Source organism: Oncorhynchus tshawytscha, linkage group LG33 (genome assembly GCF_018296145.1).
Source record: "Oncorhynchus tshawytscha isolate Ot180627B linkage group LG33, Otsh_v2.0, whole genome shotgun sequence".
In the NCBI taxonomy this organism is placed as follows: Eukaryota; Metazoa; Chordata; class Actinopteri; order Salmoniformes; family Salmonidae; genus Oncorhynchus; species Oncorhynchus tshawytscha.
Genome location: NC_056461.1, coordinates 38,123,905 through 38,195,816, shown reverse-complemented (window position 1 = coordinate 38,195,816; position 71,912 = coordinate 38,123,905). Strand labels below are relative to the sequence as shown.

The following is a 71,912-nucleotide window of genomic DNA, read 5'->3' as shown; positions in this document are numbered from 1 at the left end:
AATCAGGATCTCAGCGATCACTGCCTCATTGCATGCATCCGCTATGGGTCCGCGGTCAAACTACCACCCCTCATCACCTTCAAATGCTCCCTAAAACACTTCTGCAAGCAGGCCTTTCTAATCGACCTGGCCCAAGTATCCTGGAAGGATATTGACCTTATCCCGTCAGTCGAGGTTGCCTGGTCGTTCTTTAAAAGTAATTTCCTCACCATCTTAAATAAGCATGCCCCTTTAAAAAATGTAGAACTAAGAACAGATATAGCCCTTGGTTCATTCCAGACCTGACTGCCCTTGACCAGCACAAAAACATCCTGTGGGGGACTGCAATAGCATTGAATAGTCCCCGCGATATGCAACTGTTCAGGGAAGTCAGGAACCAATACACACAGTCAGTCAGGAAAGCAAAGGCTAGCTTTTTCAAACAGAAATTTGCATCCTGTAGCTCTAACTCCAAAAAGTTTTGGGACACTGTAAAGTCCATGGGGAACAAGAGCACCTCCTCCCAGCTGCCCACTGCACTGACGCTAGGCGACACGGCCACCACCGATAAATCCATGATAATCGAAAATTTCAAGAAGCATTTCTCTACGGCTGGCCATGCTTTCCTCCTGGCTACCCCAACCCCGGCCAACAGCTCCGCACCCCTTGCAGCTACTTGCCCGAGCCTCCCCATCTTCTCCTTCACCCAAATCCAATTTTTGAAAGCCAAGTTAATAAAAAGATCACCGACCATTTCGAATCCCACCGTACTTTCTCCGCTGTGCAATCCGGTTTCCGAGCTGGCCACGGGTGCACCTCAGCCACGCTCAAGGTCCTAAACGATATCATAACCGTATTCTTATTGGTTTCTCAAATGACTGCCTCACCTGGTCCACCAACTACTTTGCAGATAGAGTTCAGTGTGTGAAATTGGAGGGCCTGTTGTCCGGAACTCTGGCAGTCTCTATGGGGCTACCACAGGGTTCAATTCTCAGGCCGACTCTTTTCTCTGTATATATCAACGATGTCGCTCTTGCTGCGGGTGATTCCCTGATCCACCTCTACGCAGACAACACCATTCTGTATACATCTGGCCCTTCTTTGGACACTGTGTTAGCTAACCTCCAAACGAGCTTCAATGCCATACAACACTCCTTCCGTGGCCTCCAACTGCTCTTAAACGCTAGCAAAACCAAATGCATGCTTTTCAATCGTTCGCTACCCGCACCCTCCCGCCCGACTAGCATCATTACTCTGGACGGTTCTGACCTAGAATAAGTGGACAACTACAAATACCTAGGTGTCTGGCTAGACTGTAAACTATCCTTCCAGACTCATATCAAACATATCCAATCCAAAATCAAATCTAGAATCGGCTTTCTATGTCGCAACAAAGCCTCCTTCACTCACGCCGCCAAACTTACCCTAGTAAAACTGACTATCCTACCGATCCTCGACTTCGGCGATGTCATCTACAAAATAGCTTCCAATACTCTACTCAGCAAATTGGATGCAGTCTATCACAGTGCCATCCGTTCTGTACCAAAGCGCCTTATACTACCCACCACAACGACCTGTATGCTCTAGTCGGCTGGCCCTGGCTACATATTCGTCGCTAGACCCACTGGCTCCAAGTCATCTACAAGTCTATGCTAGCTAAGGCTCCGCCTTATCTCAGCTCACTGGTCATGATAACAACACCCACCCGTAGCACACGCTCCAGTAGATATATCTCACTGGTCATCCCCAAAGCCAACACCTCCTTTGGCAAAAAAATACATTTGAAGTGTGCTGACCCTGGTGCTAGAGGGGGTTGTTTCTGTCGCACTGCATCTTGCTAGAGGTTGAATGTTTGAAGGGGAAATAAAAATATATAAAAAATTACAAAAATAGGGACAATAAAAAAAATACATTTGTTTGGGAACCACTGATGTAGACTAACCTACCCGCACAGCCTACCCACACTGTGTCTGTGAGCTGTTGGCTAGTGTGCATGTGCCAAGACTGGAGGAGGCACAATTTCTATTTAACAAAACAGTTTGTGACAAAACTATCGGTAGAGTTGAAAATGCGATGGAAACACATTGAAAATGACATTTTTATCTCAGTACATGAAAACATAAGTGAAGAAGTACATTTTGTGTGCACTAAGTTGGTTTGGTGGAAACACACCACTGGTGGGAAAATGTGCATATTTTCTTCATGCGGATTTTAGAATATTCACATGAAAATCTGTTGCCAATCGGATTGGAAACCTAGCTACTGCGTAGTGTAGGTAAGTAGTGTAGGTAGGTAAGGGATGAAGTGAAAACCTATAGGATAGCTCTCCGCGAGGTTGGTTGGGCATGAAATGACAGCAAGCTTTACAATACTGAGCCATGCTAACAGACAAGTGGGGTGGCAGGTAGCCTAGTGGTTAGAGCATTGGGCCAGTAACCGTAAAGGTTGCTAGATTGAATCCCCGCGCTGACAAGGTAAAAATCTGTCGTTCTGCCCCTGAACAAGGCAGTTAACCCCACTTGTTCCTTGACTGTCATTGTAAATAAGAATTTGTTCTTAATTGACTTGCCTAGTTAACTGACTTGCCTACTTATCACAGTTCTACTTTATTCACTTATTAATAAGGAAAACATGTCACACCACATACATAAGTGGATAATGTGAGTGCTCTGCAATAACACATACATAAGTGGATAATGTGAGTGCTCTGCAATAACGATGGCTGGTCGATGAACCATCCTTAGATGATTCGTTGAGAGCCCCGACACAAAGGATACAAAAATCTTTTATAGCAAAGATACACCCCCTTAGTCTACATGACAAACAACAGATGTGTGGATTGGGTCAAAAGGTTAGGATTTGTATGAAGGAAATGAATAATTCACAGAAGACAGTATCTGCTGTAAAGACTGTTCTCATTGTGTGGAAACCAGGGTCTGGCCCCCAAAACAAGGTTCCTCTCATCATTATCCATTCCCGAGCCATCTCCACCCTGGTACCTCCTGGCACACAAACACCAACTCTTGCTATGGAATGCGGTCTTTTAGGTTATCACCAAAGGCATCGTAAATCTACTGTCAGCATTAAATCTCCCAGAGGCCCAACTCAGAAGACCACGCACAGCTGAGTGCTCTAAGAACCCTATGATCGCAAATGGTTAAAAGTAGTCCTTGTGCATAGAGTTGTATGGTTTGTTTCAAACATTTTAAAATTAATAATCTTAGTGTCGGCATCACTCTGTTACCATGGAATTACCCTACAGCTCGGTTCAGTCCTACATTCTGTGTTATCACTTACAGTGAGCTCCAAAATTATTGGGACAGTGACACATTTTTGTTGTTGTTTTGGCTCTGTACTCCAGCACCTTAGATTTGAAATGATACACTTGACTATGGAGGTTAAAGTGCAGACTGTCAGCTTTAACTTGAGGGTATTTTCATCCATGTTGGTTTGAACCGTTTAGAAAATTACAGCACTTTTTGCTCATAGTTCCCCCATTTTAGGGGACCAAAATTATTGGGACAAATTCACTTACTTGTATTTAAGTAGTCAAAAGTTTAGTATTTGGTCCCATATTCTTAGTGCACAATAACAAAGTGTGAAAAATGGTTGTAAGTAAGTACATTTTACAACATCTTGATGTAAAATCTTGTTTATTGCTTGTATTACAGTAGTTTGTAGAAAAAGACACATAGGTTAAGCAGATTGATTTGAGCCCAGGTCTCCACAGGAGAAAAATGTTCCTGCACATTATCAACATCATCACCACTGTCTGAGTCTTGACTTTACTAAATGCTATGGTCACTGTATAGTACCTATAACTGGTTGCTATCTTGCTCTCCCTTGTGGCATAATTTTTATCGTCTTCGTTTATTGGTCCCTACAGCTCCGTTTTGTCCTTCCTGGCAGCACACCTGAAGCCCAGGTTATCAGAAGCCGAGTCTGGAGTGTTCCCCATCCTGTAGAAACACAGAATCAAAACACAGTCCCATTTCAACACCCACACTTTCCAAGTAAAGTAACAGCAACTGATCCTCAAACCCTCATTCTATACATTGAAAACCGAAAGGTTACTGGATCGAAACCCAAGCCGACAAGGTAAAAATCTGTCATCCTGCCCCTGAGCAAGGCAGTTAACCCCCCCAACAGCTGCTCCCTGGGTGCCGATGATGTGGAGATTGATTAAGGCAGCCCCCTGCACCTCTCTGATTCAGAGGGGTTGGGTTAAATGCGGAAGACACATTTAAGTTGAATACATTCAGTTGGACAACTGACTAGGCATCACCCTTTCCATGACTTGGGGGTGAAATATATAACATTTCTTAAGTTTTTTAAACTGGTATTTTAACACCTGCCGAATAGAAACATCAAATGGCCCTACTCCTGAAAGTTAATTGGGCCGGATAAACTGAAGTGGACTCGACCCGGGTACCATTAGCTGGAGCTCGGGGTAATATGACTCTGACGGACTCGGGAAGAGCTCGGCCTGCATGAACCCCCTTGAGTCCGAGTCCATGCCGAGTCCACCGAGTCTCGGATTTGGCCTGAGCCAGCGTGTTGACTGGATACAGTATGCCACAAGACCCTAAACCGCTTTGGTGCGCTCTGCCAGCTGTTGTTTGACAAGCTAAATCATGCAAACCCTGCTGGAACAGAGAATTACTCACATTTTTTAATAATTGGAATGTTTCTAGTATATTACATGCAATGGGGGCATAAGACGTCCCGACCAGATTTCAACAAGTAAAATACGTCTTTATCACGTCGTATGCCTACTGGGTAAGCTTTGCATCCTAAATGTTCACTTGCCTGGTCGTGATTCGAGCCTTGTGATTGGCTGATCCATCTTCCGTGTCGATCCAGGAACCACCACGCAGCACGAACATTGGTCGTCCTCCAGGGAAGGGTGTAGATGTCCACTCCCATGCATTTCCTATCATGTCATATAGTCCTGAGGGAGGGGACAGAGAGACAAACTGATGACCAATTATAAATGGACCCCTGGCCCATTGTCCAATGTCTGTGGAGTCACTCCTACGTGACTTTTGTTCTTCAACCGGCAGTCCAGGCAGAATCATTGCGCTGTCACTTACCTATACACTACTCCTGGCAACTACTCCTATACACTACCCCATGCATTACTCCTGGCAACTACTCCAATACACTACCCCATGCATTACTCCTGGCAACTACTCCTATACACTACCCCATGCATTACTCCTGGCAACTACTCCAATACACTACCCCATGCATTACTCCTGGCCACTACTCCTGGCCACTACCCCTGGCCACTACTCCTATACACTACTCCTGGCCACTACTCCCTATACACGACCCCTGGCCACTACTCCCTATACACGACCCCTGGCCACTACTCCCTATACACTACCCCTGGCCACTACTCCCTATACACTACCCCTGGCCACTACTCCCTATACACTACCCCTGGCCACTACTCCCTATACACTACCCCTGGCCACTACTCCCTATACACTACCCCTGGCCACCACCCCTGACCACTACCCCCTATACACTACCCCTGGCCACTACTCCCTATACACTACCCCTGGCCACTACTCCCTGACACTACCCCTGGCCACTACTCCCTATACACTACCCTGGCCACTACTCCCTATACACTACCCCTGGCCACTACTCCCTATACACTACCCCTGGCCACTACTCCCTATACACTACCCTGGCCACTACTCCCTATACACTACCCCCTGGCCACTACTCCCTATACACTACCCCTGGCCACTACTCCCTATACACTACCCCTGGCCACTACTCCCTATACACTACTCCCTATACACTACCCCTGGCCACTACTCCCTATACACTACCCCTGGCCACTACTCCCTATACACTACCCCTGGCCACTACTCCCTATACACTACCCCTGGCCACTACTCCCTATACACTACCCCTGGCCACTACTCCCTATACACTACCCCTGGCCACTACCCCCTATACACTACCCTGGCCACTACCCCTGACCACTACCCCTATACACTACTCCTGGCCACTACTCCCTATACACTACTCCTGGCCACTACTCCCTATACACTACTCCTGGCCACTACTCCCTATACACTACTCCTGGCCACTACTCCCTATACACTACTCCCTATACACTACTCCTGGCCACGACTCCTATACACTACCCCTGGCCACTACTCTTATACACTACCCCTGGCCACTACTCCTATACACTACTCCTGGCCACTACTCCTACCCACTACTCCCTATACACTACTCCTACCCACTACCCCTGGCCACTATCCCTGACCACTACCCCCTATACACTACTCCTGGCCACTATCCCTGACCACTACCCCCTATACACTACTCCTGTACACTACCCCTATCCACTACTCCCTATACACTACTCCTGGCCACTACCCCCTATACACTACTCCTGGCCACTACCCCTGGCCACTACTCCTATACACTACCCCTGGCCACTACTCCCTATACACTCCTGGCCACTACTCCCTATACACTCCTGACCACTACTCCCTATACACTACTCCTGGCCACTAATCCTATACACTACTCTTATACACTACCCCTGGCCACTACTCCTGGCCACTACTCCCTATACATTACTCCCTATACACTACTCCTGGCCACTACTCCCTATACACTCCTGGCCACTACTCCCTATACACTACTCCTGGCCACTACTCCCTATACACTATACACTACTCCTGGCCACTAATCCTATACACTACTCCCTATACACTACCCCTGGCCACTACTCCCTATACACTACTCCTGGCCACTACTCCCTATACACTACTCCTGGCCACTACTCCTATACACTACTCCTGGCCACTACTCCTATACACTACCCCTGGCCACTACTCCCTATACACTACTCCCTATACACTACTCCTGGCCACTAATCCTATACACTACTCCTATACACTACTCCTGGCCACTACCCCCTATACACTACTCCTGGCCACTACCCCTATACACTACTCCTGGCCACTACTCCCTATACACTATTCCTGGCCACTAATCCTATACACTACTCCTGGCCACTACTCCTATCCACTACTCCTATCCAATACTCCTGGCCACTACTCCCTGGCCACGACTCTTATACACTACCCATGGCCACGACTCTTATACACTACCCCTGGCCACTACTCCCTATACACTCCTGGCCACTACTCCCTATACACTACACCTGGCCACTAATCCTATACACTACTCCCTATACACTACTCTAATACACTACCCTGGCCACTACTCCCTATACACTACTCCTGGCCACTACTCCCTATACACTACTCCCTACACACTACTCCTGGCCACTACTCCTATACACTACTCCTGGCCACTACTCCCTATACACTACCCTGGCCACTACTCCTATACACTACCCCTGGCCACTACTCCTATACACTACCCCTGGCCACTACTCCTATACACTACCCCTGGCCACTACTCCTATACACTACCCCTGGCCACTACTCCCTATACACAACTCCTATACACTACCCTGGCCACTACTCCTATACACTACCCCTGGCCACTACTCCCTATACACTACTCCTGGCCACTACTCCCTATACACTACTCCTGGCCACTAATCCCTATACACTACTCCTGGCCACCACTCCCTATACACTATTCCTGGCCACTAATCCTATACACTACTCCTGGCCACTACTCCTATCCACTACTCCTGGCCACTACTCCCTATACACTACTCCTGGCCACTACTCCTATCCACTACTCCTGGCCACTACTCCCTATACACTACTCCTGGCCACTAATCCTATATACTACTCCTGGCCACTACTCCTGGCCACTACCCCTGGCCACTACTATGTAAATCTGAATTAATTGGATATGGATCAAGAAAATGTATTATTTTTTTTATTTATTTTACCTTTATTTAACCAGGCAAGTCAGTTAAGAACCAATTCTTATTTTCAATGACGGCCTAGGAACAGTGGGTTAACTGCCTGTTCAGGGGCAGAACGACAGATTTGTACCGTGTCAGCTCGGGGGTTTGAACTTGCAACCTTCCGGTTACTAGCCCAACACTCTAACCACTAGGCTACCCTGCCGCCCCAAAATGGTGATGCTCTGATTCTCCCGTTACTAAGCTGGGTGGAAGGCTGTATAAAGGGACATTTACCAAAACTGTTCTGAGGAGGGAAAGCAGTGACAGGGGCGATACCATGGTAACCGTCCTCTGCTGTGTCTCCATCAGGGAAAAGGCCCTGAAACACACATACAAAACACAACAGGATAATAATATGTCTAATTTATAAACAGGTCGTAATCAATATAACATCACAATAGTGTTCGATTTGGCTGCTGAGGTGCAAGGAGACCCCCCAGCTCCTCTAAGACCAACTACGTGCTGTTTTCAAGGGATTGTTAAATAAATGTTATAGGCTAACTATTTAGGTGGGAATTGTGAAGCAAAAGTCACAACTTTAAATCTTCATCATACTTCCTCTTATTATTATTCTGCACGCTACTCCTCTTACACCATTTAAGATAGTAATGCCATTCAAACTTAAAAATGTGCAGACTGGAATAGTGTGGTTGCATACCACTTTTTGCTATTATTTATACTTTTTAAACTACATTTTTTGTCATTCTTTTTGTCCATCATCATTCACTTTAATTTTACTTTTGAAAAAAGCTCCCCATTGTGACATCATCACTTCCAACTTCCATTCACTGTAAATGCAACAAATCAGCAACTTTGACCACTTTGCTAAACACAAGTTGGAGGGTATGACATCTTCCTCTACCTCTCTACTATTCAAATCAGAAATAATAACTGAATTATCTGGTTCCGATCAAACGTTACAGCTGTATAAGTGACTGCATCAACAACATTTTCTGTAACTTTTTATAAACAACTGACATTTTGGCCAATTTCTGAACAAGTTAGACAAAAAGTTAGAGGTTATGACATCTTTGTCTACATTTCTGTTATTCAAATCTGGAACAGAAATCATTTGTGCAGATCTAACGATATGGCTGTTTTAGTAATCGCATCAACAACTTTTTCTCAAACAACTGCCATTTTGACCACTTTCCCAACACTTTAGACAAAAACTTAGGAGGGTATGACACCTTGGTCTACTTCTCTGCTCTTCAAATCTGAAATAAGAACAGAAATATCTACTACCAATCTAGAGTTACAGCTGTTTTAGTAACCACATCAACTATTAACTGCTATGGAACTTTTCAGAACTTTCAATTTATAACAATGGGGGAGCACATTCTAAGCATGACACAAATCTTGGCAAAGGAGAAATGCTCACTAACAGGGAAGTAAACAAATTCGTGCACAAAGTTCGAGAGAAATCATATTTTTGTGTGCATGGAACATTTCTGGGATCTTTTAATTCAGCTCTGCTTGATAGGCAGAGCCCACAAATAATGGGAAATGAACCTAAACCACTCATACTTTTCAGGTATAGTTCACTTTTTATATCACTCAAATATCCAATTAATGGTGACCATGAAAGATATCGTGAGGCTACCCTCACGTATCTGAAGTTACATGATGAATTTATTTTTACTGATGAAAAGCATGCAGTTACTTGCTGTAATTGTTTTGCATGGAATAATCTGACATTTGAAGTTCTGACTCTGCGCTTCAAGAGGTGATGATATTACAACCAAATAATTAACATGTATTTAACAATGAAAACTGCACAGTTGTCAATTGTTTCTGCAGAGCTGCGAGTCTCCTTGTCCCCCAGCAGACAAATTGAACACTCTGCACCTTAATGTGATATTTTATTGATAGCGACATATACTGCTATGTGATGTAACCTTACTGATGATTTAAGTCAACAGTACAAGGGATACTAATTGTAAAACACTTTATAAATCATGAATAAAATATTTTTGAGCAAATCCTAACATGGAAACTTGTGTAGGATGTAGGTTATGTAAGTTTTAACTTTGGCTTTAGAACACACAAACCAAATATATCTTTTGAAAGAATTACTGAGAGGGTTGAGAAGAACGTTAGAATGTTCATTTCAGGATGGTGAATGTGATGTCATTCGTCTGACCTGCCACAGGTTGGAGCGGTTGGCCTGGAATTTGTTTCCCCAGGGATACGTTCTACCTGGAGCGAAGAAGGGGTTCTGTTATCAACATGGAATGGAGGAGGGCTGTTATACATGAATGGCTATTAACACTTAACAAGATTTAGAATTCTAATTCCATGGGTTCTTATTATTTGGTGAGATATGTCTTATTCTTTGTGGAGATCCAACCCAGCCGGCATTGTACTAAAGACAATCCCACTACAATTTATTTTTTATTTTTTTAGCGAGCCCCACTCACCCTGCAGACCCCCACGCGCAGCCCACTCCCACTCCTCCTCGCTGGGCAGCCTCCTCCCCCTCCACTTGCAGAAGGCATGGGCATCGTTCCAGCTCACCTGGACCACTGGGGAGTCCAGACGCTCCCGGATCCCAGAACCAGGACCTGCAGGCTGGACAAACACATGGAGAGGAGTCAGGTAGTCCAGATATAGGTACAGGGGGATGGGAAAAACAAAAAAATTACTTCATTACCTGCCTCCAAAACACCCGCTCGACTGGCATCCACCAAGGTGCTGACTTCAGGGGTGAAAGGAGAGTTAATCATTATCACAATTCAGAAGGAACCCCCCTGAAAAAAACGACTTACCTTTCACCTATCAGTGTGAGAGATGTTTGATATGAAATGCAGAAGTGACTTTCAACATACCTCTATTTTCTCTGTGACTTTGCTCTTCAGCTCTTCAGACACAAAGTCCTGGAACACAAAACTCCAGCCGAAGGTCTCCGCTTCAGTCTTGTATTTCTGTGACCTGACAAACTCCCTGGGATGAAGACAATAAACCACTTCAATATTCTCCGTTTGCAGTGTCAACTAGTGTACCCACATACAAACCGACCAAGCATAGACTGTCTTTTGGCCATCTTGGTGCGGACATGCCTCAATTTCAACGTCCACGGACATAGATTTTTTTGTCCGGACCAGACCAGATCTGAACCATTCATAGACGTCTGTGGTTGGTTCAGACCTGGTCCGGACCGGCCTCGATTTGGCCCAAACATAGACATACATTATTTCTCACAAGTTTGGACAGCATAGTACTGTAGAACACAGAAGAGTGTAGTACAATACAGCACAGTAAAGAAAAGTTTACTCTGTTCTCTACTGAACTAAACCATACTGTACTTTACTAAATTAAACTGTACCATAGTGTACTCTGTGCCATACTTCACTGTGCTGTTCAAACTTGTGCAACACATCAAATCAAAGTTTGTCACATGCGCCGAATACAACAGGTGTAGGTAGACCTTACTGTGAAATACTACTTACAAGCCCTTAACCAACAATGCAGTTCAAGACATATAGTTAAGAAAATATTTAAATAAATAACTAAATAAATTTAAACTAAATAAACTAAACTAAATTTAACTAAATAAACTAAAGTAATTCAAAAAAATAAAACGTAACACAATAAAATAAATGAGCCTATATACAGGGGTACATGTACCAAGTCAATGTGCCGCGGGCGGTACAGGTTATGTAATTTGTACATGTAGGTAGGTGTAAAGTGACTGTGCATAGATAATAAACAGCGAGTAGCAGCAGTGTAAAAACAAAGAGGGGAGGGGTCAATGTAAATAGTCCGGTGGCGAATTGATTAATTGTTCAGCAGTCTTATGGCTTGGGGTAGAAGCTGTTAAGGAGCCTTTTTGTCCTAGACTTAGCTCTCCAGTACCGCTTGCCGTGCGGTAGCAGAGAGAACAGTCTATGACATGGGTGACTGGAGTCTGACAATTTTTTGGGCCTTCCTCTGACAAAGCCTAGTATAAAGGTACGTGGAGCGGAACAGGTGAACCCAAGAGCAGACTCAGATGAGAAAACTGGGATGAGGTAACCAAGGTATTTATTGAAACACGGGGGGAAGATTGTGCACAGGCCAGGGGAAGCTCGGGCAGGTTTCCGGAAACCAGGTGCTGAGGCTGGAGCGAGAGCTGTTTGAACAGGGTAATCAGGTCCAAAGGGGAATCCAAGGGAGCGTAGAGTGGGGAATCCAGGACAGAGTCGCAGTACTGACAAGAAGTTGGACTGGAGACAGGGACCATAGTCAGAGCGGGTAGAACTGTAGCGGAGAGGAAAACAGCGTCAGGCAAGGGAAAAAAGGCACAACAGGACAACAGGAACAAACGGCTAGTAACATGGACTGACTGAGCAGAGATTAAGATCTGGCAGTGTGGAAGTGGCAGGACTGAGTATTTGTAGGTCTTGATTATGGAACAGGTTGCAGCTGGTGGGGATCTGCTCTGACTCCAGCACACCTGTCACCGCCCACACAATCACAAACACAGGGATAGAGCACTGGGGGAGTGGCAGCAGGTCAAGGAGACACAGGATGAGCACTAGAGGGTGTTGCAGGAGCAGATGTGACACTAGTAGGAAGCTTGGCCCCAGTGAAATACTGGGCCGTACGCACTACCCTCTGTAGCGCCTTACGGTTGGAGGCCGAGCAGTTGCCATAACAGTGCAACCGGTCAGGATGCTCTCAATGGTGCAGCTGTAGAACTTTTTGTGGTTCTGGGGACCCATACCGAATCTTTTTAGTGTCCTGAGGGAGAAAAGGTTTTGTCGTGCCCTCTTCAAGACTGTCTTGCTGTGTTTGACCATAGTAGTTTGAGGGTGATGTGGACACCAAGGAACTTGAAACTCTCAAACCACTCAACTACAGCCCCGTCGATGTGAATGGGAGCCTGTTCGGCCCTCCTTTTCCTGTAGTCCACGATCAGCTCCTTTGTCTTGCTCACTTTGACAGAGACGTTGTTGTCCTGACACCACACTGACAGGTCTCTGACCTCCTCCCTATATGCTGTCTCATTGTTGTCGGTGATCGGCCTACCACTGTTGTGTCGTCAGCAAACTTAATGATGGTGTTGGAATCGTGCTACGCCACACAGTGGGTGAACAGAGAGAACAGGAGGGAACTAAACACGCACCCCACATGTTGAGGATCAGCATGGCAGATGTGTTGTTGCCTACCCTTACCACCTGGGGGCGGCCCATCAGGAAGTCCAGTGAGATTGCGCCATCTGTGGATGTATGCGAATTCGAGTGAGTCTAGGGTTTCCGGGATTATGGATTTGATGTGAGCCATGACCAGCCTTTCAAAGCACTTCATGGCTATCGACGTGAGTGCTACGGGGCGGTAATCATTTAGGCAGGTTACTTGGGCACAGGGACAACGGTGGTCTGCTTGAAACAAGTAGGTATTACAGACTCAGTCAGGGAGAGGTTGAAAATGTCAGTGAAGACACTTGCCAGTTGGTCTGCGCATGCTCTTAGTACCCTGGTAATCCGTCGGGCCCCGCGGCCTTGTGAAAGTTTACATTTACATTTTGTTCATCCAGCACACTCTTATCCAGAGCATTCAACAGCAATGTACAGTATCACAGTCCTAACAAGAAAATAAAGAACATTACTGAGAATGTTATTGTAGTTGAAGTAGTCTGTCGGTTTATTCTGTAGGTTGGACTACTTTGAACATCATCACTGCCCATTTTAAAGCTTAAAAAAAAGCTAATATAAGTCCATGTGACAGATGGGAGCAATAATATATATTCTGTTGCAATCTTCCATTGGTTCCTCCTTCCTATATTAAATGGCTAAAAACATTGTCATTTTGATATAATCCTTACTTCCTTGAGAATGTATGTGCAGTTGAAGTATGGCCATAGTATAAATTACCAAAAAAAGACAGAACCGAAAATTAACCTGATTTCATTTTCCGGGGAAAAAAAGAAAGTATTTTCAACATCCAGAAAATACACATTTTCAGTTTTTTCAATACTTAAAATTAACCCAACTTCAACGTCTGGAAAATAAGTATTTTATACATCCTTTCAACGTAATGTTGCTTACTGGGAAGTATCATCATCGCTGTATCAAAGTAAGTTACCTGAAGTCAGAATTAGTGACGGGATATTTATCGATACTGAATGGATCGACTGTCACTTCTTTCGTGGGTGATTCTCCATCCCTGCCGTCGGCTGAGTTCGTCCCCATCGTCATCTTTCCTCCTGGAATTTTCACCATTCCTTCATCGTCTGCAGAGTCAAAGATTTACAGTTGTATTATTTAATTGTGCCGAAAAAGTAGATTAGCATCAGTGAATGTTCCTTACCTGCGATGCAAGACAGAGCGGAGAGGCACAAAATAAGTACTATTCTGAGGTTCATGGTTATAAATTGATAAGGCGATCGTGTTTTCATAAACCAGTGGAATGTGCAGGTCCTGGGTAAGTACGTTCATGTACTTTGAGCACCATATATCAACGCTCTCTAAGTAGCCATTGTTTTCTGTATATATACTTCTTCAGCTTTACACTGAACCCTGAAACAATTACAGTCGGACTATTTTCACTGACGGACCGGAAACTGTGGTCCGACTGAAAAAACAGTTCCCTTTGGAAACAACGAAACGTTGCCTCACTTGTGCATCATTTCCATATATATAGTTCAAGCGTGTTAGCGTTAAATTAATCAGCAATTTTGTGTAAATCTGACTTGCCTTTCTCGTCACGCTTGGAGAACAAAGTTCCATAACTTTAGTCAACGTTTGGTATGGAATCACGGGTGTATTTGGGACACATTCAGATAGATCCCTCTCGACTTTGTTCCGTTTGTGTTTTGCAACATAATTGGCGTAATCTGTTGCAATTTCTGATCTCAGGCTAACATCCTCCTGTCCTCGGCTGGATTTCTCAAAAGCATCATAGTACTAAAATAATCTTAATTCCATTGAAATTAAATGAACGAAAGATGATTGTAGTGCAACGAAAACAAGCTCTGGTCTGGGCATCATTTCTGCCACCTGTAGGAGGAGGTTGAAGCTGTAAGTGACAATTTTTATTTTTTTTATTTTTTTTATTTCACCTTTATTTAACCAGGTAGGCTAGTTGAGAACAAGTTCTCATTTGCAACTGCGACCTGGCCAAGATAAAGCATAGCAGTGTGAGCAGACAACACAGAGTTACACATGGAATAAACAATTAATAAGTCAATAACACAGTAGAAAACAAAGGGGGAGTCAATGTGTGCAAAAGGCATGAGGAGGTAGGCGAATAATTACAATTTTGCAGATTAACACTGGAGTGATAAATGATCAGATGGTCATGTACAGGTAGAGATATTGGTGTGCAAAATAGCAGAAAAGTAAATAAATAAAAACAGTATGGGGATGAGGTAGGTGAAAATGGGTGGGCTATTTACCAATAGACTATGTACAGCAGCAGCGATCGGTTAGCTGCTCAGATAGCTGATGTTTGAAGTTGGTGAGGGAGATAAAAGTCTCCAACTTCAGCGATTTTTGCAATTCGTTCCAGTCACAGGCAGCAGAGTACTGGAACGAAAGGCGGCCAAATGAGGTGTTGGCTTTAGGGATGATCAGTGAGATACACCTGCTGGAGCGCGTGCTACGGATGGGTGTTGCCATCGTGACCAGTGAACTGAGATAAGGCGGAGCTTTACCTAGCGTGGACTTGTAGATGACCTGGAGCCAGTGGGTCTGGCGACGAATATGTAACGAGGGCCAGCCGACTAGAGCATACAGGTCGCAGTGGTGGGTGGTATAAGGTGCTTTAGTGACAAAACGGATGGCACTGTGATAGACTGCATCCAGTTTGCTGAGTAGAGTGTTGGAAGCCATTTTGTAGATGACATCGCCGAAGTCGAGGATCGGTAGGATAGTCAGTTTTACTAGGGTAAGCTTGGCGGCGTGAGTGAAGGAGGCTTTGTTGCGGAATAGAAAGCCGACTCTTGATTTGATTTTCGATTGGAGATGTTTGATATGAGTCTGGAAGGAGAGTTTGCAGTCTAGCCAGACACCTAGGTACTTATAGATGTCCACATATTCAAGGTCGGAACCATCCAGGGTGGTGATGCTAGTCGGGCATGCGGGTGCAGGCAGCGATCGGTTGAAGAGCATGCATTTGGTTTTACTAGCGTTTAAGAGCAGTTGGAGGCCACGGAAGGAGTGTTGTATGGCATTGAAGCTTGTTTGGCGGTTAGATAGCACAGTGTCCAATGACGGGCCGAAAGTATATAGAATGGTGTCGTCTGCGTAGAGGTGGATCAGGGAATCGCCCGCAGCAAGAGCAACATCATTGATATATACAGAGAAAAGAGTCGGCCCGAGAATTGAACCCTGTGGCACCCCCATAGAGACTGCCAGAGGACCGGACAGCATGCCCTCCAATTTGACAAACTGAACTCTGTCTGCAAAGTAATTGGTGAACCAGGCAAGGCAGTCATCCGAAAAACCGAGGCTACTGAGTCTGCCGATAAGAATATGGTGATTGACAGAGTCGAAAGCCTTGGCAAGGTCAATGAAGACGGCTGCACAGTACTGTCTTTTATCGATGGCGGTTATGATATCGTTTAGTACCTTGAGTGTGGCTGAGGTGCACCCGTGACCGGCTCGGAAACCAGATTGCACAGCGGAGAAGGTACGGTGGGATTCGAGATGGTCAGTGACCTGTTTGTTGACTTGGCTTTCGAAGACCTTAGATAGGCAGGGCAGGATGGATATAGGTCTGTAACAGTTTGGGTCCAGGGTGTCTCCCCCTTTGAAGAGGGGGATGACTGCGGCAGCTTTCCAATCCTTGGGGATCTCAGACGATATGAAAGAGAGGTTGAACAGGCTGGTAATAGGGGTTGCGACAATGGCGGCGGAAAGTTTCAGAAATAGGGGGTCCAGATTGTCAATAAGCCAGGTCTACACGTTTTTATGATCGAAATGAATACTTGAAGGTTGACAGTTGGACTTTTGTGAGCCTAACTTTTTCTTTATGAATTTCAGGAGTCTTTCTCTCTGTCACCCATGAAGTGCTCTTCTCCTCACCTACCCCCAACAACTGTACAACAGCCAACATGCCCCGTTTCCTACTGTCGAAGCCAAGAGGAGAAGACCGTCATGACGACAGAAGAGTAAGCATATCTGAAGTTGGCATCATCATACACGAGATCAGGCCTACATGTTTGTTATTTATTTCCATTAGATGTCAGGCCTTTGCTTATCTATGATTTCATAATACCAAAGACAAGAATGCAATGGAAAGTAATGGAATCATCGCTAGAGAGTGGAATATCCATGGGGTAACGATGGTATCAGTCTGATGTATTAGGCAACGCTAGTCTTTGCCCAGGGTGCTGTTACATTTTCCCAGCCTATATCCTCTCTCCTCCAAACGATGTCTCCGTATCATGTCATCATTTTTTTCTGTTTTTATCGTAGGGTTCCCCTACAGGTACACTGCTGTCTGCCGTGGCCTCCCAGGTGTCCCATCCGGAGAACATGGAAGAGAACACGCCGATTATTTTACGAAAGGACGTACTCCGCTCTGCCACCAAGGCATTCAGCTGGAAACTATTCAACCTCAGAGGTTCAATGTGAGGGGTCAGTCGACCAACATGGTTAAACACAGGAGTTCATTCGGCTGTTGATGGCAGCCATCCAAGACTGTTGTTTGTTCCAGGGGCCAGACCACTGCAAAAGCCTAGTATTGCACTAGTATTGTAAGATCGCACTGTTTATATGTTCAAATATGACACTTTCTATCTAATCCTAGAACACTGTCCTGTTGTATCACTTTCAGTGTATTCCAAGCAGAGTGAACTATAAGGTCTTATATGGTATATTACTACATAGATTGGTGGCCTCTTATGTGCTTTCCATAGTAAAAACCCCCCTTATTTTAATAAGGTGGTATTAACTTGTACCATGTTTTAGTTTCAGCCTGGGATAATGTACAGGCTGGTGGAGAGCATGACCAGTGTCTGAGTGGTGAGATATGGCCCCACTTCCTGTCCAGGAGAACGTTTGACATGATCTGTGGTCTTCCCTCTGCTCCTGTGGCCCTGGACGAGATCACACCAGGAAATACGAGCCAGGCTGGAGAAGGCATGTGACATGTTCATGTGTTCTTTGCCGTATATATTGGTTTGTGTTTGTAGCCTGAGCCCTGGGCTTGTATTCACATAGCTTCTCAGACTAGGAGTTCTGATCTTGGATCAGGTCCTTCCTGTACATACAGGTAACTGCAAAAATAAAGGAAATGCCAATAATTAGTGTCTTATTAGGGCGTTAGGCCACCACGAGCCAGAACAGCTTCAGTGTACCTTGGCATAGATTCTACAAGTGTCTGGAACTCTGTTGGAGGGATACAACACCATTCTTCCATGAGAAATTCCATCATTTGGTGTTTTGTTGATTGTGGTGGAAAATGCTGTCTCAGGCTCTGCTCCAGAATCTTCCATATGTGTTCAATTGGGTTGAGATCTGGTGACTGAGACGGACACATCATATGGCTTACATTGTTTTCATGTTTGTTGGTTTGGCAATGCCACTGTCAGCCTGAGAAATATGCTGAGAAGGATTATTACCACAGCAAGCAAGGTACTTGGAGTCAAACAGACAGGTCTGGATGAGATCTTTAAGGTCAGGGCCCTCCACAAGGCTCACAAAATCATTTTAGACCCAAGCCACCCCCTGTACCTGGACGTTGAACTACTCCCCTCTGGGCGCAGGTATAGAGCACCCCTCAGCAGGAAAAACAGAACTAGACAACCATTTGTGCCAGGTGTGATATCCCTCCTAAATAGCTCGGGCGAATGTTCCTATCGACTGACAAAGGCAGTAAGTGTTTCCTTTATTTTGGCAGTGACCTGTATATTCTTATTCATTATGATCTAAAATGGGAAACTGATCCTAGATCAGCACTCCTACTCTGAGATGCTTTGTGAATACAGGCCTGGGGTTGTGATTTGCATTGTGATATCGTGTCATTCAACCCACAGCTTAAGGCGGCCACAACCCTGGAGGCTGCTAGTGAGGTCATGGAGGAGGAGTCTTTAATTCTGCGTCCGCTGGGGGTCCTCAGCCCTGTCCAAACATGGGAGGACAGGGAAGACATTGTGCGGTTTGCTGCGAGGGGCTATTTGGATGTTTGGTTGTCATGTGGACCATTAAGTATGTTTTGTACAATAACTGCTGAGTTGGGCCTAGTCACTTTTGGCACTGCTGTGAGATAAAACCCTTTACAGTAATTACTTTTATGAGCTCAGTCTCTTGTGTCCCTCACTCTGTGTTGTCCTTTTTGTTGTTTAAACCAAATGAAAGGAGGACTGGCTACATTGGGCTTGCTAGAGGCATCCTGCTGTATTCAAGCAGATATTACTAGCCAGACCTCTCTCTGCAGTAGACCTCACGCTCTTCCACGTGAACTTCTCAGCCCCCGGTAGTGATGAGAGAATAGCTGAGAACATAACGTATGGCTACTGGAGGGACTGGCTTATTGGGGTGGAGTGTAAGGAAAATGTCATCAATCTTCAATGCAACTGATTAATCATCATGGATGATTTTTAGTCCAGGACACGGCTGAATCTGGGTCCTGGAAACAGGCATAATAGAGGAGATCAAGGAGAGAATGTTTTTATATATGAATAGTAATGCATTATGTTTAGGAGAAGTACGTCAGCCTCTCAAGATTCATCCTAGGTCATATTGTCTTTGTTTGTGTCTTCTTCAGGGATGTGAGTCTCTGACCGTCAAGAAGCTTCTAGTCTTCGTGTCTGGCCGGGGGACACACTGAGCTTCCCCACACAGCCCACTATGGAGTTCCCGCACACTCGGGGAGGGGGGGCGACGACACACATACTCCAGACGTAGAGGAGTCCAGGACCTCAGGCATACTCCAGACGTAGAGGAGTCCAGGACCTCAGGCATACTCCAGACATAGAGGCGACCACGACCTCAAGCATACTCCAGACGTAGAGGCGTCCAGGACCTCAAGCATACTCCAGACGTAGAGGCGTCCAGGACCTCAGGGATACTCCAGACGTAGAGGCGTCCAGGACCTCAGGCATACTCCAGACGTAGAGGCGTCCAGGACCTCAGGCATATTCCCGACGTAGAGGCGTCCAGGACCTCAGGCATATTCCCGACGTAGAGGCGTCCAGGACCTCAGGCATATTCCCAACGTAGAGGCGTCCAGGACCTCAGGCATACTCCAGACGTAGAGGAGTCCAGGACCTCAGAAAGTACTCCAGACACTCATGCTGGCTTGAGAAGCCTCAGTGGAGAAACCAGGTAGACTAAGACAGTGAGCAGGTCAATGCCTCAGACATCTAAGAACAAGACAGCTGTTTGGTCCTTGCAACATGTGTCCCTCCAGTTAAAGATCAGGTGTCAGTCTGACTGTTTCTTTATTATCTCTGCATTATCTCTGGGCAGTCCCAGGTTCACTATCTACAGTATGTGAAGTTTATCCAGGGTGGTCCTCCTGAGAAACAAACTACAGACACAAAACAAGATGCTGTCACCTTCACCCTGACTGGGGGTTCCGTTCTGGAACACTTTGTTGTTGACACATCTGACGTGCTAAAGTTCTGTAGATAATAGCCCCTGGGCCAGAGGGCCAAAGAGGGATCCACATGTTTCAGCTTATTGATTACTGTTTTGGTGACTAACTTTTATTCATGGCTGTGATTACTACATTTGTTATAGTCCCTGTCTTTTATTCATGGCTGTCAGAGGTAGTCAGTGGCTTTTCCATGTCACTTACGTAATTCTGATTATGTAAATAGTTAAGCAACGATGGTGGAAACATCACCATATCACCCACATTAAACCAGAACACAGACCTCCAAATAAATGAACTTGAAGTCATTTGTATTTATTGAATGAATTGGAGCTCTTTATTACATCATGTTAATGCCTACGTGTTCAGGCGCCTGAAGCAGGAGGGAACAAACACTTGGTTTGACACAGTTGCATACATTTTATATCATCTTCAAATTCACTTCTAATTCTATCTACAATAACTGAAGTCCTATAGTTTTGTGTTTTCATAGAAACAGTCAAATTTCACAACTGTACAAGCTGAGATTGCTACATACATTTGACTTTCCAATGAATGATGCTATTGATTCTTGACAAATCTAACTTATACACTGAGTGTATAAAACATTATACACACCTGCCTCTGTCCATGACTGACTGACCAGGTGAATTCAGATGAAAGTGCAACTCAATATAAGGTAATATAAGGTCGTTCTTAATGTTTTGTACACAGTATAAATGCCTCATGAACTTCAACTGTAGATTCCCATCTGAACTGAAAATATAACCTTTTTATAATCTGTTGTTTGTAAATAATATAATTGTTTTAAAAAACACTTATAGCTTCAAAACATGACTATAATGTTGATCTCAACGATGTTCGGTCCTTGCATCCATAGCTATATCTCTTCTTTTGAGAGTGGTTCCATTTATTTAGCCCCGTCCCTCAGCTTTTTACCAAATCAGCGACGGGGCAAAAACTTTTGTTTGAAATGCGGATTGCTCCATTAATCCACCATAAAGCTGCAGACAAACATATATTACATGTCCGTGCCCATACCCACAATACCATAATCCAATCAGACTGCATTTTAGGTAACACACTTACAAATAGGATCAAAGGAGCATACCAAATTATACAGAAATAGCCAGTGATATCCCAGTGCCATGCACATCAAAATAGTCTGACTACTGTATAGCCTAACTACAATTCAATCAGGTATTATGACCAATGTGCCTCTAGTACAGTGTCTGTCTCCATGATATCTGACTCTAGTCTCATGTTACACCAGAGAATCTGGCTGGTAATATGACTGAACAAAGAGAGAACATGGCCCACAATATATAAAGCACTTCAGAGCTGCAATATACTAGGCTACATGCAGGCCATTCTTTATTCTGAGAATGGCTTTAATGCTCAAAATGACCAGAGAGCACAGTAGCACTGACCATGGCATGAGGGAGTTCATTGGAGACTACCCCGACGGTCGGTTGAGGTCAAAGTCCCCTTTCACACTGTCGGCGCCACTGAAGCAGTCAAGGAGCGTCGGAAAGCCTGAGCAAACGGATAATGGATTGGTCTGTGTTCATTTTCCCATTATGTTGAAAAGCCCCTAGTATCCTCGTGTGCTGTTATGGTTTTACCAAGGGTTTTCAGAAAACTACAACCGAGAACCTTTCTATGTTTAAAAAGGGCCCTAGCAGAATAATTATATTCCATACATTTAATGATAGATGTGCTGGAATGTAATGTACTGAATTGGATAATCCATTCATGGACTCTCATGTTTGTTTACAACGTCCCCTAAGAAGCATATTTGTATGTTCTCATTATTGAAATACCCTGGCTAATTAGATCAATAAAAGAAACAATATTGTGATAATTATTTAAGTGTGGTAGTAGAGTCAACAGCAACAAAAAAAAAAAGAGTCCATCAGATGTAATACAGTTAAGATCGGGTATTCACAGTTTTGCACAGTTCAGTGCATTCCCCTCACTCCTTAGCTTCTCCCCCTACAGTGGCACATGCTCCTCCATCAAAATGTCCCCCATGGAGGCCCCTCCCCATAAGCGCTAGAGTAAATAGGCCCGGTGGGTGGAGCTATCCGGGGGCATGGTGGGGTCACACAGGGGCTTAGCGCCTCCCCCATGTCTCCGGCCCCGCCTTTGGGGAGGGGGAGATGGAGTGATGGAGAGCAAGCTGCCGAGAACATCGGGACAGTCCTCTGGGTCAGGAGACAGGGCGAAAAGTGGCGACGGAGGTGATGTGCTATCGTCATGGTTACCAAGGGGCGCCGCCACCAACGGATTCTGAGACGGGCTATGCTTGTCGTTGTTATTACTGTCCCTGATGTCTTTCTCAGCCTCATCTCCTTTCTCGGGACGGTTGTTGCTGTTGGCATTAAAGTAGGTCCAGTCGAGGCTCGGGTAGCGTCCCGATTGGGACATGGCTTGGAGCAGCTTGTCCATGGGGCTGGGACCTTCGTTTGGTCCTTGCTGGGTGGCCTCTTGGCCGGTCTGGGCCGCCAAGCAGAGTAGCTGGGCGTGCTGGCGGAGCTGGGCCAGCTCTTTCTCGGTGGCGGCATTCTGGCGCAGCAGCTCCTTGGTGCGCAGCGTGATGGCCAGCAGGCCCGACTGGCTCAGGATCTCTGCCGTGTTGAGGAAGCGCCGCTGACGCACCAACGAGCAGTCAGACAAGCAGTTGGACAGGTCTACTGTGGCCTCTGGGGCCCAGCTGTCGGCGGAGGACGAGGAGGACGAGGATTTTTGGGAGCTGATGACGGATGGGGAGCCAATACCGTTGGAGTGGGAGGGAGAGGGGCTGGGTTTGGCATGTTGGTGGCAGTAGTGAGATCCCTGCTGGGTGGAGGAGGCAGGGCCACCCATGGAATGGTGAGGGAGGTGGGAGGAGGAGCTTCGGCTGCTGCTGACTTTGTAATAGGATTGGGTTCTGCTCTCTCGCTGGTGGTGTTGGTGCTGCTGTGGTCGAAGATGAGTGGTGGTGGACACTGCTTCTCTCTTGTCCTCCGTACATACCCTCTTGCTCCGGCTCTGGCCCTCTATGCTTCTCTCCTTCACATCCCCTGCACCCTCTCTGCTCTGCTCTGAGCCTTCCTTCCTCGGGTGGGGGGCAATGCGGGGGTAGGAGTTGAGGATGGGGAGGTACGAGTTCTTGCTGTTATGGTTCTTGTTGCTTCTACTGCCCCCTTTCTTGGACTGGCCCTGTGGATTGTTGTGGGCAGGGACGGGGGAGGGTACCCCTGGTTTTTGGATGAGTAGGAGCTGGGTGGGGGCCTTGGAACCAGACAGACTGTCCCATCCTCCCCCCCACGCCAGGGTTCTGTGCAGTAGTTGCTCTGGTCCAGACTATACCATCAGGAGGTTATAACCAGGGGTGTATTGTGACAGAGAAGACAAGGGGAGGTGGTTACTTTCACAGATCAGATTAAACAAACAGGAGCAGGAAGAGGATGAGGAAAGGATGCTATGAACAAATTATTGTCCCGAGGGTAACCTCAAGACAATGCAACCACTAACCAAACATTATGGTAATCTACAACGCTAACCAAACATTATGGTAATCTACAGCGCTAACCAAACATTATGGTAATCTACAGCGCTAACCAAACATTATGGTAATCTACAACGCTAACCAAACATTATGGTAATCTACAACGCTAACCAAACATTATGGTAATCTACAGCGCTAACCAAACATTATGGTAATCTACAGCGCTAACCAAACATTATGGTAATCTACAACGCTAACCAAACATTATGGTAATCTACAACGCTAACCAAACATTATGGTAATCTACAACGCTAACCAAACATTATGGTAATCTACAGCGCTAACCAAATATTATGGTAATCTACAACGCTAACCAAACATTATGGTAATCTACAACGCTAACCAAACATTATGGTAATCTACAACGCTAACCAAACATTATGGTCATCTACAACGCTAACCAACCATTATGGTCATCTACAATGCTAACCAAACATTATGGTAATCTACAACGCTAACCAAACATTATGGTAATCTACAACGCTAACCAAACATTATTGTCATCTACAACGCTAACCAAACATTATGGTCATCTACAACGCTAACCAAACATTATGGTAATCTACAATGCTAACCAAACATTATGGTAATCTACAATGCTAACCAAAGTGTCTCACCGGTTTAACCACCAGGTTCTTGATGACGTAGATGGGGTTTTGCTCCTCAAACGGGGGCATGTTGTGGCCCAGGGAGCTGCTACTGCTGTGGGCCCGGTGGTTCAGGGAGCTGCTACTGCTGTGAGCCCGGTGGTTCAGGGAGCTGCTACTGCTGTGGGCCCGGTGGTTCAGGGAGCTGCTACTGCTGTGGGCTCGGTGGGCCTCACTTACGCTGATACGCTGGTCATCCAGATCATTCTGCACCGAGTCCGAACCAGTCTCTGGGGAAGAGGGTTGGAAGGAGGTGAGAGAGAGAGAGAGAAGAAATAAATAGAGAGAGAGAGAGAGAAGAAATAAATAGAGAAAGAGTAAGAGATAAAGGGAGAGAAACGAAAGAGGGAGGAGATTCATCCTGTTGAGACAGCCACTGTATACATGAGTCATTTAACAGACGCTCCTATCCAGAGCAACTTAGTTGGTGCAATTCATCTTAAAGTAGCTGGGTGAATTTACGATACCAGTATGACTCCTCTGATTCAGAGCGGTAGGTTAAATGTGGAAGACGTTTCGGTTGAATGCATTCAGTTGTGCAACTCACTAGGTATCCTCTTTCCCTTTCTTCCAGTATGTGCTGTACGCAAACCCAGCTGGTCCCAACGTTTTAATGATTCCATTTCCTGGTTGTAAACTGTTTTTTTGTAGGGCTAAGACCATGAACTCATATTGGTACATAAATGAGCCCAATAATGGCAGTTGATCGAAAGGGTGCGCTTATTGCAGGCAAAGTGAGGGCTACCCTCACCAGATATGGGCTGCTCACACAAAGTGAGGGCTACCCTCACCAGATATGGGCTGCTCACACAAAGTGAGGGCATTAGGACCAATGTAACGTCGATGAACAAAGTCGCATCGGCCCAATATGGCCATGCTAGATGGGATCAATATTTGAGCCTGCGTTGGACCCACATCGGGATTGGAGATAACTGCTCTTTGATTCCGATTAAATTCTTGAATTTGAATTGGCCACACCCTACAGAAAGCAGAATTTGAATGTAATTTAATTAAAGGAAGTATAATTTAATTCAATGAAATTCAAATGGCTTATTTATTCAACACAGCACCATTGTAATGTTTATTTTTGACAATGTATGGTTACCAATACCATGTAGCATGAGGTTGAAATATTTCATTATTACAACTCATTCTCCTAAAACAATTTTAAACAATTACAGTGGTCTATAAATATGTTAAGATCATGTTGTGGGTTGTCTATAATAAATCCCTTAATGTAAATAAATAAAAAACATTCCCATAATGCAATAATCAAACACTGCAGTATGGGAGGGAATGATATAACATCTCATTACAAAGAAAATACTGTTTGACATCTGAGTTATAATCAAACTAATATTTTAAATGGTATGTGTATTCTTTGCATGAATTGGTGGCATATCATTTTAATGAAAGATTTGTCAAATTAATGAGACTTTCATGTTTTTCGTCTCAGTTGAATTGGTTTGTTTTGAATTAAATTCTACTTCCTTCAAAAGAGGGCCACCATTGTTCCTGTTCCCAAGAAAGCTAAGGTAACTGAGCTAAACGACTACCGCCCGTAGCACTCACATCCGTCATCATGAAGTGCTTTGAGAGACTAGTCAAGGACCATATCACCTCCACCCTACCTGACACCCTTGACCCACTCCAATTTGCTTACCGCCCAAATAGGTCCACAGACGATGCAATCTCAACCACACTGCACACTGCCCTAACCCATCTGGACAAGAGGAATACCTATGTGAGAATGCTGTTCATCGACTACAGCTCGGCATTCAACACCATAGTACCCTCCAAGCTCGTCATCAAGCTCGAGACCCTGGGTCTCGACCCCGCCCTGTGCAACTGGGTACTGGACTTCCTGACGGGCCGCCCCCAGGTGGTGAGGGTAGGCAACAACATCTCCTCCCCGCTGATCCTCAACACTGGGGCCCCACAAGGGTGCGTTCTGAGCCCCCTCCTGTACTCCCTGTTCACCCACGACTGCGTGGCCATGCACGCCTCCAACTCAATCATCAAGTTTGCGGACGACACAACAGTGGTAGGCTTGATTACCAACAACGACGAGACGGCCTACAGGGAGGAGGTGAGGGCCCTCGGAGTGTGGTGTCAGGAAAATAACCTCACACTCAACGTCAACAAAACTAAGGAGATGATTGTGGACTTCAGGAAACAGCAGAGGGAACACCCCCCATCCACATCGATGGAACAGTAGTGGAGAGGGTAGCAAGTTTTAAGTTCCTCGGCATACACATCACAGACAAACTGAATTGGTCCACTCACACAGACAGCATCGTGAGGAAGGCGCAGCAGCGCCTCTTCAACCTCAGGAGGCTGAAGAAATCGGCTTGTCACCAAAAGCACTCACAAACTTCTACAGATGCACAATCGAGAGCATCCTGGCGGGCTGTATCACCGCCTGGTATGGCAACTGCACCGCCCTCAACCGTAAGGCTCTCCAGAGGGTAGTGAGGTCTGCACAACGCATCACCGGGGGCAAACTACCTGCCCTCCAGGACACCTACACCACCCGATGCTACAGGAAGGCCATAAAGATCATCAAGGACATCAACCACCCGAGCCACTGCCTGTTCACCCCGCTGTCATCCAGAAGGCGAGGTCAGTACAGGTGCATCAAAGCTGGGACCGAGAGACTGAAAAACAGCTTCTATCTCAAGGCCATCAGACTGTTAAACAGCCACCACTAACATTGAGTGGCTACTGCCAACACACTGTCAATGACACTGACTCTACTCCAGCCACTTTAATCATGGGAATTGATGGGAAATGATGTAAATATATCACTAGCCACTTTAAACAATGCTACCTTATATAATGTTACTTACCCTACATTGTTCATCTCATATGCATACGTTGATACTGTACTCTATATCATCGACTGCATCCTTATGTAATACATGTATCACTAGCCACTTTAACTATGCCACTTGGTTTACATACTTATCTCATATGTATATACTGTACTCGATATCATCTACTGTATCTTGCCTATGCTGCTCTGTACCATCACTCATTCATATATCCTTATGTACATATTCTTTATCCCCTTACACTGTGTATAAGACAGTAGTTTTTTTTGGAATTGTTAGTTAGATTACTTGCTCGTTATTACTGCATTGTCGGAACTAGAAGCACAAGCATTTCGCTACACTCGCATTAACATCTGCTAACCATGTGTATGTGACAAATAAAATTTGATTTGATTTGATTTGATTTGATTCAAATTTAGCTTCCTGTGGGGTGTGGCCAATTCATAGAGATGTGTAGAGAACACAACGTTATATCTGAGCCATTATGTTGTCTGTAAATGGAGATAGCCTCAATGGCTATCTCCACTTTAAAGCAGTCAATATTTGTATTCTTTTGACGTTTGAAAAAGTGTAAAACTAATATTGGCGACTTACCGCCACCTGCAGTAAATCTTGTGTCATAACTTTTTTGTGGCCACTAGATGGCGGTCATATAGCTTAAAGCCATTTACAAACCATACGCAACCCAATTTAAAGAAGACAATACTCTGATCATTGGCTAATGGCTGCCAACTCATAGGAATCCCCACACAAATGACTACTTTAAAATGGAGGAAGCCCTCAATGGCAGTGTCCATGCAATATGAGTTATGTCCATGTAATGATCTCTATACATCTCTATGGGCCAATTCAAATTGACCCCAACCCTGGGCCACATGGTGCCAATGTTTGCTGGGGGACAAAAAGAGAATATCTCTTGTGGCCAAAAGTAGAGAGTTACTCACCAGAGTATCCGGAGTCTTTCTCTGAGTCCTTCTCCGAGTCAGACAGTGACATCCTCCCGTTCATGCCCATTCTCCTACCCTCCTGGTCTCTGTGAGTGCCACACTGGGATGCCCGCAGAGTGGCACTGTTACTCTTATCCTTGGCATTCTTAGAGGTGCCCTGGGGTACGCGCTCGGGCCGCTCCCCAAAATGTGCCTGCTCCTTTGGCATCACGGACCTTCAGGGAGGAGAGCAGTGAGAAACATGTACACCGCAATGGCACCAGGTGTCCTCCTGATCAATTTGATGACTAATGCTGGGCTACGTGGCTGGTTCAGCTATAACTCAGTAGAGTAAAGATGCTTTCATATATCCCTACTGTGATTCAGGCATGGATGGCTAGTGTGTACAAAGGAGAAAAGTATATGCTTGTTACCTCATAGTCCAAAATAGGCATATGAACTGAGGAACTAACTGGATGCGCAAGAGATATTCAGACACTCCCAGAGAGGACAAAAGAATACTTCTTAATTGCTAAAAAAAAAAGCAATGGATTTTGACATTACAGCCTTCACCAGCATATACATGACACCAGCTCCACTTTATATAACAGACCTGTGAACTAAATGATCCCCAGCTTATCACTATTAAAGCTCAACCTGAGGGTATCAGAATAGATATTTATGCTGGAGTACCAACACGATAGAGTAATGTCCCCAAGAGGTTGATTGATTAAGGACATCAAATATAACTTTTTCATTAGCCTACATCTTACAGTTCCATCAGTTTATGGATCACGAATGTGGGGAGAAACATGGGACACCATTTTCTTACTTCCTAATGGTCTAAGCTATTTGCTGTTGCCACATTAAAAAAAAAGGATATACAAATCTACATCACCACAATGAACATCCAGCATGACTTGAATAGCGAGTAATTGGAGTAAGCAGCGCTGAGTATGGGCTCACATGTTTGCTATAAGCCGCTGTAACGTGGCGTAGCCTATGAGTAAACACCCTAGGACCTGCATGCGGATGAGGGAGGAGTAACTTGATAAGATCATCTGTGGCTAGACAGCCTCTGTGCAAAGTACCTCCTCCAACCGTGTTATGTAATTGCTGGCTGGCAGTGGCACCATAGCTGCTACATAGAAATAACAACCCCCATTGACACGTGTGCACGATGCACAGAATATTTAGCATCATCATAATATAAAAGCATTGCCAAGTACACAGAACAATTTAGTTTAGTTTTCAGGACCATGGATCACTCATTGTTTCCTTATCATAATCTAGACGATTAAACTCCCGAGTGGGCGCAGCGGGTCTAAGGCACTGCATCTCAGTGCTAGAGGCGTCACTACAGACCCTGGTTCGACTCCAGGCTGTATCACAACCGGCCCGTGATTGGGAGTCCCATAGGGCGGCGCACAATTGGCCCAGCGCCGTCTGGGTTTGGGCAGAGTAGGCTGTCATTGTAAATAAGAATTTGTACTTAATAAACATCTCTACAGATCGGTGTCCCACCCTTGGGATGGTTGCGCTAATGTTATTAGCATAAAGTTGTAAGTAACAAGAAAATGTCCCAAGACATAGACATATCTTATATGGGCAGAAAGCTTAAATGATTGTTAATCTGACTGCACTGTCCAATTTACAGTAGCTATTACAGTGAAAACATACCATGCTATTGTTTGAGAGTGCAGTTATGTACTTGAAAATGTAAATATTGACCAATTAGGCACATTTGGGCAGACTTGATACAACATTTTAAACAGAAATGCAATGGTTGCTTGGGTCAGTCCAAAACTTTGCACATACACTGCTGCCATCTAGTGGCCAACATTTTAATTGTGCCTAGAGTCATTAGTCAGATAATGGCCTTTCTCTTGCATTTCAAAGATGATGGAAAAATATATATATACCAGATCTAATGTATTATATTCTCTAATGTGTTATATTCTCCTACATTCATTTCACATTTCCACAAACTTCAGTGTTTCCTTTCAAATGGTATCAAGAATATGAATGTCCTTGCTTCGGGTCCTGAACTACAGGCAGTTAGATTAGGGTGTGTCATTTTAGGTCCTGAGCTACAGGAAGTTAGATTAGGGTGAGTCATTTTAGGGGAAAATTGAAAAAAAGGGTCCGATCCTTAAGAAGTTTTAACTGACTTGCCGAGTTAAATAACTGTTAAAAACTCAACTCCGCGATTTACGATGGAGTTGAGCAGCGGCTATTATGGGCGAACTTGACCTCTGACGTCACATAAAAATGAAGTTTTTATCAAAAAAACGACTGATTTCAGCATCCAAAGAATACACAGAAATCAGGGGCCTGAAATCAGGGTGCTGAAATCAGTCGTTTTTGATAGAAACTTCACTTTGTGTGATGTCGGAGGTCAAGTCCGCCAACAATAGTCGCCTCTCAACTCCATCGTAAATTGTGGAGTTGGGTTTAGTCAGCTAGCCATAAGCAAAAGACTAAAAGCCCTAACTAAGTTTTCATAAAGTAGTATTTGGGTCGTTCCACCAAAAGAGTTCCTTTTGCATCCCTTTGATATTTTAAGTAGAAGTTGTGCACCAATATTGAATTTTAAAAGCCTGTTATATGAAATGACGTGCCCTATTAATATAGACCACATGGAAAAATCAATACATCAGACTTGCTAAAGTCCTGAAACGCAGCATTTTGACATGTCCCTCTGTGACCCACTTAACCACAACAAACCCCAAGTTTTGTACCGTCATTGAAAACCCAAGTTATGCTCCTGCTTTGAAAAAGTCATTTCTGAAGATTATTATTTATTTCATGTAATTAGTGATTAGTTTACATTTGTCCCTTATTTTAAGGTCAACCGTGTTACGTGAACTGAACTCTCATTAATATGGTGAAACTATTCCCTTTTAAAGAAACATTGAACTAATAGTCAAACCATAGTGTGAAAGCAGGTGAGCTGATTCTACTCTTCTTTTTTTGCCATTTTCTGGTGTTTTGTGGTGGAAAAGTGAGCGGGTTGAGGAGGTACCTGCGCAGATAGAGCTCTACCTGTACAGAGCACATGCCCCTTTTCCCTTCCAGTCTCTAAAGTGCCTTTTTGTTTTGGGTAAAATAAAATGTACAGTTTTTGTCATTGTTGTTCTGAATCCATTGCCCCCAAGTCGTCATTAAATCTACATTAAATATGTTTTATTTAATTAACCATTAAGATGCCATCTATTGTTTTTATGTAACTAAATAATAAAAGTCATAATTGCTCAACAAGTCTGTGACCACAGTTGTCAAATATGTATTTTTGTTTTGTGCCCTTTTTACAGTTTCAGCACCTGCCCCCCAAAAGGTCTGTGCATGGCCCTGGGGTCCGGTATAACACGTCAACCCAGTTACCCATAGAAGACATGCTAGAATGTTTGAACAATAAAATGGTCTTTGTGAAGCTTGCATTCAATTGCCACTCCCTGTTGCACACAACAAGCTTCCAAACCGCTGTCACAAGGGGATTTATGTTTGATTTTTAGATGAAATCAAGACTGTGAGGTCAAACCTATTATTTTAGTTGGTACTTAACAGGTACTTACTGTAGTAGAAATATTTAAAAAAAACTCGTAAAATTGGAAAACGTGTTTTTTTATGAAGTTGAACAAAGTTATTTTTGGGGACCAAGTTACACTTCACAAAAGGCACTAAATTGGTAGCGTGACCTGTTTAAACAGTAGGCTATCGAGTTGGGGATATTGGAACAAACTCCTTAAATGATTAAACTGTTGATATTTGGAGATATGCATGCAAAAGTATGAAGTATAATCATTATGAAGCCAATGTTATAATTTGTCTTACCATTTATTCTGTCCTTGTCCTTAAACCGTCTGCCTTGTCAACCTCACCGCCCTAGGAGCTTACAAGCGTTCAGTCTATAGGCAGATACCAACCAAAGCATCTTTGAATCATGTAGATAACTGTTTTCCTCAAGTTTCAAGTCCTAGCTAGGGTACCATCCTGTAGAAAAATGTTTTACCTCCTGCTCGGTAGGGCATCCTCATCCAGAATAACAATGTAAAAGTATTTCAAACACCCGTTAATGTTGTCGCTGAGTTCTCGAGTTGATACATTGTAACTGGCAATGCACCTATACGCCCTGTCTGTACAAAAAGCGTCCATGATGATGTGCATTACGCATAGACCCTCCTCCTTATCTGAATAGTAATAGCCTAGTGGTGATGCCCCGGTCAGCAGTGACGTACCCATCATAGACAGCAGTGCTGTGGCCAATCCCGTGCGTAAACACGTGTGCGGGCGGCAACATGGTTTAATCCACGTGAGGAGGTATACTGAAAGTAGGCGGGATTTAGGCTCAAATCAGAGCGAAGTGTAGGGGAGCGCATGTGTCTGCCACAGACGCGCGCGCACACACACACACACACACACACACACACACACACAACGCTATAACACAGTGTAAAAATAGACGCGTAGTCGCACACACACACACATGGGCAGTAGGCTATTCATAGATACATTACCAAATGACAATGAGCAAGGCATATATTTTTTACGTATTCATGTAGCTCACACTAGGCTCAAAACCAGTCATGTAGGGATGGCACCATGTTGCATTTGAGATTAAATTGAACTAAGAGTTTATGAATGAGACATCGTCATAATCCTGTCGGGTATTTTCTCAGGTGTGCTGTGAAGCAGCTACAGCGAGACCCACGTGGACGAGAGACCACAGATTTGAGTTTTGCTCGGGTGCGAACGGTATGAACGTGTGCGGCAACATGTGAAAGAATTTCAGAGGCGTGGCCAAGCTCCTCGAGCGCACATGTTCCACGCGGTGAGTGCGTAAAAGCACCAGGGTGGCTCGTGTGTCTCGGGGATGTGGTCATACACATTCGCTGAAAACCACTCCAGAGACTGAATACAATTTCATTACTCTGTTACACTATTCGTTAATGAACAACATATGCAAGGACATGGTAGTTATGTTTACACAATAAAGACCACATATATTATGAGCAATTATAGCCAATTTGATATCATTCATTCTGATTAATTAATTATTGTCATAAATTCTGATTCTTGCTCTGTGTGAATAAATATGTGTGTGTGTGTGTGTGTGTGTGTTAGAAGATTGAATAAAATGTTGACAATAGTGATACAGTAAATCATTTTGTTGAATTTTGTTCACACATTCTTGGTAGGTCAGGAATGTATCAGTATCCTTGGTGCGTCTACTACCGTTGTGCCCTATAGCAAGGCACTTAACCGTTTAAACAGCTCCATTGGTGCCGTTCGCTTCCCTGCCCCGACGTTTCCTACGTTGTGACAGAAGTGGGATGGCGGAAGTGGGGCAATTGGAGTGCAGGGTCCGGACATTTGAGGGGACTGAGTAGTCAAAGCACGTGGACGTGACTTCCTGTTTGGAGGAGGCAGTGTAGCAATCCTCCCCTTGTCCTCATTAAGGACATTTCTCTCTAACAGGACAGATCAGGGGACATTTTTCTCTAACGTGTCCCCTCTCGCAGTAAAAAACAGAGCAGCAAAATGCTTATGTTCCTAGTTATATATCAACCAATGCAGTAAATGTCAATAAACACACTCTAATAAAAAAGAAAAGAAAAAAGAAAACATTTAGGACAGCAGTAGATATATAAATAGTATGGCAACATTATTAAAGTGACCCGTGTTCAATTACTATGGACATAGAGCTGCAGACCCTATGTTGCAGGGTAGAGTACCCGGTGGTAGCCGGCTGGTGACAGTGTCAGGGGCAGAGTAGGGTACTGGGCAGATGGCAGGGCACTAGGCAGAGGCAGTCTAGTGGTGGCTGTTGAACAGTCTGATGGTCTGGTGATAGAAGCTGTTTATCAGTCTGTCTGTCCCAGCTTTGATGCACCTGTACTGTCTCCGTCTTCTAGATGGTAGTGGGGTGAACAGACCATGGCTCGGGTGGCCAATCCAAATTTCTTCAGCCTCAGAGGTTGAAGAGCTGCTGTTGCCCCTCCTTCACCACACTGTCGGTGTGAAGGGAATCATCTCACGTGTATGGCTGAAGTCAGAAGTTTACATACACCTTAGCCAAATACATTTAAACGTTTTTCACAATACCTGACATTTAATCCTATCAGAAATGCCCTGTTTTAGGAATGAGTTAGGATCACCACTTTATTTTAAGAATGTGAAATGTCAGAATGATAATATCACTTTTGTATATTATCTACCTGACTTGCTTTGGCAATGTTAACACATGTTTTCCATGCCAATAGAGCCCCTTGATTGGAATTGAAAGTAGAGAGAATGATTTATTTCAGCTTTTATTTCTTTCACCACATTCCCAGTGGGTCAGAAATTTACATACACTCAATTAGTATTTGGTAGCATGGCCTTTAAATTGTTTAACTTGGATAAACATTTCGGGAAGCGTTCCACATGCTCCCCACAATAAGTTGGGTGAATTTTGGCCCATTCTTCCTGACAGAGCTGGTGTAACCGAGTCAGGTTTGTAGGCACACGCTTTTTCAGTTCTGCCCACAAATTTTCTATGGGATTGAGGTCAGGGCTTTGTGATGGCCACTCCCATACCTTGACTTTGTTGTCCTTAAGCCATTTTGCCACAACTTTGGAAGTATGCTTGGGGTCATTGTCCATTTGGAAGACCCATTTGCGACCAAGCTTTAACAAGACTGATGTCTTGAGATGCTGCTTCAATATATCCACATCATTTCCCTCCCTCAAGATGCCATCTATTTTGTGAAGTGCACCAGTCCCTCCTGCAGCAAAGCACCCCCACAACATGATGCTGCCAACCCCGTGCTTCACAGTTGGGATGGTGTTCTTCAGCTTGCAAGCCTCCCACTTTTTCTTCCAAACATAATGATGGTCATTATGGCCAAACAGTTCTATTTTTGTTTCATCAGACCAGAGGCCATTTCTCCAAAAAGTACGATCTTTGCCCCCATGTACAGTTGCAAACCGTAGTCTGGCTTTTTTATGGCGGTTTTGGAGCAATGGCTTCTTCCTTGCTGAGCGGCCTTTCAGGTTATGTCGATATAGGACTCGTTTTACTGTAGATATAGATACTTTTGTACCTGTTTCCTCCAGCATCTTCCAAGGTCCTTTGCTGTTGTTCTGGGATTGATTTGCACTTTTCGCACCAAAGTATGTTCTTCTCTAGGAGACAGAACGCATCTCCTTCCTGAGCGGTATGACGGCTGTGTGGGCCCATGGTGTTTATACTTCCGTAGAGTTGTTTGTACAGATGAACGTGTTACCTTCAGGCGTTTTGAAATTGCCCCCAAGGATGAACCAGATTTGTGGAGGTCTACAATTTTTTTTCTGTGGTCTTGGCTGATTTCTTTTAATTTTCCCATGATGTCAAGCAAAGAGGCACTGGGTTTGAAGGTAGGCCTTGAAATACATCCACAGGAACACCTCCAATTGACTCAAATGATGTCAATTAGCCTATCAGTGCTTCTGAAGCCATGACATCATTTTCTGGAATTTTCCAAGCTGTTTAAAGGCACAGTCAACTTAGTGTATGTAAACTTCTGACCCACTGGAAAATTACAAGTTAAATAATCTGTCTGTAAACAATTGTTTGAAAAATGACTTGTGTCATGCACAAAGTAGATGTCCTAACCGACTTGCCAAAACTATAGTTTGTTAACAAGAAATGTGTGGAGTGGTTGAAAAGATAGTTTTAATGACTCCAACCTAAGTGTATGTAAACTTCCGACTTCAACTGTATATACTGTATTCTATACTATTCTACGGTATCTCATTCACTTAATGTTTACATGTCTGGCATTACTCATCTCATATGTATATACTGTATTCTATACTATTCTACTGTACCTTAGTCTGTTCTACTCTGACATCGCTCGTCCATATGTATATAGTCTCAATTCATTCCTGCTTAGATTTGTGTGTATTGGGTATATGTTGTGTAATTTGTTAGATAGTACTTGTTAGATATTACTGCACTGTCGGAGCTAGAAGCACAAGCATTTCGCTACACCCACAGTAACATCTGCTAATCACATGTATGTGACCAATAAGTTTTGATTTGAGGTCCTCAGTGATGTGCCCAATGAGGAACTTGAAGCTTTTGACCCTGTCCACTATAAGGCCCTGTCGATGTGGATGGGGGTGTGCTCTCTCTGCTGTCTCCTGTAGTCCATGATCAGCTCCTTCGTTTTATTGATGTTGAGGGAGAGGTTATTTTCCTGGCACCACTTTCCCAAGGCACTCACCTCCTCCCTGTAGGCTGTCTCGTCATTGTTGGTAATCAGGCCTACCACTGTAGTGTCTTCAGTAAACTTGGTGATTGAGTTGGAGACGTGTGTGACCATACAGTCATGGGTGAACAGGGAGTACAGGAGGGGGCTAAGCACGTATCCCTGTTGGGGCCCCCATGTTGAGGATCAGTGTGGTAGAGGTGTTGTTGCCTACCTTCAGCACCTGGGGTCGGCCTGCCAGGATGTCTGGGGGCCTCATTTATCAATATTGTGTAAAAACTATAACTTACGAACGGAATTTAGAATGTTCTTATGCATAGAAAAAGTGTTATTTATCAAACAATCCTACCATCATTATACACACACTGGTAGGAGATCACCATTGATACATACTAATTGTTCTCAGCCTTAGTGCTCGTGCATGACCTTAGCTATTTTAATTTGAAACCATATAGGGTCAAATTCATCCCTTTACAGCCCATGGGGAATATACAACACTTCAAAAGCAAGTGCTGCAGACTCTAGTTTGGTCTTATCTTGATTATTGTCCTGTGGTCATGTGGTCCAGTGCTGCAAAGAAAGACCTAGTTAAGCTGCAGCTGTTCCAGATCAGAGCAGCATGTCTTGCTCTTCATTGTAATCAGAGGGCTGATATAAATTCTATCCATGCCAGTCTCTTTTGGCTAAGAGTTGAGGAGAGACTGACTGCATCACTTCTTCATTTTATAAGAAACATTGTGTTGAAAATTCCAAATTGTTTCCATAGTCAACTTACACACAGCTCTGACACACACACTTACCCCAGCAGATATGCCACCGGGAATCTTTTCACAGACCCCAAATCCAGAACAAATTCAAGAAAGAGTACAGTACTATATAGAACCATTATTGCATGGAATTCCTTTCCCATCTCATATTGCTCAAATGAACAGCAAATCTGGTTTTAAAAAACAGATAAAGCAACAGCTCATGGCACAACGCCTCTCCCCTATTTGATCTAGATATTTTGGGTGTACAGTATGTGTTGATATGTAGGCTGTGTGGGTCATTTTAAAATGTATGTAATTCTGTCCTTGAGCGGTTCTTGTCTATTACTGTTCTGTATTATGTCATGTTTTCTCCAGGAAGAGAAGCTGCCTCTTTCACAAAAGCTAACGGAGTCCTAATAATATACCAAATACCAAAAGTGCCCATTCCCAAAAACCCCAGGGTGGATAGCACTTGGATGTGCACCTAAATGGCATGTGTTTGCCTCCTTAAAGTAGGTTTTAAGTCCTCGCAAATATGAGATTGGTTTTGAGAAACAATATCTGAGGAGCCAATCTGTACTTTCTGCAAAAAAAAGTCCTACCTATAAAAAACAAACCTGTCTCTAAAACCGCGCTCTCTGCTAAATGAAGCATGCCAAATCTTCCAATAGACCAAGATCAACCATCTCTCATTCAATTTCCCATCATCTCAGTTTTTTATAGTATGTCTACAATGGTTTCACTTTCCTACAGGTCTCTAATTTAACAGATTACTGTACTTTATGTGGATTATTATTGTAACAAATGCACCAATGTAGTGAAATTATATGATATAGTCAGTCTGTCAAGATAGGTTGCTTGAATTCACAATGGAAATACAATGACATCGAAAAATGATTGAATTATTTATTTCACATTTTGTTATGTTACATCCTTACTCTAAAATGGATTCAATTGTGTTTTCCCCTCATCAATCTACACACAATATCCTATAAAAACAAAGCAAAAACAGGATTTTCGATTTTCTTTTGCAAATGCATTAAATATAAAAACTGAAATATCACATTTACATAAGTATTCAGACCCTTTAGTCAGTACTTTGTTGAAGCACCTTTGGCAGTGATTACAGCCTTCAGTCTTCTTGGGTATGATGCTACAAGCTTGGCACACCTGTATGTGGGGAGTTTCTCTCAATCTTCTCTGCAACTGGAGCTATTTTCAGGTCTCTCTAGAGATATTCGATTGGGTTCAAGTCGGGACTCTGGCTTGGCCACTCAAGGACATTCAGAGACTTGTCCTAAAGTTACATCTGCGTTGTCTTGGCTGTGTGCTTAGGGTCATTGTCGTGTTGTAAGGTGAACCTTCGCCCCAGTCTGAGGTCCTGAGTGCTCTGGAGCAGGTTTTCATCAAGGATCTCGCTGTACTTTTCCATGTTCATCTTCCCCCAATCCTGACTAGTCTCACAGTCCCTGCCACAGAAAAACATGCCCACAGCATGATGCTGCCACCACCATACTTCACCGTAGGGATGATGCCAGGTTTCCTTAAGACGTGACGCTTGGCATTCAGTCCAAAGAGTTCAATCTTGGTTTCATCAGACCAGAGAATCTTGAGATGAGAGACCACAGATTTGAGTTTTGCTCGGGTGCGAACGGTATGAACGTGTGCGGCAACATGTGAAAGAATTTCAGAGGCGTGGCCAAGCTCCTCGAGCGCACATGTTCCACGCGGTGAGTGCGTAAAAGCACCAGGGTGGCTCGTGTGTCTCGGGGATGTGGTCATACACATTCGCTGAAAACCACTCCAGAGACTGAGTACAATTTCATTACTCTGTTACACTATTCGTTAATGAACAACATATGCAAGGACATGGTAGTTATGTTTACACAATAAAGACCACATATATTATGAGCAATTATAGCCAATTTGATATCATTCATTCTGATTAATTAATTATTGTCATAAATTCTGATTCTTGCTCTGTGTGAATAAATATGTGTGTGTGTGTGTGTGTGTGTTAGAAGATTGAATAAAATGTTGACAATAGTGATACAGTAAATCATTTTGTTGAATTTTGTTCACACATTCTTGGTAGGTCAGGAATGTATCAGTATCCTTGTTGCCGTCTACTACCGTTGTGCCCTATAGCAAGGCACTTAACCGTTTAAACAGCTCCATTGGTGCCGTTCGCTTCCCTGCCCCGACGTTTCCTACGTTGTGACAGAAGTGGGATGGCGGAAGTGGGGCAATTGGAGTGCAGGGTCCGGACATTTGAGGGGACTGAGTAGTCAAAGCACGTGGACGTGACTTCCTGTTTGGAGGAGGCAGTGTAGCAATCCTCCCCTTGTCCTCATTAAGGACATTTCTCTCTAACAGGACAGATCAGGGGACATTTTTCTCTAACGTGTCCCCTCTCGCAGTAAAAAACAGAGCAGCAAAATGCTTATGTTCCTAGTTATATATCAACCAATGCAGTAAATGTCAATAAACACACTCTAATAAAAAAGAAAAGAAAAAAGAAAACATTTAGGACAGCAGTAGATATATAAATAGTATGGCAACATTATTAAAGTGACCCGTGTTCAATTACTATGGACATAGAGCTGCAGACCCTATGTTGCAGGGTAGAGTACCCGGTGGTAGCCGGCTGGTGACAGTGTCAGGGGCAGAGTAGGGTACTGGGCAGATGGCAGGGCACTAGGCAGAGGCAGTCTAGTGGTGGCTGTTGAACAGTCTGATGGTCTGGTGATAGAAGCTGTTTATCAGTCTGTCTGTCCCAGCTTTGATGCACCTGTACTGTCTCCGTCTTCTAGATGGTAGTGGGGTGAACAGACCATGGCTCGGGTGGCCAATCCAAATTTCTTCAGCCTCAGAGGTTGAAGAGCTGCTGTTGCCCCTCCTTCACCACACTGTCGGTGTGAAGGGAATCATCTCACGTGTATGGCTGAAGTCAGAAGTTTACATACACCTTAGCCAAATACATTTAAACGTTTTTCACAATACCTGACATTTAATCCTATCAGAAATGCCCTGTTTTAGGAATGAGTTAGGATCACCACTTTATTTTAAGAATGTGAAATGTCAGAATGATAATATCACTTTTGTATATTATCTACCTGACTTGCTTTGGCAATGTTAACACATGTTTTCCATGCCAATAGAGCCCCTTGATTGGAATTGAAAGTAGAGAGAATGATTTATTTCAGCTTTTATTTCTTTCACCACATTCCCAGTGGGTCAGAAATTTACATACACTCAATTAGTATTTGGTAGCATGGCCTTTAAATTGTTTAACTTGGATAAACATTTCGGGAAGCGTTCCACATGCTCCCCACAATAAGTTGGGTGAATTTTGGCCCATTCTTCCTGACAGAGCTGGTGTAACCGAGTCAGGTTTGTAGGCACACGCTTTTTCAGTTCTGCCCACAAATTTTCTATGGGATTGAGGTCAGGGCTTTGTGATGGCCACTCCAATACCTTGACTTTGTTGTCCTTAAGCCATTTTGCCACAACTTTGGAAGTATGCTTGGGGTCATTGTCCATTTGGAAGACCCATTTGCGACCAAGCTTTAACAAGACTGATGTCTTGAGATGCTGCTTCAATATATCCACATCATTTCCCTCCCTCAAGATGCCATCTATTTTGTGAAGTGCACCAGTCCCTCCTGCAGCAAAGCACCCCCACAACATGATGCTGCCAACCCCGTGCTTCACAGTTGGGATGGTGTTCTTCAGCTTGCAAGCCTCCCACTTTTTCTTCCAAACATAATGATGGTCATTATGGCCAAACAGTTCTATTTTTGTTTCATCAGACCAGAGGCCATTTCTCCAAAAAGTACGATCTTTGCCCCCATGTACAGTTGCAAACCGTAGTCTGGCTTTTTTATGGCGGTTTTGGAGCAATGGCTTCTTCCTTGCTGAGCGGCCTTTCAGGTTATGTCGATATAGGACTCGTTTTACTGTAGATATAGATACTTTTGTACCTGTTTCCTCCAGCATCTTCCAAGGTCCTTTGCTGTTGTTCTGGGATTGATTTGCACTTTTCGCACCAAAGTATGTTCTTCTCTAGGAGACAGAACGCATCTCCTTCCTGAGCGGTATGACGGCTGTGTGGGCCCATGGTGTTTATACTTCCGTAGAGTTGTTTGTACAGATGAACGTGTTACCTTCAGGCGTTTTGAAATTGCCCCCAAGGATGAACCAGATTTGTGGAGGTCTACAATTTTTTTTCTGTGGTCTTGGCTGATTTCTTTTAATTTTCCCATGATGTCAAGCAAAGAGGCACTGGGTTTGAAGGTAGGCCTTGAAATACATCCACAGGAACACCTCCAATTGACTCAAATGATGTCAATTAGCCTATCAGTGCTTCTGAAGCCATGACATCATTTTCTGGAATTTTCCAAGCTGTTTAAAGGCACAGTCAACTTAGTGTATGTAAACTTCTGACCCACTGGAAAATTACAAGTTAAATAATCTGTCTGTAAACAATTGTTTGAAAAATGACTTGTGTCATGCACAAAGTAGATGTCCTAACCGACTTGCCAAAACTATAGTTTGTTAACAAGAAATGTGTGGAGTGGTTGAAAAGATAGTTTTAATGACTCCAACCTAAGTGTATGTAAACTTCCGACTTCAACTGTATATACTGTATTCTATACTATTCTACGGTATCTCATTCACTTAATGTTTACATGTCTGGCATTACTCATCTCATATGTATATACTGTATTCTATACTATTCTACTGTACCTTAGCCTGTTCTACTCTGACATCGCTCGTCCATATGTATATAGTCTCAATTCATTCCTGCTTAGATTTGTGTGTATTGGGTATATGTTGTGTAATTTGTTAGATAGTACTTGTTAGATATTACTGCACTGTCGGAGCTAGAAGCACAAGCATTTCGCTACACCCACAGTAACATCTGCTAATCACATGTATGTGACCAATAAGTTTTGATTTGAGGTCCTCAGTGATGTGCCCAATGAGGAACTTGAAGCTTTTGACCCTGTCCACTATAAGGCCCTGTCGATGTGGATGGGGGTGTGCTCTCTCTGCTGTCTCCTGTAGTCCATGATCAGCTCCTTCGTTTTATTGATGTTGAGGGAGAGGTTATTTTCCTGGCACCACTTTCCCAAGGCACTCACCTCCTCCCTGTAGGCTGTCTCGTCATTGTTGGTAATCAGGCCTACCACTGTAGTGTCTTCAGTAAACTTGGTGATTGAGTTGGAGACGTGTGTGACCATACAGTCATGGGTGAACAGGGAGTACAGGAGGGGCTAAGCACGTATCCCTGTTGGGGCCCCCATGTTGAGGATCAGTGTGGTAGAGGTGTTGTTGCCTACCTTCAGCACCTGGGGTCGGCCTGCCAGGATGTCTGGGGGCCTCATTTATCAATATTGTGTAAAAACTATAACTTACGAACGGAATTTAGAATGTTCTTATGCATAGAAAAAGTGTTATTTATCAAACAATCCTACCATAATTATACACACACTGGTAGGAGATCACCATTGATACATACTAATTGTTCTCAGCCTTAGTGCTCGTGCATGACCTTAGCTATTTTAATTTGAAACCATATAGGGTCAAATTCATCCCTTTACAGCCCATGGGGAATATACAACACTTCAAAAGCAAGTGCTGCAGACTCTAGTTTGGTCTTATCTTGATTATTGTCCTGTGGTCATGTGGTCCAGTGCTGCAAAGAAAGACCTAGTTAAGCTGCAGCTGTTCCAGATCAGAGCAGCATGTCTTGCTCTTCATTGTAATCAGAGGGCTGATATAAATTCTATCCATGCCAGTCTCTTTTGGCTAAGAGTTGAGGAGAGACTGACTGCATCACTTCTTCATTTTATAAGAAACATTGTGTTGAAAATTCCAAATTGTTTCCATAGTCAACTTACACACAGCTCTGACACACACACTTACCCCAGCAGATATGCCACCGGGAATCTTTTCACAGTCCCCAAATCCAGAACAAATTCAAGAAAGAGTACAGTACTATATAGAACCATTATTGCATGGAATTCCTTTCCCATCTCATATTGCTCAAATGAACAGCAAATCTGGTTTTAAAAACAGATAAAGCAACAGCTCATGGCACAACGCCTCTCCCCTATTTGATCTAGATATTTTGGGTGTACAGTATGTGTTGATATGTAGGCTGTGTGGGTCATTTTAAAATGTATGTAATTCTGTCCTTGAGCGGTTCTTGTCTATTACTGTTCTGTATTATGTCATGTTTTCTCCAGGAAGAGAAGCTGCCTCTTTCACAAAAGCTAATGGAGTCCTAATAATATACCAAATACCAAAAGTGCCCATTCCCAAAAACCCCAGGGTGGATAGCACTTGGATGTGCACCTAAATGGCATGTGTTTGCCTCTTTAAAGTAGGTTTTAAGTCCTCGCAAATATGAGATTGGTTTTGAGAAACAATATCTGAGGAGCCAATCTGTACTTTCTGCAAAAAAAGTCCTACCTATAAAAACAAACCTGTCTCTAAAACCGCGCTCTCTGCTAAATGAAGCATGCCAAATCTTCCAATAGACCAAGATCAACCATCTCTCATTCAATTTCCCATCATCTCAGTTTTTTATAGTATGTCTACAATGGTTTCACTTTCCTACAGGTCTCTAATTTAACAGATTACTGTACTTTATGTGGATTATTATTGTAACAAATGCACCAATGTAGTGAAATTATATGATATAGTCAGTCTGTCAAGATAGGTTGCTTGAATTCACAATGGAAATACAATGACATCGAAAATGATTGAATTATTTATTTCACATTTTGTTATGTTACATCCTTACTCTAAAATGGATTCAATTGTGTTTTCCCCTCATCAATCTACACACAATATCCTATAAAAACAAAGCAAAAACAGGATTTTCGATTTTCTTTTGCAAATGCATTAAATATAAAAACTGAAATATCACATTTACATAAGTATTCAGACCCTTTAGTCAGTACTTTGTTGAAGCACCTTTGGCAGTGATTACAGCCTTCAGTCTTCTTGGGTATGATGCTACAAGCTTGGCACACCTGTATGTGGGGAGTTTCTCTCAATCTTCTCTGCAACTGGAGCTATTTTCAGGTCTCTCTAGAGATATTCAATTGGGTTCAAGTCGGGACTCTGGCTTGGCCACTCAAGGACATTCAGAGACTTGTCCTAAAGTTACATCTGCGTTGTCTTGGCTGTGTGCTTAGGGTCATTGTCGTGTTGTAAGGTGAACCTTCGCCCCAGTCTGAGGTCCTGAGTGCTCTGGAGCAGGTTTTCATCAAGGATCTCGCTGTACTTTTCCATGTTCATCTTCCCCAATCCTGACTAGTCTCACAGTCCCTGCCACAGAAAAACATGCCCACAGCATGATGCTGCCACCACCATACTTCACCGTAGGGATGATTCCAGGTTTCCTTAAGACGTGACGCTTGGCATTCAGTCCAAAGAGTTCAATCTTGGTTTCATCAGACCAGAGAATCTTGAGATGAGAGACCACAGATTTGAGTTTTGCTCGGGTGCGAACGGTATGAACGTGTGCGGCAACATGTGAAAGAATTTCAGAGGCGTGGCCAAGCTCCTCGAGCGCACATGTTCCACGCGGTGAGTGCGTAAAAGCACCAGGGTGGCTCGTGTGTCTCGGGGATGTGGTCATACACATTCGCTGAAAACCACTCCAGAGACTGAGTACAATTTCATTACTCTGTTACACTATTCGTTAATGAACAACATATGCAAGGACATGGTAGTTATGTTTACACAATAAAGACCACATATATTATGAGCAATTATAGCCAATTTGATATCATTCATTCTGATTAATTAATTATTGTCATAAATTCTGATTCTTGCTCTGTGTGAATAAATATGTGTGTGTGTGTGTGTGTGTGTGTTAGAAGATTGAATAAAATGTTGACAATAGTGATACAGTAAATCATTTTGTTGAATTTTGTTCACACATTCTTGGTAGGTCAGGAATGTATCAGTATCCTTGTTGCCGTCTACTACCGTTGTGCCCTATAGCAAGGCACTTAACCGTTTAAACAGCTCCATTGGTGCCGTTCGCTTCCCTGCCCCGACGTTTCCTACGTTGTGACAGAAGTGGGATGGCGGAAGTGGGGCAATTGGAGTGCAGGGTCCGGACATTTGAGGGGACTGAGTAGTCAAAGCACGTGGACGTGACTTCCTGTTTGGAGGAGGCAGTGTAGCAATCCTCCCTTGTCCTCATTAAGGACATTTCTCTCTAACAGGACAGATCAGGGGACATTTTTCTCTAACGTGTCCCCTCTCGCAGTAAAAAACAGAGCAGCAAAATGCTTATGTTCCTAGTTATATATCAACCAATGCAGTAAATGTCAATAAACACACTCTAATAAAAAAGAAAAGAAAAAAGAAAACATTTAGGACAGCAGTAGATATATAAATAGTATGGCAACATTATTAAAGTGACCCGTGTTCAATTACTATGGACATAGAGCTGCAGACCCTATGTTGCAGGGTAGAGTACCCGGTGGTAGCCGGCTGGTGACAGTGTCAGGGGCAGAGTAGGGTACTGGGCAGATGGCAGGGCACTAGGCAGAGGCAGTCTAGTGGTGGCTGTTGAACAGTCTGATGGTCTGGTGATAGAAGCTGTTTATCAGTCTGTCTGTCCCAGCTTTGATGCACCTGTACTGTCTCCGTCTTCTAGATGGTAGTGGGGTGAACAGACCATGGCTCGGGTGGCCAATCCAAATTTCTTCAGCCTCAGAGGTTGAAGAGCTGTTGTTGCCCTCCTTCACCACACTGTCGGTGTGAAGGGAATCATCTCACGTGTATGGCTGAAGTCAGAAGTTTACATACACCTTAGCCAAATACATTTAAACGTTTTTCACAATACCTGACATTTAATCCTATCAGAAATGCCCTGTTTTAGGAATGAGTTAGGATCACCACTTTATTTTAAGAATGTGAAATGTCAGAATGATAATATCACTTTTGTATATTATCTACCTGACTTGCTTTGGCAATGTTAACACATGTTTTCCATGCCAATAGAGCCCCTTGATTGGAATTGAAAGTAGAGGGAATGATTTATTTCAGCTTTTATTTCTTTCACCACATTCCCAGTGGGTCAGAAATTTACATACACTCAATTAGTATTTGGTAGCATGGCCTTTAAATTGTTTAACTTGGATAAACATTTCGGGAAGCTTCCACATGCTCCCCACAATAAGTTGGGTGAATTTTGGCCCATTCTTCCTGACAGAGCTGGTGTAACCGAGTCAGGTTTGTAGGCACACGCTTTTTCAGTTCTGCCCACAAATTTTCTATGGGATTGAGGTCAGGGCTTTGTGATGGCCACTCCCATACCTTGACTTTGTTGTCCTTAAGCCATTTTGCCACAACTTTGAAGTATGCTTGGGGTCATTGTCCATTTGGAAGACCCATTTGCGACCAAGCTTTAACAAGACTGATGTCTTGAGATGCTGCTTCAATATATCCACATCATTTCCTCCCTCAAGATGCCATCTATTTTGTGAAGTGCACCAGTCCCTCCTGCAGCAAAGCACCCCCACAACATGATGCTGCCAACCCCGTGCTTCACAGTTGGGATGGTGTTCTTCAGCTTGCAAGCCTCCCACTTTTTCTTCCAAACATAATGATGGTCATTATGGCCAAACAGTTCTATTTTTGTTTCATCAGACCAGAGGCCATTTCTCCAAAAAGTACGATCTTTGCCCCCATGTACAGTTGCAAACCGTAGTCTGGCTTTTTTATGGCGGTTTTGGAGCAATGGCTTCTTCCTTGCTGAGCGGCCTTTCAGGTTATGTCGATATAGGACTCGTTTTACTGTAGATATAGATACTTTTGTACCTGTTTCCTCCAGCATCTTCCAAGGTCCTTTGCTGTTGTTCTGGGATTGATTTGCACTTTTCGCACCAAAGTATGTTCTTCTCTAGGAGACAGAACGCATCTCCTTCCTGAGCGGTATGACGGCTGTGTGGGCCCATGGTGTTTATACTTCCGTAGAGTTGTTTGTACAGATGAACGTGTTACCTTCAGGCGTTTTGAAATTGCCCCCAAGGATGAACCAGATTTGTGGAGGTCTACAATTTTTTTTCTGTGGTCTTGGCTGATTTCTTTTAATTTTCCCATGATGTCAAGCAAAGAGGCACTGGGTTTGAAGGTAGGCCTTGAAATACATCCACAGGAACACCTCCAATTGACTCAAATGATGTCAATTAGCCTATCAGTGCTTCTGAAGCCATGACATCATTTTCTGGAATTTTCCAAGCTGTTTAAAGGCACAGTCAACTTAGTGTATGTAAACTTCTGACCCACTGGAAAATTACAAGTTAAATAATCTGTCTGTAAACAATTGTTTGAAAAATGACTTGTGTCATGCACAAAGTAGATGTCCTAACCGACTTGCCAAAACTATAGTTTGTTAACAAGAAATGTGTGGAGTGGTTGAAAAGATAGTTTTAATGACTCCAACCTAAGTGTATGTAAACTTCCGACTTCAACTGTATATACTGTATTCTATACTATTCTACGGTATCTCATTCACTTAATGTTTACATGTCTGGCATTACTCATCTCATATGTATATACTGTATTCTATACTATTCTACTGTACCTTAGTCTGTTCTACTCTGACATCGCTCGTCCATATGTATATAGTCTCAATTCATTCCTGCTTAGATTTGTGTGTATTGGGTATATGTTGTGTAATTTGTTAGATAGTACTTGTTAGATATTACTGCACTGTCGGAGCTAGAAGCACAAGCATTTCGCTACACCCACAGTAACATCTGCTAATCACATGTATGTGACCAATAAGTTTTGATTTGAGGTCCTCAGTGATGTGCCCAATGAGGAACTTGAAGCTTTTGACCCTGTCCACTATAAGGCCCTGTCGATGTGGATGGGGGTGTGCTCTCTCTGCTGTCTCCTGTAGTCCATGATCAGCTCCTTCGTTTTATTGATGTTGAGGGAGAGGTTATTTTCCTGGCACCACTTTCCCAAGGCACTCACCTCCTCCCTGTAGGCTGTCTCGTCATTGTTGGTAATCAGGCCTACCACTGTAGTGTCTTCAGTAAACTTGGTGATTGAGTTGGAGACGTGTGTGACCATACAGTCATGGGTGAACAGGGAGTACAGGAGGGGGCTAAGCACGTATCCCTGTTGGGGCCCCCATGTTGAGGATCAGTGTGGTAGAGGTGTTGTTGCCTACCTTCAGCACCTGGGGTCGGCCTGCCAGGATGTCTGGGGGCCTCATTTATCAATATTGTGTAAAAACTATAACTTACGAACGGAATTTAGAATGTTCTTATGCATAGAAAAAGTGTTATTTATCAAACAATCCTACCATCATTATACACACACTGGTAGGAGATCACCATTGATACATACTAATTGTTCTCAGCCTTAGTGCTCGTGCATGACCTTAGCTATTTTAATTTGAAACCATATAGGGTCAAATTCATCCCTTTACAGCCCATGGGGAATATACAACACTTCAAAAAGCAAGTGCTGCAGACTCTAGTTTGGTCTTATCTTGATTATTGTCCTGTGGTCATGTGGTCCAGTGCTGCAAAGAAAGACCTAGTTAAGCTGCAGCTGTTCCAGATCAGAGCAGCATGTCTTGCTCTTCATTGTAATCAGAGGGCTGATATAAATTCTATCCATGCCAGTCTCTTTTGGCTAAGAGTTGAGGAGAGACTGACTGCATCACTTCTTCATTTTATAAGAAACATTGTGTTGAAAATTCCAAATTGTTTCCATAGTCAACTTACACACAGCTCTGACACACACACTTACCCCAGCAGATATGCCACCGGGAATCTTTTCACAGTCCCCAAATCCAGAACAAATTCAAGAAAGAGTACAGTACTATATAGAACCATTATTGCATGGAATTCCTTTCCCATCTCATATTGCTCAAATGAACAGCAAATCTGGTTTTAAAAAACAGATAAAGCAACAGCTCATGGCACAACGCCTCTCCCTATTTGATCTAGATATTTTGGGTGTACAGTATGTGTTGATATGTAGGCTGTGTGGGTCATTTTAAAATGTATGTAATTCTGTCCTTGAGCGGTTCTTGTCTATTACTGTTCTGTATTATGTCATGTTTTCTCCAGGAAGAGAAGCTGCCTCTTTCACAAAAGCTAATGGAGTCCTAATAATATACCAAATACCAAAAGTGCCCATTCCCAAAAACCCCAGGGTGGATAGCACTTGGATGTGCACCTAAATGGCATGTGTTTGCCTCCTTAAAGTAGGTTTTAAGTCCTCGCAAATATGAGATTGGTTTTGAGAAACAATATCTGAGGAGCCAATCTGTACTTTCTGTAAAAAAAAGTCCTACCTATAAAAACAAACCTGTCTCTAAAACCGCGCTCTCTGCTAAATGAAGCATGCCAAATCTTCCAATAGACCAAGATCAACCATCTCTCATTCAATTTCCCATCATCTCAGTTTTTTATAGTATGTCTACAATGGTTTCACTTTCCTACAGGTCTCTAATTTAACAGATTACTGTACTTTATGTGGATTATTATTGTAACAAATGCACCAATGTAGTGAAATTATATGATATAGTCAGTCTGTCAAGATAGGTTGCTTGAATTCACAATGGAAATACAATGACATCGAAAAATGATTGAATTATTTATTTCACATTTTGTTATGTTACATCCTTACTCTAAAATGGATTCAATTGTGTTTTCCCCTCATCAATCTACACACAATATCCTATAAAAACAAAGCAAAAACAGGATTTTCGATTTTCTTTTGCAAATGCATTAAATATAAAAACTGAAATATCACATTTACATAAGTATTCAGACCCTTTAGTCAGTACTTTGTTGAAGCACCTTTGGCAGTGATTACAGCCTTCAGTCTTCTTGGGTATGATGCTACAAGCTTGGCACACCTGTATGTGGGGAGTTTCTCTCAATCTTCTCTGCAACTGGAGCTATTTTCAGGTCTCTAGAGATATTCAATTGGGTTCAAGTCGGGACTCTGGCTTGGCCACTCAAGGACATTCAGAGACTTGTCCTAAAGTTACATCTGCGTTGTCTTGGCTGTGTGCTTAGGGTCATTGTCGTGTTGTAAGGTGAACCTTCGCCCCAGTCTGAGGTCCTGAGTGCTCTGGAGCAGGTTTTCATCAAGGATCTCGCTGTACTTTTCCATGTTCATCTTCCCCCAATCCTGACTAGTCTCACAGTCCCTGCCACAGAAAAACATGCCCACAGCATGATGCTGCCACCACCATACTTCACCGTAGGGATGATGCCAGGTTTCCTTAAGACGTGACGCTTGGCATTCAGTCCAAAGAGTTCAATCTTGGTTTCATCAGACCAGAGAATCTTGTTTCTCATGGTCTGAGAGTCTTTAGTTGCCTTTTGGCAAACTCCAAGCAGGTGGTCATGTGCCTTTTACCGAGGAGTGGCTTCTGTCTGGCCACTCTACCATAAAAGCCTGATTGGTGGAGTGCTGCAGAGATAGTTGTCCTTCTGGAAGTTTCTCCCATCTCCACAGAGGAACTCTGGAGCTCTGTCAGAATGACAATCGGGTTGGTGGTCACCTCCCTGACCAAGGCACTTCTCCCCCGATTGCTCAGTTTGGCCAGGCGGCCAGCTCTAGGAAGTGTCTTGGTGGTTCCAAACTTCTTTCATTTAACAATGATGGAGGCCACTGTGTTCTTGGGGACCTTCAATGCTGCAGAAATATTTTGGTACCCTTCCCCCAGATCTGTACCTCGACACAATCCTGTCTTGGCACTCTACATACTGTACCTTGACATCATCGCTTGGTTTTTGCTCTGACATGCACTGTCAACTGTGAGACCTTATATAGACCGGTGTGTGCCTTTCCAAATCGTGTCCAATCAATTGAATTTGCCACAGGTGGTCTCCAAGTTGTAGAAACATCTCAAGGATGATAAATGGAAATAGGATGCACTTGAATTCAATTTCGAGTCTCATAGCAAAGGGTCTGAATACTTATGTAAATACGTTTATTTTATGTTGAATAAATTAGCAAATATTTCTAAAAACCTGTTTTTGCTTTGTGATTATGGGGTATTATGTGTAGATTAATGAGGGGGGAATATTTAATCTATTTTAGAATACAGCTGTAATGTAACAAAATGTGAAAAAAGTCAAGGGGTCTGAATACTTTCCAAATGCACTGTATTTTTCCCATTCAGACTACGCTGACACGCAGTTGCCTTATTCCACCACATGGCACACTCTCAAGAAAACATTCATATTGATAAATCTTACACTTTGTGTGGAAATGAAACTACTCATGATTTACGCACAGATTTGTGCCTACGCATGACTGATAAAACGAGGCCCCTGGTCCCAGTTGCACAAGGAGGGATTCAGACCCAGGACCCAGAGCTTAGTGATGAGCTTGGAGGGCACTATGGTGTTGAAGGCTAAGCTGTAGTCAATGAACAACAGTCTTACATACAGTACCAGTCAAAAGTTTGGGCACCTACTCATTCCAGGGTTCTACATTGTAGAATAGTAGTGAAGACATCAAAACTATGAAATAACACACATGGAATCATGTAGTAACCAGAAAAGTGCTAAACAAATCTAAATATATTTAATACGAGATTCTTCAAAGTAGCCACCCTTTGCCTTGACTACAGCTTTGCACACACTTGGCATTCTCTCAACCAGCTTCATGAGTTAGTCACCTGGAATACATTTGAAATAACAGGTGTGCCTTGTTAAAAGTTCATTTGTGGAATTTCTTTCCTTGATACATATGAGCCAATCAGTTGTGTTGTGACAAGGTAGGGGGTATACAGAAAATAGCCCTATTTGGTAAAAGACCAAGTCCATACTATGGTAAGAACAGCTCAAATAAGCAAAGAGAAACAACAGTCGATCATTACTTTAAGACACGAAGGTCAGTCAACCCGGAAAACTTTCAAAGTTCTTGATATTTCTTCAAGTGCAGTTGCAAAACCATCAAGCGCTATGATGAAACTGGCTCTCATGAGGACCACCACAGGAAAGGAAGACCCAGAGCTACGTCTGCTGCAGAGAATAAGTTCATTAGAGAGTTACCAGCCTCAGAAATTGAAGCACAAATAAATGCTCCACAGAGTTCAAGTAACAGAAATATCTCAACATCAACTGTTCAGAGGAGACTGCGTGAATCAGACCTTCATGGTCGATTTGCTACAATGAAAACATGACTAAAGGCCACCAATAAGAAGAAAAGACTTGCTTTGGCCAAGAAACACGAGCAATGGACGTTAGACGATTATATCTGATGATATAAGATGATGGTCTGATGAGTCCAAATTTTAGATTTTTGGTTCCAACGCCATGTCTTTGTGAGCCACAGAGTAGGTGAACAGATGATTTCTGCATGTGTGGTTCCCACAGTGAAGCATGGAGGAGGAGGTGTGATGTTGTGGGGGTGCTTTGCTGGTGACACTGTAAGTGATTTATTTAGAATTCAAGGCACACTTAACCAGCATGGCTACCACAGCATTCTGCAGCGATACGCCATCCTATCATTTGTTTTTCAACAGGACAATGACCCAACACACCTCCAGGTTGTGTAAGGGCTATTTGACCTCGAAGAAGAGTGATGGAGGGCTGCATCAGATGACCTGGCTTCACAATCACCCAACCTCAACCCAATTGAGATGGTTTGGGATGAGTTGGACCGCAGAGTGTAGGAAAAGCAGCCAACAAGTGCTCAGCATATGTGGGAACTCCTTCAAGACTGTTGGAAAAGCATTCCAGGTGAAGCTGGTTGAGAGAATGCCAAGCGTGCAAAGCTGTCATCAAGGCAAAGGGTGGCTACTTTGAAGAATCTCAAATATATTTCAATTTAACACTTTTTGGTTACTACATGATTCCATGTGTTATTTCATAGGTTTTGATGACTTCACTATTTTTCTAAAAGTAGTGAAATAAATAAAACCCTTGAATGAGTAGGTGTCCAAACATTTGACTGGTACTGTAGGTATTTCTCTTGTCCAGGTGGGATAGGGCACGTGCATCGCAATGGCGATTCTGTCGTCCGTGGATCTGTTGGGGTGGTATGCAAATTGTAGGGATTAGGGTGTCAGTTAAGATGGAGGTGATAAAATCTTTGACTAGCCTATTAAAGCACTTCATGAATACATTATAGCATGAATGTGTATATAGGCAATACAGTACAAATGCAAGCATGCGCAGATATACAAGCACACAGCTGTCTCACAAAACACAAATACACACAATTTAAATTGAAATATTTCATTGAATTATACATTTATGAATGTTAAATGAGTAGCAATGTCTTCAAAAGGGGTCAGGGAAACAGGAGGTGGAAAACAACAGAACTAGACAAAAACAAAAAAACAATAATAGTTAGTCTCAGAAACAATTTCCAAACGCCCACACAATGGACACAAGGCTCACATGACTATCAGGACAGAGAAAAAACTTGGATCTCGTTGACCAGTGACTGTCAGCAGTCAGACAGAATAATAAGAGGAGCAGGCGTGATCACTACATTCAACACACACCTGATGTTGTGGCCAGAACGGAGCCCCGTCATGATCCACTTAACACCACCTGATGTTGTGGCCAGAACGGAGCCCCGTCACTGATCCACTCTACACCACCTGATGTTGTGGCCAGAACGGAGCCCCGTCACTGATCCACTCTATACCACCTGATGTTGTGGCCAGAACGGAGCCCCGTCACTGATCCACCTGACACCACCTGATGTTGTGGCCAGAACGGAGCCCCGTCACTGATCCACTCTACACCACCTGGATGTTGTGGCCAGAACGGAGCCCCGTCACTGATCCACTAACACCACCTGATGTTGTGGCCAGAACGGAGCCCCGTCACTGATCCACTCAACACCACCTGATGTTGTGGCCAGAACGGAGCCCCGTCACTGATCCACTCAACACCACCTGATGTTGTGGCCAGAACGGAGCCCCGTCACTGATCCACTCTACACCACCTGATGTTGTGGCCAGAACGGAGCCCCGTCACTGATCCACTAACACCACCTGATGTTGTGGCCAGAACGGAGCCCCGTCACTGATCCACTCAACACCACCTGATGTTGTGGCCAGAACGGAGCCCCGTCACTGATCCACCTAACACCACCTGTGCGGCCATTTTTGATAGTACAGCAGACGTTTATGACATTTGAAAGAGGAAACGAAGCAACAAAATAACAAGAATAAAACATACAAATCTCATAATTCGAGTAAAAAGAGGTCTGCTAAGTGCTACTAAGTGCTAGTCGACCGTTGTAAATCACATGCCTGGTGCGTCTCGATCAAAGACCAGATGTGTTGAGACAAGTCCTGGAATTAAAACAGGGTTTAAAAACTGCGTACCTACACACCTTGTACAGTGATTCATTCATACATTTTCTCTGTAGCAACTTTGAGTTCTGTTCACAACGATCCCAGTCAAAAAAAAGCTCAATACTGGTTCATTTCACTGAATTACAGTTAAAGTAGTACTCCCTCCCTGCATCGCTTTGGAAATCCAGAGTAGGTTTTTGAGCTCCGAGTCGGAAAAACTCGTGTGATGTCGCCTAATTATTCTACTGATACCAATGCACGCTGCTTTCTCACATTTGAGCGCTCACACGACTTCACTGACATACGCACACATACAAACACAAAATGCAGACATTCAGTTTTGGTGTCCCACCTTTTCTCCAAGCACAAACACATTGACAGAGAAACAGCTTGGGATAGTTTACCACGACCGCCCTGCCCTCCAGTAGGACCACTTCAACACTATTGGTAACAGCTAGTTACAGAAAAGAGCACTTGGATAAATCACAGAAATATGACTCCTTATAAACTGTAAATAATGAGAGAGTGAGAGAAAACTTTCTTTCTCATTTGTGAAAACAAGAATCACTTCAGTGTTTTTTTTTCTTCTACCCAGCAGTGTGAGTGAGTGGGTTAGGCTTGAGAAGGATGAGGGGGTACAGAGAGGGGAAAAGAGAGGAGCGACAGACACAGAACGAAAATGAGAGCGAGAACAAGAAAGAAAGAAAACTGAGTAAGAGATCAGTGTCTCAATTCCATCCAAATCAGAGGAGCAGTCAGTCCTATAGGACCACCTATAGGTCCTAGTCCTCCCTGTGAGGAGCAGTAGTGTCCTATAGACCACCTATAGGTCCTAGTCCTCCTGTGAGGAGCAGTAGTGTCCTATAGGACCACCTATAGGTCCTAGTCCTCCCTGTGAGGAGCAGTAGTGTCCTATAGGACCACCTATAGTCCTAGTCCTCCCTGTGAGGAGCAGTAGTGTCCTATAGGACCACCTATAGGTCCTAGTCCTCCTGTGAGGAGCAGTAGTGTCCTATAGGACCACCTATAGGTCCTAGTCCTCCTGTGAGGAGCAGTCCTAGTCCTCCCTGTGAGAAGTAGGACCACCTATAGGTCCTAGTCCTCCCTGTGAGGAGCAGTAGTGTCCTATAGACCACCTATAGGTCCTAGTCCTCCTGTGAGGAGCAGTAGTGTCCTATAGGACCACCTATAGGTCCTAGTCCTCCCTGTGAGGAGCAGTAGTGTCCTATAGGACCACCTATAGGTCCTAGTCCTCCCTGTGAGGAGCAGTAGTGTCCTATAGGACCACCTATAGGTCCTAGTCCTCCCTGTGAGGAGCAGTAGTGTCCTATAGGACCACCTATAGGTCCTAGTCCTCCCTGTGAGGAGCAGTAGTGTCCTATAGGACCACCTATAGGTCCTAGTCCTCCCTGTGAGGAGCAGTAGTGTCCTATAGGACCACCTATAGGTCCTAGTCCTCCCTGTGAGGAGCAGTAGTGTCCTATAGGACCACCTATAGGCCCTAGTCCTCCATGTGAGGAGCAGTAGTGTCCTATAGGACCACCTATAGGTCCTAGTCCTCCCTGTGAGGAGCAGTAGTGTCCTATAGATCACCTATAGGTCCTAGTCCTCCCTGTGAGGAGCAGTAGTGTCCTATAGGACCACCTATAGGTCCTAGTCCTCCATGTGAGGAGCAGTAGTGTCCTATAGGACCACCTATAGGTCCTAGTCCTCCATGTGAGGAGCAGTAGTGTCCTATAGGACCACCTATAAGTCCTAGTCCTCCCTGTGAGGAGCAGTAGTGTCCTATAGGATCACCTATAGGTCCTAGTCCTCCCTGTGAGGAGCAGTAGTGTCCTATAGGATCACCTATAGGTCCTAGTCCTCCTGTGAGGAGCAGTAGTGTCCTATAGGACCACCTATAGGTCCTAGTCCTCCCTGTGAGGAGCAGTAGTGTCCTATAGGTCCACCTATAGGTCCTAGTCCTCCCTGTGAGGAGCAGTAGTGTCCTATAGGATCACCTATAGGTCCTAGTCCTCCATGTGAGGAGCAGTAGTGTCCTATAGGATCACCTATAGGTCCTAGTCCTCCCTGTGAGGAGCAGTAGTGTCCTATAGATCACCTATAGGTCCTAGTCCTCCCTGTGAGGAGCAGTAGTGTCCTATAGATCACCTATAGGTCCTAGTCCTCCCTGTGAGGAGCAGTAGTGTCCTATAGGACCACCTATAGGTCCTAGTCCTCCTGTGAGGAGCAGTAGTGTCCTATAGATCACCTATAGGTCCTAGTCCTCCCTGTGAGGAGCAGTAGTGTCCTATAGATCACCTATAGGTCCTAGTCCTCCATGTGAGGAGCAGTAGTGTCCTATAGACCACCTATAGGTCCTAGTCCTCCCTGTGAGGAGCAAATGTCCCATAGGACCACCTATAGGTCCTAGTCCTCCCTGTGAGGAGCAGTAGTGTCCTATAGGACCACCTATAGGTCCTAGTCCTCCCTGTGAGGAGCAGTATTGTCCTATAGGACCACCTATAGGTCCTAGTCCTCCCTGTGAGGAGCAGTAGTGTCCTATAGATCACCTATAGGTCCTAGTCCTCCCTGTGAGGAGCAGTAGTGTCCTATAGACCACCTATAGGTCCTAGTCCTCCATGTGAGGAGCAGTAGTGTCCTATAGGACCACCTATAAGTCCTAGTCCTCCCTGTGAGGAGCAGTAGTGTCCTATAGGATCACCTATAGGTCCTAGTCCTCCCTGTGAGGAGCAGTCGTATCCTATAGGACCACCTATAGGTCCTAGTCCTCCCTGTGAGGAGCAGTAGTGTCCTATAGATCACCTATAGGTCCTAGTCCTCCCTGTGAGGAGCAGTAGTGTCCTATAGACCACCTATAGGTCCTAGTCCTCCCTGTGAGGAGCAGTAGTGTCCTATAGGACCACCTATAGGTCCTAGTCCTCCCTGTGAGGAGCAGTCGTCCCATAGGACCACCTATAGGTCCTAGTCCTCCATGTGAGGAGCAGTAGTGTCCTATAGACCACCTATAAGTCCTAGTCCTCCCTGTGAGGAGCAGTAGTGTCCTATAGGATCACATAGGTCCTAGTCCTCCCCAGGAGCAGTAGTGTCCTATAGGATCACCATAGGTCCTAGTCCTCCCTGTGAGGAGCAGTAGTGTCCTATAGGACCACCTATAGGTCCTAGTCCTCCCTGTGAGGAGCAGTAGTGTCCTATAGGACCACCTATAGGTCCTAGTCCTCCCTGTGAGGAGCAGTAGTGTCCTATAGACCACCTATAGGTCCTAGTCCTCCCTGTGAGGAGCAGTAGTGTCCTATAGGACCACCTATAGGTCCTAGTCCTCCCTGTGAGGAGCAGTAGTGTCCTATAGACCACCTATAGGTCCTAGTCCTCCCTGTGAGAGCAGTAGTGTCCTATAGGATCACCTATAGTACTAGACCAGGGCTGCCTGTCCCTCTTCTGAGATTCTACTGTCCTGCAGGTTCAGTCCAACCCCTAATTTAGCCGTTCTGATTCAGCTAGTTAAGGTCTTGTTGAGCAGCTAATTAGTACAATCAGGTGTGTTAAATTAGGTTGAACTGAAAACCCACAGGACGGTAGACCTCCAGGAAGAGGCTGGAACTGAAAACCCACAGGACGGTAGATCTCCAGGAAGAGGGTTGAACTGAAAACCCACAGGACGGTAGATCTACAGGAAGAGGGGTTGAACTGAAACTCCACAGGACGGTAGATCTACAGGAAGAGGGTTGAACTGAAAACCCACAGGACAGTAGATCTCCAGGAAGAGGGATGGGCAGCCCTGTACTAGACCTTTCCAGTGAGGAGCAGTAGTGTCCTGGGATGATATGCTACTGCTGCTGATGTTGACGACGTGAGGTATTGAATGAGGTCCTGTGCAGTTCACAGGCTGCTGTTGTGCGTGACTGTAGTGTAGGCGGGGTTTGAGCAGACAAGATGGCTGCAAGACTAGGCACTTAAATCCCCGCTGTGACCAGAGATCCATTGGCCTGTGTGGAGTCTCAAGCTTGCAGTCTTTTTTTTACAAGAAAGTGTGTGTGTGTGTGTGTGGATGAGAGTGTGAACTGATGTGCTATGCATATCTTCAGTGTGTATGGTAAAGACGGGGTCACTCTCGTATGCTGGCAGAGTAAGAGAACTGGGGAAGTGTGCTGGCTGGTTGGGGATGCCACAGTCCAGGTTGGTATCTAGAACACGAAGAAAACACTCAGTTAACATCACCTCTAAAAGCATGCTTGGTGGCATATTGTGTCACACACAAACCAACAGGCACACACATGAACTCACACTTGTCTGGAGGCGTGACGGTGATGGTCTGTGCCGTGAACTCATCGTCGAAGTAACGTGTATCAGTCTCTGACGTCACCTGAGGCTTGAAGGGCGGAGTCAGCTGAGGAGGGAGAGAGCAGCAGTGATTGATTGGCAAATGGTCTGCTTGGCACTCAGCATCAAGAGGATTAGGGTGTAAGGCCCTGCGATAGACTAGTGTCCTGTCCAGGGGCGTACTTGTATTTCAAACAGCCTTGCGCTACAGAAACAGACTACTTACTTTACTTTTTTATGATGCTAGGTCATTCATGGATCAGTCAGATTGCAGTCGACGTGGAACTAGCCCATTGTGATATCTGATCTGCACAGCATGACTGCAAAAACGGCGGCAGGTAGCCTAGTGGTTAGAGCGTTGGGCCGGCAGGTAGCCTAGTGGTTAGAGCGTTGGGCCGGCAGGTAGCCTAGTGGTTAGAGCGTTGGGCCGGCAGGTAGCCTAGTGGTTAGAGCGTTGGGCCGGCAGGTAGCGTAGTGGTTAGAGCGTTGGGCCGTGCGGCAGCTAGCGTAGTGGTTAGAGCGTTGGGCCGTGGTGCAGGTAGCGTAGTGGTTAGAGCGCTGGGCCGGCAGGTAGCCTAGTGGTTAGAGGTAGCCCAGTGGTTAGGCCGGCAGGTAGCCTAGTGGTTAGAGCGTTGGGCTGGCAGGTAGCCTAGTGGTTAGAGCGCTGGGCCGGCAGGTAGCCTAGTGGTTAGAGCATTGGGCAGGCAGCCTAGTGGTTAGAGCGTTGGGCCGGCAGGTAGCCTAGTGGTTAGAGCGTTGGGCTGGCAGGGGTAGCCTAGTGGTTAGAGCGTTGGGCCGGCAGGTAGCCTAGTGGTTAGAGCGTTGGGCCAGTAACCGAAAGGTTGCTGGATCGAATCCCAGAGCTGACAAGGTAAAAGTTCTTCCCTGAACAAAGTAGTTAACTCCCCGGTAGGCCGTCATTGTAAATAAGAATTTGTTCTTAACTGACATGCCTAGTTAAATAATGGTCATACTTAAAAAAAAAATCAAAGACCTGGAATGCCACCATTTATTGACTGACTATCAGTAGCGCTAAGCTATCAGCCTCCAGTCACTCACCTTTCTATCTACCACGTCCTGCCAGTTGATGGAGGTGAAGAACTTGTGGACATCACTTCTTTGGCATCATCCGGTCCTCCCCTAACCTGTCAATAACAAAAATCAGAGGTTGCTTCAAATGGTGCGCCATGTTTGGTGCACTGCTTTTCTGAAGAAGAGCATTCATGTTTAAAAAGCACTGCTTTTCTGAAGAAAAGCATCTCACGTTTTTTTGTCAGAGAGCTCCAAATAGTGATCATTTTGGTTGCATATGCTACTGAATGTTTTGCTGTAAGACCTGGAATTTTTATTTGAAGCACCAGTGTGCCGAGGAAAAGAAAACAAACTGAGCATAAACATAGGGCTTGTTTCTAGCCATTAACTAACCTTGTGGGGACACATAATTGATTCCCTAACCCGTTCACTAACCCCAAAACCAAACCATGACCTTTAACCCCTAACCTTAAGTCTAAAAACTTCCTAGAAATAGCCTTTTTCCTTGTGAGGACTTGAGCAAATACCCAGCCAAACACAAATCGGGTCCTCCCTGAGCAGGCCGGTCAAACCTCCCACCCCCCAAGCACCACGTACCTTGCTTGGGATCCTTGAGCAGGCCGCTGAGCAGGCCCTGCCCTGGGGCCAGGTTCTTGGGGAATCGGATTCCTCCATGAGGATGAGCTCAAAAAGCCGCTCGTGGTCTTGGTGTAGAAGGGCAGCCACCGCACATCATCTCTGCACATGACTACGCCCAGGCCCCACCAGTCCACCGCCCGGCCGTAGTCATTGTCCTCTAGCACCTGGACGGGCGGGGAGGGAGGGAAGGAGCTTTGTTCACAGTGCAGGCCTTAATGCTCAAAATCAGATCGTTTTTTTGTCTGTCTAAACAACAATTTGCAACAGACCAGATTGGATTTGAGTCACTTCAAACTGCCACTTTATGGGGTCTTCAAAAGGAATGTTCCAGAGGCAATCGATTGATAAAATTACAATACAGTATGAGGCATCTTTCTACCTAAATACTCACTGCATTAAAACATAAATACAATGGATTATCAGATTATCAAGCCAACTCATCTTAAAGTAATAAAATGGCCCTAATAAAAAGTGGTTCTTCCTCGAACACCACAGTCTAAAATGGTCTCTCTCCTTGTCTTACTTCCTGCATTTGTACTGCTACAAAAGACATTTTGCTACGGGAAATTGAAAAATGATTCCCTATTAGTTTGTGTTTTCTTACGTTTGGTGCTTATTAATGAACACAGCCAAGGTTGTATGACAACTGTGTAGCATGTGCTTGTGCCACTAGCCACGCCAGCAGCGGGCCCTCACCTCCGGCGCCAGGTACTCCGGGGTACCGCAGAAGGTCTTCATGGTGGCACCGTCCGTGATGCCTTCCTTACACAGCCCAAAGTCTGTGATTTTAACATGTCCATCATTGTCCAGCATTAGATTCTCCAGCTGAGAAGATACAGCGAGATGGATGAGATATTAGAACAGAGTTTCAAAACATTATGGAGACAGTTCTAATGCTATAAAGAGAACGACAGCCAGTTTGAATAGTTGAGCGAATTTAACCCCAGTCTCCAGTGGGGAGAGGAATGTGTCTAAGCTGGGCGCTTGGGCACCATTATTATCACCATTTAGAAAATCACATGACTGAAGTATGAAGGCAGAATGTGTTTGTCACTGTTCAGGAAAACCAAGTCCTTAGATGAATATGAAAGCAGGATGGGTGACTATGAAAGCAGGACAGAATCTCACAGTGCCTACCTTCAGGTCCCTGTATACCACGTCACGAGAGTGGAGGTACTCCAACGCAGATACGATCTCAGCGCCATAGAAACGGGCCCGGCTCTTCCGTGAACACACGATCCTGAGACAGGTGGAAGAAGAGCTAGAGGGAAGAAGAGAGCAAAAGAGAGTAAAAAAGAAGGGGATTGATTTGAGATGTTTTGATATAACACTTACACCATCACAATTTAAAAATACCTTTTACAAAATTAGCCAAATCCATTCAAACGGTATAGTATTTAATTGAATGAGAAGGTTCATGTCACCATTTAGATTTTAGTCATTTAGCAGACACTCTTATCCAGAGAGACTTAGTTAGTGCGTTCATCTTAAAAGGCCAAGTGTAGCAAAAACATTATTTTACTATGTTTTATATACATTTCCACACGGAGGTTGAAATAATAATGTAACATTGTCAAAAAGAAGATAATGCGTGAGAGCGGCTTGAAAAAAAACTCCTGACATTTCAGCCTGTTTTGGTGGGATGGAGTTTTGGCCTTCCATGGTGATGTCACTGGGCAATAAATTAGTCAATAGACCAATTAGAAAGAGAGTTCCAAACTTCTGACAATAACAACTAGTTTTCCCTCCCCACTCCGACCACTCCCAGACAGTCCTAGCTAAATTTGTGGTTCTGAAATTGCTTCTTTTTGACCATTTTAATTGAAAACACAGTAAGATTCTTAAATTGTTACCCAGAAATGATTTGATATTGAAATACAAACATCTGCATTGGCCCTTTAAGATAGCTAGATGAGACAACCACATATCACATTCATAGTAACTACCAGCAAAGTCAGTGCTAGTAAGAAAAGACAAGTGCAGAGTAAGATTCACCCTCATCTTAATCCTGGTGACACAAAAGGGTGCACATTTTGGGTTTTGCCATAGCACTGTTTTGCAAAAAGTGTCCTGTATTAGAGATTTGTGTCTCCTGTTTATCATTTGCATTTAGTGTGAAAACAATGTGAAATTACAATCTGTTAATTATTGTTTTGGCCACGTGGATCCCAGTGTTGAAGCAATCGAAAAATTGTGTGTGCGCGCTCATGTATATCTGTGTGTACATTGGGACACCCACCTCTCCTCCGTTGGCGTATTCCATCACAAAACATAATCGGTCATGAGTCTGGAAAGCGTATTTCAGTGTCTGGAAGGGTGGAAGAAGACAATTGATCAATGTCCTCCTATTAGATCAGATGTTTCTTTATCGTCTGATGTTCACAGGTATTTGCTTTAAGTACCAGAAAATCCGCTGTGATAAGAAAAGATTAACAACAAAAATATAGAGACATGTCATAGGCTAGGCATGACAAATACAAATTCCTGACAAAAGGCAAGACAAAAATGACAGCTTTTACTATCAACAGCCCATCTCCAGTCCTCCGGTCCCCCAACAACCCATCTCCAGTCCTCCGGTCCCCCCCAACACCCCAACTCCAGTCCCCCAACAACCCAACTCCAGTCCCCCCAACAACCCATCTCCAGTCCCCCAACACCCCAACTCCAGTCCCCCCCCAACTCCAGTCCCCCAACAACCCATCTCCAGTCCTCCCAACACCCCATCTCCAGTCCCCCAACAAACCCATCTCCAGTCCTCCGGTCCCCCAACAACCCATCTCCAGTCCTCCGGTCCCCCAACAACCCATCTCCAGTCCTCCAGTCCCCCAACAACCCATCTCCAGTCCTCCAGTCCCCCAACAACCCATCTCCAGTCCTCCAGTCCCCCAACAACCCCATCTCCAGTCCTCCAGTCCCACCAATAGTACACATTTCTGTAGTAAACCCAGATAAGCACGCCTGATTTAACTTGTCAACTAATCATCAATGAGATGAATCAGGGAGTTTGTCCGGGGCTACAACGAAAAGTGTGCCGTTGGGGCTACTGGAGGACTGGAGTTGGGAACCACTGCTCCCCTGACTATACAACACGTGTGGGGGTTCCGTTCTGGACCAGCACATGTAATGAGGTGAGAGGAACACGGGAGCACTCACCGTGAGGAAGGGATGCCGGGTGTTCTGTAACACTCTGCTCTCCGTAACCGTGTGCGCTACCTCGTCCTGGACACACAGATCAGAGGGTCAGCCTTTTACAGCAACACATACATAAGAATCACGGCTGAGTCATTGTCAAATAGATTCCCTCCTTCACAAATCACCGAAGCCAGGGTATGTTCAGAAGGTATTACTGGAAACACGAGAGAACACAGGACATTCCAAATTTGCGCATTGGCGGCTCCTTGTATGAGATGATGCCCAGCGATGCAAGTGTTAAGACAACGTTAAGAAACACAACATAATAGAAACAATTTAAATATCCTTTGCTTATAACATAAATATACCACGGCTGTCAGCCAATCAGAATTCAGTGCTCCAACCACCCAGTTTATAAAACAAAATATACCACATACTATGCATAATAAAGAACTATTAAGACTACAGATCAGGCCTAATGGATACGGATCGTCATTCCCAATAACAAACCGATGGCCAGTAGTCACCACTGTAAAGTGGCATAGGTTAGGCCTATTTCGTTACCTTAGCGATGATGACCTCCTTGCGCAGGATCTTCATGGCGTAGTGCATCCCTGTGGCTTTCTCCTTGACCAGGATCACCTTGCCAAACGTGCCCTTCCCCCAGCAGCTTCAGGTAGCCAAAGTCACTCATCGTCTGACAACACAGAGACAGAGTTGGACAATCAACTCTCTTATCTTGGGTGACCCAGCCCAGCCAAACACATTCACAATGGGAAGGATGGACAGTGGTAGTGATGACGAAGTGTGATACTTTACAAAACAGATCAATCACACACCTGCGCAGGAACAAACCAGGATTCAACCATTGTGGAAGAACAATTAGCATGTATTTGTGTGACTCTTACCTTGTAAGGCATTTGTATCGGTCATATGCACAGTATATGTTACTGTACACACACTCACTTTAGAGTTGGTCTTGGACATGGCTACACACACACACACACACACACACACACACACACACACACACACACACACCACTTTAGAGTTGGTCTTGACATGGCTACACACTCACCACTTTAGAGTTGGTCTTGGACATGGCCACCTCCATCTCCTCAATGCTGCTGCTGTCGCTGGGAGAACCAAACAGGTCCATGGGCTCCTCCTCCTCTCGTACCTTCAACCCATTGGCCACTGCCTGGATGGCACGCATCCACCCTCTCTGACACACACACACACAATGTGCAATTACTACACCATAGTGAGCTTGTAGGATTCCTTTGAACCACGAAGAGTTTGTCCGAGACACAGACAGAAACATATCCCTCCCTCCACCTCTGTTGACTACTGTTATTCCTCCTCCCCACTGTCTACCTACCCTTTCCATTGGCCCCTTCACACCTCATAATTACCTATATCCCCTCCTCACCTCTCAGCATTGCTTTCTACATGGAAGGTCCTCTCGATGACAGTGGTCCACTGCAGGCAGCGGATAACGAACGTGTTCGGCTTGGGCCGCTCCGTTTTCATCAGCTGGCATTCTGGGATGAAAGAGGAGACAGAGAAGAGGGATCAAGCGTTACAAATGTTTTAATGCCTCAATCCATTGTTTTTACCTCTGTTGTTTCATTTACAAAGTGTGAACTGTGAAGATCCCAAAGCAACATCCAGGCCTGCAAACACCAAAACACTCCATTTAAGTGTTCTGTACAGAGGTGATGAGAGGACAGCAGGTCCTGCTAGTCCTGCTCTGTAAACCCTGCTACAGAACCAGCACTGCACAGAGTCCCCTGTGACATCATCAACAATAGTTTTCACTTTGAGGGACCCTCACCTCCCACTGAGAAATTGTTGAGAGGGGGCAAGCTCTGGTCGGACAGCTCAGGCTTCTCTTTGTAGCCGATGAAGGAGCCGTCACTCTTCAGGATGAAGTAGCGCGGCCTCCAAGTCTTGATGTACTCACCTGCATAGAGAAACAAGTGGGCTTGAGTCCACAGCACCCGAAAACCCTCATAGCCTAGTCTCTGAGGTTAGGCACAGTGCACATTATTATGGCAGCTACATAGTTCGGATTAGAATGTGTCGAGACATGTATGGCTTTGTCAGACAATGTTATTGAACTTGTGTTTGAAAGTGATTATATTACATTTGCTGTGAATAATAAGAAACGGAGGGTCCTCACCTCTCTTGTGGAGCCATCCTTCCCTGACTACGCTGGCCTCATTCATAGTGAAGGGTGGAAAGGTTGTGGAAGGGGGTAGAGGTGGGGAATGGGAGGGGGGCCTGGGTAACTGTTGGACTGGTCAGGAGGATGTCAGTGTAAACATTGCCCCACCACCTAGACAAAAAATAAAACAACATGAGAGAATATTAAATGACAGCTAACCTAGATGTGTTTGCAAGACATAGCCTACACAGAGTATGAAGAGATGAGCAGAGATTGACAGTGTTTTGCATCCAAGATGATTTTCCCCGGCAAAAAATATTACTGGCACCTAACCTGTCTGGCTAAATGACAAAAAACTAAAACTTTTATGAAACATAGCTTGTATTTGACAATGGGGCAAAACTAGGGGTGTAGTTCTGCCGGGGCGTGGAGAAGTGGCGTGCCTTCACTGTTTTCTATTGGAGAATACACGGAGCTGGTAAAACTATTTCCGGAAAATGTATTCTGATAAATTATACTACCACAAAAATTCCATGACAAACAATAATGTTGGCATCTTCCCTGTGCTCTCACTGCGGTGGCGACAATGATTAAGAACTATAGGCTACATGTGCGCGATGCGGAGGCCCGTCGGATGCTTGACCACTTTGGCCAATCAAAACTAAGAAAAATAAATCCTAATTCACAGTGGGTCTGCCTTGATGAAACATTGCACAAAAAGCGTATGTATCTCAAATATTTTGCACAAATTTGTTTACATCCATGTTAGTGAGCATTTCTCCTTTGCCAAGATAATCCATCCACCTGTCAGCTGTGGCATATCAAGAAGCTGATTAAACGGCATGATCATTACACAGGTGCACCTTGTGCTGGGGACAATAAAAGGCCACTAAAATGTGCAGTTTTTTTCACACAACACAATGCCACAGATGTCTCAAGTCGAGGGGAGCATGCAATTGGCATGCTGAATTCAGTAATGTCCAGTAGAGCTGTTGCCAGACAATTTAATGTTAATTTCTCTACAATAATTCTCCTCCAACTTCGTTTTAGAGAATTTGGCAGTATGTCCAACCGCCTCACAACCGCAAACCACGTGTAACCACGCCAGACCAGAACCTCCACATCTGGCTTCTTCACCTGCGGGATCCTCTGAGACGAGCCACCCGGACAGGTGATGAAACTGTGGGTTTGCACAACTGAAGAATTTCTGCACAAACTGTCAGAAACAGTCTCAGGTAAGCTCATCTGCGTGCTCGTCGTCCTCACACGGGTCTTGACCTGACTGCAGTTCAGCGTCGTAACCAACTTCAGTGGGAAAATGCTCACCATCGATGGCCACTGTCACGCTGGAGAAGTGTGCTCTTCATGGATTAATCCAGGTTTCAACTGTACCGGGCAGATGGCAGACAGCGTGTATGGCGTCATGTGAATGAGCTGATGTCAGCGTTGTGAACAGAGTGCCCCACTCTGGGGCGGTGGGGTTATGGTATGGGAGGCATAAGCTACGGACAACGAACACAATTGCATTTTATCGATGGCAAGTTGAATGCACAGAGATACTGTGACGGATACTGAGGCCCATTGTTGTACTATTCATCCACTGCCATCACCTCATGTTTCAGCATGATAATACACGGCCCCATGTCGCAAGGATCTGTACACAATTCCTGGAAGCAGAAAATGTACAATTTCTTACATGGCCTGCATACTTACCAGAAATGTCACCCATTGAGCATGTTTAGGATGCTCTGGATCAACACGCACGAAAAAGCGTGTTCCAGTTCCCACCAATATCCCATAACTTCCCACAGTTATTGAAGAGGAGTGGGACAACATGCCACAGGCCACAATCAACAGCCTGATCAACTCTACGCGAAGGAGATGTGTTGCGCTGCCTGAGGCAAATGGTGGTCACACCAGATACTGACAGGTTCTGATCCACTCCCCTACGTTTTTTGATAATTCACCTCTGTTTTCTTTTATTCTGTAATAGGGTATACTGTAACCATGTGTTTAAGCTAGTCAAATCAAAGTGTTTCCGATACAAAGCTACACAATACAATGAAATGCCTACTTGCAATGATATGCAATGATATCAAGCAATATGTATTTACATTAGGATATAGCCTACAAATAGCTATACCACTTAGTCGTAGGCCTATTAGACTATAAGCCTACTGCAAATGATTATTCCTGAACTGGCCGGATGGCAGAGCTGTCCTTCAGCATCACAAGTTGGTTCAAGTTCTTTAACATCATTGAACGATCCAGGCACTGTCCTTTCAGCACCATTGCAGGGCGCTCATCTCATCAAAATCGGTTGCCTATGGCTAATAGTCATACTCATCACTTATTATTATTACAAATACAAAATGTACTTCTCAAAATGCTGCTCATTTAGTAAAGTTAGATCAAAGCCGAAGCAATGTCTTGCAAGATCACAATTTTTAATTTGCATTTTACATAACAGAACCAAACACAAAACCATAGCACAGAAGGCCTATAAAGTTACCGTTACACCAAAAACACCTACTGTAATTTATAACGAGCTTTTAGGATGGTTAGTTGAAGCTGAATAGTTAACAAAAAAAATAGTATGGGCCAAAGCAGAACCCACCACTAGGCAGGATATATGCATTGATTTAAACAAAATACAAGAAAGGCTAATAGTTTGTTAAAACCATCTGCTCTAATTCTCTCTCGAAACAGTCATTCAAGAATATCTAAATGCATATTCCCGTGAAACTGATGGAGATCAATGAAATGATTGGCATGGAGATTACGTTTGAACGTTTCACCGGTAAAACGTGAATAATTATAATTCAACATTGACAGTGATGATGGCATATTTGAGGCCTATGCCTAACTTGGTGTTTGAGGATATAAAAAAACTAAAATGTTTATGAGACAATGTATGTGGGCATAGGCAGACGTTGCAATTGAAGGATGCATTGTTTATAATGATAGGCTATTCAATTGTTTACATCTGTCGGTATAAACTTTGATAGAGGACAATATGACGTAAATGTTTTAAACGCGCTCCCTCACCTAAAAAAAAGCACTAAACACTATATCACTGGGCAAGACTTGTGCTGCAAGAACACATAATTCTCCTTTAAAAACAACTGGGAACTCGTTAATCTCCGACCTCGGTGCGTTCAAGACAACTGGGAACTCATTAATCTCCGACTTCAGTGCATTCAAGACAACAGGGAACTCGTAAAAACGAACCCCGACTGGGAAAAAAATATTTTTCTAACGGTCATCCAACTCGGAATTCCAACTCGGGAACTAGGGCCTCTTTCTATAGCTCTGACTTTCCGACCTGAAGATCAACGACTTCATGACTTGACCTCGTATTTTTCCGAGTTCCCAGTTGTCTTGAAAGCACCAATGGATCAGAGAAACGTGCCAGTGGGTACCAGCAAGCACACCAGCACAGCGGGATCAAGTGTTGCAATGCAACGGGTGTCCAGGGGCGCAAACGACATCGATTTGGCCAGCTAGGTAGGCGCCTGGCAGACACGCAAATCAGCTGTCAAAACTATAGCTAACTAAAACCTGTTTTGCTTGAGAGCTAGCTAGCTACTCAGGACAGGCTGAAACTTGATATATATATATATATATATATACATACAGATATCTGGAGCGCAATGACTAATCAATAACTGCTATTTTGTTGACAATCGATGTGTAATGGATCGACGATGGTGCATCTGACTGTAGCAAGCTATAATAAGAATAACAAATTAAATTCACTTAAATAGATAGGGTTAAATTGAAATGGCAAGGCACAAACGGTCTGAATGTTGGATAGCCGCTTCTATCTCGACCTAGCTAGATCAGCTAATCACGTTTTTGGTAAACAGCTCACACGACACTAACTTTAGTATCATCATCATAGCAGCTAGCTAACGTTAGCTAGTTGGCAATCTGTTAGCTGGCAAGTCCAGCTTCAACTCTGAACAGGGACCGACAACAACACCTGTCACTTTTCTACCAGCAACTGAAACTTGAACGTACACGTGTAACGTCTTACAACCTCACTTCCCATTTACTCTTTATCAAGGACCTAGTTAGCCTATATTGTAAACAAACATAAGAAACCTCTACTATAACCTTTGACGTTAGCTAGCTAGCTACGCTAGGTTCCATTTGCTCCCGCCATGGCCTCTTGAGAATAAGTAGACACCGATGAACCTCGTCTGTTCCTCGAGTACGATATGGGAATGGCCCACCGACTAACTATCTATGTGCAACAAGGACGTCTCAGGATGGTTGTTTGCAGCAAGTTATCGATCCTGCACCTTTTATCCCTGTGTAGCTAACGTTAGCTAGTTACGTTACCTGAGTTTCGCCTGCTTGCTGCAGTGGTGTGTTTGCGAAGTGGGTGCACTAGTATGAGCCGTAAAAAATATATACATGCGTATTTATACGCTGTTTTCTCACTTAGCCCCACGTTGTTCTTGTTTATTTGATAGACTCAACCCAGTACAGATACAATCTTTGTTACAGGCCATCCAAGAAGGAATCCCAAACAGGCAACAACAACAAAACAAAAAAATACGTAGTTGGGACACGTTGTGCGTCAGCCCGAGCAGATGTCCCCCTGTGTCTGGGCCCGTGGCGAAACGGCCTTGCTATACGGGATCCTTGGGACGTCCCTACCCCCCCATTTAAATTTAAGTTTAAAATGTTTATCAAATCAAATCTTATTTGTCACATACACATGTTTAGCAGATGTTAATGCGAGTGTAGCGAAATGCTTGTACTTCTAGTTCCGACCATGCAGTAATATCTAACAATTTAACAACTACCTTATACACACAAGTGTATGGGAATGAATAAGAATATGTACATTCAAATATATGAATGAGCGATGGGCGAACGGCATAGGCAAGATGCAGTAGATAGTATAGAGTACAGTATATACATATGAGATGAGTAATGTAGGGTATGTAAACATTATATAAAGTGCCATTGTTTAAAGTGGCTAGTGATAGATTTATTACATACATTTTTCATTATTAATGGGGCTACAGATGAGTCAGTATGATGATATAGGCAGTATATACGTATGCATATGAGATGAATAATGTAGGGTAAGTAACATTATATAAGGTAGCATTGTTTAAAGTGGCTAGTGATATATTTACATCATTTCCCATCAATTCCCATTATTAAAGTGGCTGGAGTTGAGTCAGTGTCAGTGTTGTAGCAGCACTCAATGTCTGTTTAACAGTCTGATGGCCTTGAGATAGAAGTTGTTTTTCAGTCTCTCGGTCCCCGCTTTGATGTACCTGTACTGACCTCGCCTTCTGGATGATAGCAGGGTGAACAGGAAGTGGCTTGGGTGGTTGTTGTCCTTGATGATCTTTTTGGCCTTCCTGTGACATCGGGTGGTGTAGGTGCCCTGGAGGGTAGGTAGTTTGCCCCCGGTGATGCGTTGTGCAGACCTCACTACCCTCTGGAGAGCCTTACGGTTGTGGGCGGAGCAGTTGCCGTACCAGGCGGTGATACTGCCCGACAGGATGCTCTCGGTTGTGCATTTGTAAAAGTTTGTGAGTGTTTTTGGTGACATGCCAAATATCTTCAGCCTCCTGAGGTTGAAGAGGCGCTGTCTGTGTGGGTGGACCATTTCAGTTTGTCCGTGATGTGTACACCGAGGGACTTAAAACTTTTCCACTTTCCACTACTGTCCAGTCGATGTGGATAGGGGCTGCTCCCTCTACTGTTTCCTGAAGTCCACGATCATCTCCTTTGTTTTGTTGACATTGAGTGTGAGATTATTTTCCTGACACCACACTCTGAGGGCCCTCACCTCCTTCCTGTAGGTCGTCTCGTCGTTGTTGGTAATCAAGCCTACCACTTTAGTGTCGTCTGCAAACTTGATTGAGTTGGAGG

General features: G+C 44.2%; 2 protein-coding genes, 4 long non-coding RNA genes and 1 pseudogene across 9 annotated transcripts; 2 read left to right on the top strand and 5 right to left on the bottom strand.

Annotated features, from left to right (window-relative positions):
- Positions 1-3,615: 3,615 nt before the first annotated feature.
- On the bottom strand, positions 3,616-14,451 carry sumf2 (sulfatase modifying factor 2). The gene is made up of 9 exons (XM_024398170.2): positions 14,198-14,451; positions 13,973-14,120; positions 10,735-10,849; positions 10,560-10,604; positions 10,327-10,477; positions 10,050-10,105; positions 8,141-8,225; positions 4,789-4,930; positions 3,616-3,938 (listed from the first exon to the last, which is right to left on the bottom strand). The coding sequence occupies exons 1-9, from the start codon at positions 14,283-14,285 to the stop codon at positions 3,860-3,862; spliced, it is 909 nt and encodes a 302-aa protein (XP_024253938.1). The 5' UTR covers positions 14,286-14,451; the 3' UTR covers positions 3,616-3,859.
- On the top strand, positions 14,439-18,502 carry LOC112231422. Of its 2 annotated transcripts, XR_002950448.2 has the most exons (4): positions 14,439-14,907; positions 16,873-17,000; positions 17,308-17,588; positions 17,803-18,501. It is a non-coding gene; the product is annotated as an uncharacterized LOC112231422 (long non-coding RNA). The 2 variants fall into 2 exon arrangements; XR_002950447.2 differs by having other exon boundaries at positions 17,308-18,502.
- A 91-nt stretch (positions 18,503-18,593) lies between these two features.
- LOC121841701 lies at positions 18,594-22,349 on the top strand. The gene is made up of 2 exons (XR_006080737.1): positions 18,594-19,378; positions 19,601-22,349. It is a non-coding gene; the product is annotated as an uncharacterized LOC121841701 (long non-coding RNA).
- LOC112231420 (CLOCK-interacting pacemaker) lies at positions 20,696-32,581 on the bottom strand. Of its 3 annotated transcripts, XM_024398169.2 has the most exons (5): positions 32,404-32,539; positions 32,226-32,299; positions 28,410-28,627; positions 24,602-24,861; positions 20,696-23,779 (listed from the first exon to the last, which is right to left on the bottom strand). In XM_024398169.2, exons 3-5 carry the CDS (start codon positions 28,618-28,620, stop codon positions 22,487-22,489), a joined length of 1,764 nt encoding a protein of 587 aa, XP_024253937.1. In that variant the 5' UTR covers positions 28,621-28,627; positions 32,226-32,299; positions 32,404-32,539; the 3' UTR covers positions 20,696-22,486. The 3 variants fall into 3 exon arrangements, with proteins under 3 accessions (XP_024253937.1, XP_024253935.1, XP_024253936.1); XM_024398167.2 differs by lacking the exon at positions 32,226-32,299 and having other exon boundaries at positions 32,404-32,581; XM_024398168.2 differs by having other exon boundaries at positions 32,226-32,537.
- Positions 32,582-53,884: 21,303 nt separating this feature from the next.
- On the bottom strand, positions 53,885-54,403 carry LOC121841666. The gene is made up of 3 exons (XR_006080703.1): positions 54,211-54,403; positions 53,961-54,160; positions 53,885-53,911 (listed from the first exon to the last, which is right to left on the bottom strand). It is a non-coding gene; the product is annotated as an uncharacterized LOC121841666 (long non-coding RNA).
- A 3,139-nt stretch (positions 54,404-57,542) lies between these two features.
- On the bottom strand, positions 57,543-57,776 carry LOC121841654. Its single transcript, XR_006080693.1, has 2 exons — positions 57,671-57,776; positions 57,543-57,621 (listed from the first exon to the last, which is right to left on the bottom strand). It is a non-coding gene; the product is annotated as an uncharacterized LOC121841654 (long non-coding RNA).
- A 762-nt stretch (positions 57,777-58,538) lies between these two features.
- LOC121841683 lies at positions 58,539-70,631 on the bottom strand (annotated as a pseudogene).
- Positions 70,632-71,912: the final 1,281 nt, after the last annotated feature.

Excerpts from the sequence above, each read along its gene's own strand:
- sumf2 (XM_024398170.2), bottom strand. The coding sequence starts at position 14,285 with ATGAAAACACGATCGCCTTATCAATTTATAACCATGAACCTCAGAATA. Across the intron at positions 8,226-10,049 it reads ACCGCTCCAACCTGTGGCAG|GGCCTTTTCCCTGATGGAGA; the intron begins GTCAGACGAATG and ends TGTGTGTTTCAG. Across the intron at positions 4,931-8,140 it reads CCCTCCTCAGAACAGTTTTG|GACTATATGACATGATAGGA; the intron begins GTAAATGTCCCT and ends CCCCTCCCTCAG.
- LOC112231420 (XM_024398167.2), bottom strand. The coding sequence starts at position 32,558 with ATGCACATCATCATGGACGCTTTTTGTACAGACAGGGCGTATAGGTGC. Across the intron at positions 28,628-32,403 it reads GATGCCCTACCGAGCAGGAG|GTCCGTGATGCCAAAGGAGC; the intron begins GTAAAACATTTT and ends TCCTCCCTGAAG. Across the intron at positions 23,780-24,601 it reads AGAACCTGGTGGTTAAACCG|TCTGGACCAGAGCAACTACT; the intron begins GTGAGACACTTT and ends CTGATGGTATAG.